The 63620-nt window shown below is 40.1% G+C and overlaps 2 protein-coding genes, 1 long non-coding RNA gene and 1 pseudogene across 10 annotated transcripts; 2 read left to right on the forward strand and 2 right to left on the reverse strand.

The window, feature by feature from the left end:
- Positions 1–647: 647 nt before the first annotated feature.
- Positions 648–8604, reverse strand: LOC141495825 (vacuolar ATPase assembly integral membrane protein vma21 pseudogene; annotated as a pseudogene).
- A 929-nt stretch (positions 8605–9533) lies between these two features.
- LOC141495838 (uncharacterized) lies at positions 9534–12897 on the forward strand. Its single transcript, XR_012470872.1, has 2 exons — positions 9534–9903; positions 12390–12897. It is a non-coding gene; the product is annotated as an uncharacterized LOC141495838 (long non-coding RNA).
- Positions 12898–26277: 13380 nt separating this feature from the next.
- On the reverse strand, positions 26278–42049 carry LOC141495842 (uncharacterized). 5 transcript variants are annotated; one of them, XM_074197636.1, is made up of 5 exons: positions 41950–42049; positions 40638–40777; positions 36054–36180; positions 35439–35537; positions 26278–32460 (listed from the first exon to the last, which is right to left on the reverse strand). In XM_074197636.1, exons 2-5 carry the CDS (start codon positions 40668–40670, stop codon positions 30656–30658), a joined length of 2064 nt encoding a protein of 687 aa, XP_074053737.1. In that variant the 5' UTR covers positions 40671–40777; positions 41950–42049; the 3' UTR covers positions 26278–30655. The 5 variants fall into 5 exon arrangements, with proteins under 5 accessions (XP_074053737.1, XP_074053726.1, XP_074053747.1 ...); XM_074197625.1 differs by having other exon boundaries at positions 41926–42049; XM_074197646.1 differs by lacking the exon at positions 41950–42049 and adding an exon at positions 40947–41059.
- Positions 42050–44603: 2554 nt separating this feature from the next.
- LOC141495867 (uncharacterized) lies at positions 44604–60117 on the forward strand. Of its 4 annotated transcripts, none has more exons than XM_074197694.1 (6): positions 44992–45008; positions 47999–48070; positions 49807–49914; positions 52583–52709; positions 53254–53349; positions 55969–60117. In XM_074197694.1, exons 3-6 carry the CDS (start codon positions 49870–49872, stop codon positions 57840–57842), a joined length of 2142 nt encoding a protein of 713 aa, XP_074053795.1. In that variant the 5' UTR covers positions 44992–45008; positions 47999–48070; positions 49807–49869; the 3' UTR covers positions 57843–60117. The 4 variants fall into 4 exon arrangements, with proteins under 4 accessions (XP_074053806.1, XP_074053795.1, XP_074053812.1 ...); XM_074197711.1 differs by having other exon boundaries at positions 49807–49873; XM_074197705.1 differs by lacking the exon at positions 49807–49914 and having other exon boundaries at positions 44604–45008.
- Positions 60118–63620: the final 3503 nt, after the last annotated feature.

Here is a 63620-nt window from a genome sequence, read left to right on the forward strand (position 1 = left end):
GTTTGCCATTCTCTTCTCCAGCTCATTTTACAGATAAGGAAACCCAGGCAAACAAGATGAAGTGACTTGTCCAGGACCACAGTTAATGTCTGAGGCTGGATTTGAACATAGGTCTTCTCAACATCTCAGCATAATCTCAACACTCCTGTAATGTAGATGTGCAATGTGTGCCTATTTTTTTCTCTAGATAAAAGTGGTCCACTGCAAAGAGAACCGGCACAAAAGTCATAGTGCCTAGATTCAAATTCTACCTCAGTTATACTATGTATGTGACCTTAGGAAAGTCACTTCTCAGTTTCCTTATCTATAAAGTGGGGGACTAAGATGACTTCTATAGCTATAATTCCAAGATTTTTCTCACCTAATGAAGTGTTTTTATATTAATATAATATATTATATATTAAGATCCAGGACCTACAATTAAGTGACTTAATTATTTCTTCTTAACTTCTTTGTCTAGAATTAGGGCAAGTGTCAGGTGGCTATAAGACCACAGTGATACTTCCACTGGATGGTCTGTGGTCCCAACAGTAGGGCTGGTGATGAACTAAGCCCAAAGCATAATTATCCATATTTCACAGAATACATTCTGTAAACAAATAATAAATTGATTGAAACAGTCAAACACAAAAACCTCATATGGTACTACTAAATAATTTATTTTAAAGATAACATTTAAAGCAAAATGTAGACACATATGCATCTAGGTACAATTTACTGGTTTTTTCACTAATTTATATTATTCAGCTTTAATCATTCCCTCTTTTCTTTTTAGGCTTAAGAGAGATAAACCCTTAGAGCTTCTATTCTCATGCACGTTCTTCTCTTCTAAAATATCAGGCTCTTAAGTGCAGAGACAGAGCCAAGAAGGTAGCTGCCAGTCAGGCATGATTTAAGGGATCCCTGAAGAGGGCTGTTCCCACTCAGTTGGCAATCCTTTACTTCATAACTCATTCATGCCTTTTCATTTTTCTGTTAAGTTTTGTCCAAATTTTTCCACGAATCCTTCAGAGATGATCCAACCAATATGCAGACCTTCCTCTGGTTCACTTTGGATCTTGTGAGTCCCCATGTACCATTAGAGTTATCCATCTGTTTTCACTTCCTCTCCACAGGAGGAGCACATATCCTTTCTGGGTTAGTGTCCACTTCGATGTTGTGCAGGCACATCTGATACACAAGTCATAACTGGTAGCATATTACAAACAATTCATTACTGCCATGCATCTTTCCTGTGCCCATTAGGTTACCTTTAACTGAGTCTTCTGAGAATGTGGTGCTTCTGGAACATACAGTGTTTAAGAATTGGATTTTTTACAGCAGTGCAGTTTGAGATCATTAAAAGCAAAGCATTACAAAATTCACTATATGCAATTCAACCTATTCTCTTCCTGTGAAATTCTGGGTCTTGGTCATTACCCCTGAAACATATATCAATGCACTAGATAGTTGGACTGTCCTTCTAACATCATACCATCATTTGAGGAATGCTCATTTTTCATCCACTTTCTGGATAATTTCACTGTCAATCAGCATAACATTCAGGTGCTTGCTAGATGCCAGCCCCTGTACTAAATATTAAGTGTATTCCTGAACTTGATACCCTGCCATTTATAAATGAGAATTTGGAGAACTTTGCCTTCAACAAGAAAATCTTTTCATTTAGACACTGTACAGAACATTACCTGTCATATTGAATTGCATTTATTCTACAATATTGAACCATAAAGCCCTATTCTAACTATAAATCAAACTTGAAACTGTAACACAACCACAGCAAAAATGACAGAATATTTAGTAGAGCTCCTTCAGTGAAGTAAATAAATGAATGTTCAAGTTGTTTTTACCACACTCCAAGGCAACGAGAAATATAATTTCATGCTGTAACTTGGCTATCTCATCTTGCAGTTTTCACCAATTTCACAAATCACAGCAAAGGTGAATAAAACTTAAGTAGAGGAAAGGGTAAAAAAATATTTCTAAAAGAACTTTTTGAGATTCTCCAAATTAAATCAACAATTTTGATTGTAGGGGAAAGAGTAAAAAATATTTCTAAAAGAATTTTTTGAGATTCTAATTAAATCAACAATTTTGATGCTAAAGGGGGCATATGAGGATGTTAAAAACTGTTGGATAATATGGTTCGAGGTCAAGAAATAAAAGGGATTAAAGACTTGTATGATTGCATCAATAAATCAGGAACATTTTCATCAGAAGTGTTGAAAATATTTTGTGCCAAATATCTCAAATCTTAAAAAGATAGGAAACCCAAGGTTCATTGTAGCAGTGATTTTGAAATCTGCTTAATTAAATTAGGTTAATTACTGATTAAAGCAAAAGTTAAATGAAGCAACAACTCCCCTTGCTGGGGAGGGGTCCAAAAAAGACAGGAAATGGACAAAAACATTGTTTTATCACCATTTCCAAGAAAAGTCCAAATTATTCTGACTAGTTGTCTCAGTAAGAGGATCAAAAGAGCCCTAAATGGGGGGGGGGGGGGGGGAAGCAAGATTAGGGGGGAGAAATTGTAAAACTCAAAATAAAGAAACTCTTCAAAAACAAAAAAAAGCCCTAAAAACTGCCACAGTTGGCAAAGGATCAATTTTGCAAAGCAGAGAAACAGCAGCACAGGGAATAATAGTTTAGAAAGTGAGCTCATTTGTAAAACAATATAGAGGACAAAAGACTAGTGTCATTGCTGCACAAGACAAGCAAGAGTGTTGAATGAATCCATGAAAGTCTAAAGAGTTTGGGTTGAGATCCAGGTGAAATAGATCACACCAGGAACAACTATAGCTAAAAACCAGAAAGACATCCAATAGATGGGAAATGAAATCTTTTAGTGACTTTATAATGACTCATTCTTAGGAGGGACAAAAGTGGATTAGAAACATCTGGATTCTTAACTCCTCAGGACCAGATGCACTAAGAAGGTGGTAGTGGCACTTCAGATGATGAAATTGAGGAGAGTGACAGAATTTGGCCCAGTTTACACAGAAATTAATCTATATTGGAGGTGGCATGATTTTTTTTAATCACCCCCATTTAAATTTATTTAGTGATTGAATAAACTGAGCATCAGAACATTGAAGTAAATTGTATCTAATTAGGAGTAGACCTGGGATTCAAATCAAGTCTTCTAAATCTGAACCTGGTGTTCCTTTCATTTCTCCATACTGCCTTTGGAATAATAATACAGATTATGAAGGGTAGAGATTCCAAAGCATAGGCCAAGCCAAGGCCCATCTCAATCTGAAAATGGCGGCTATTCTGGACCTAGGCTTCGTGATAAAGCAAATGGTCCTTTGAATAAGGGACAAAACAGACCTAGAGAAGTGGGGGAAGTTGTAATAGGATGTGGAATACTATGCTGATTGTCAGTAAAATTTGCAAAATCTTCAGCTTCTGATTATGATAGTGAAATCTGTCCCATACCTATCACCAGACAATTAGGCTGGATCTCCCAGAGTACAGAATGGAAACCAAGTAAATGAAGAACTGAGGAGTGTTTCTTGGTATTCATTGGTACCAAAACAAGCAGTTGGTTTTTATCACAGAATATGTGGAGTCTTTGACTTAGCACTTGCGGGTGATAGCAACTCTCTCTCCTGGTGCGGTAAATAGGAAAAATGGAGATGTATTCAGCACAATATCCACGCTGGACTCTGAAATGAGTAATGAGACACACATTTAGAATCATAAATTTCAATAGTGTGTGTATATGTGTTTACTTCCCAAACTTTTCCTTTGTTTTATCACCACTACCTCAATTTTCTAATTCCTGTCCAATTCCATATTTTCCTCAATTGGTAGAGAAAATACATGTTACTCTTAGATACCAAACCTTCTCCCTATCTCTACCTTTGGTTTCTTAAGCATTACAAACTGAAAGAAAACTGGATTTGAAGTCAAAGGACTTGCATCTTTTAGTTCATTTACTACTACTGTGATTTTGGACAAGCCATCTCACCTCTCTGGAACTCAGGTTTCTTATCTGTAAAATGAGAGAAGGTAATAATAGTCTCTTCCACCTCTAAATATATGATCCTAGGATGCAAAACCTAGAACCAAAAGTGAAAGAATAGCTATGGTGGTTACATCGTTTCCAAGATTTTCTCGGTGCTGATCCTTGCCCCAAAAGCCTGGCCACTGGGGTGAGAGCTTAAGGCAGCAGAGACAAATGAAATGGTTAGATTGGGTTGGGTTGGAATGGATAGTGTGGGATGAAATAAGAAAGGATAAGATTTAATGGAAATATCCCAAGCTATCAGTTTGTAAGGGTGAGTCTGGGTTTCCAGCTAGAGAACTGATTAGTCTCCAGGTCTCTGAACATAGAAAACTAATCTCCTAGGATACTGAATCAGAACAGAAAGGCAAATTCAGCTGTGTGAAGCGTCATCCTCTGGTGGCCAAATGACAAAATTATTTTATTATCTGATCTGATTTTCCCTCCATAGATACCCTACCATGATTACTGAATCTCCTTTCACTAATCTCATTATCTCTATGAAGCAGTATGGTGCAGGGATATGACTTTGTGAAATACTTAATATTTCTTCTTGAGGGAAGGGGTCAGTTACTTCTGTGTCTTCATATTCCCAGCACCTCAAACACGTCTGGCACTCTGTGACAGACTCTATGAGCACTTACCAAATCAAACTGAAAAGAATTGAATTGTAACAAATGGTCAGTTTACCATAATTTTAACAAGTACGTTTGAAACTTGATACTGATCTTAGTAACTAAAGACTTCTGTTCTGTTATACTACTGCAGACCACAACTATTCTTCCATGGAAAAAAGATGCAAGTATGTGAAAAACAGGTTATTCAATAAATTAGAAAATATAAATTTTTTTTTAAAAAAGAACTCTCCACTTCATAAAACCTGCTGATGAACCTGGAAAGCATTCTGGCAGAAATCAGATTTAGATGAACACTTTATCCCATATTTCACAATATATTCTAAATAGATATTTGATCTTTACCTAAAAATATACTATTGGGTGGCTAGGTGGCGCAGTGGATAAAGCACCGGCCCTGGAGTCAGGAGTACCTGGGTTCAAATCTGGTCTCAGACACTTAATAATTACCTAGCTGTGTGGCCTTGGGCAAGCCACTTAACCCCATTTGCCTTGCAAAAAGAAAAAATATATATACTATTACATTTTTATAACTATGGGTAAGAGGTATATAACCAAATGGGGGTGGAGGCAATTCTAAAAGATAAAACATGTCTTGGATAAAAGCTTAGTGTCAAAACTATATAAACAATTACCAGATATGTAGATATATGTCTGTAAATATATATATATATATATATATATATATATACTATATATATATATATGTAGAAGTGTAAATCAAAACAACCTTGAAGTTTCACTTTATATTCTGAAAATTAACAAAGGGATCAAAAGATGGGAATATAGTAAATATTAGAAGGCTAATAAAGAGGAGAAAATCATTAATTCTTATCCACATTGTTGGTGGAGGGTAAATTAGTATAATTAGAACTATTTTGAAATGCATTTTTAAATTATGCAAATAAAGTGACTAAAATATTCATATCCTTTGACCCAGATATTCTATTACTAAGTTTAGATCCCAAGGAAGTTACTGGTATGAAGAATCCATTTAGACATGAAAATATGTATAGTAATACCTTTTGAGATAGCAAAGAATAGGAAAATGTAGATGTCCTGTGATTGGCAATGGCTCATCAAATTGTGGTACAGGAATATAATGTGGTACCTGAAACTTCAAAGTTACTTTAAGTGATTGGAATAATTCTTTTATGGGATTTTTAGTAGTCTGCAAATATAAAGCAGAGCAAAAACAATATTAAATATGTGTATTATATGATTACAATAAAAACATAAAGAACATGAAAAATCAAGTAGATGTTGCAAAATTACAAAGAATAAAGCTAATTAAAAGAATAGATAGAAGAAGATATCTCTCCCTACATCCCTGCAGAGGTGGGACTTCCACAGAAGTTGTACATTGTACATGTTTCAGACTTTTTCAGTATATTGCTCAGTTTTGTTGCTTCACTCTCTCCCTCTTTTTTCTTATCTACATTTTTTTAATGGGATAGTTCTTTAGGAGGAGAAGAGAAGGAATACTGAGGGAAATTATAATGATTTTAAAAAGAAAAAAGATATCAATAATAGCTTTCTTTTAAACTTTATTCTGGGGGGAGGCAGCTAGGTGGGGCAGTGGATAGAGCACCGGCCCTGGAGTCAGGAGTACCTGAGTTTAAATCCAACCTCAGACACTTAATAATTACCTAGCTGTGTGGCCTTGGGCAAGTCACTTAACCCCACTTGCCTTGCAAAAAAAAGTGAAAAAAAATAAAGTCTATTCTGATATCTCACCCTACTGTGGATGTGACCCTGGGGTCTTGAATGCTCTGTCAACAATAGTATGAATAGTCTATTTCTTATGTGAAGTCCTGCCCATCTCAATCTGAATATCTTAAGAACTAAAGGGTTGGTCACTAAATACTTTATTTTTAAATCACAGTAATCTATGAGGACTATCTACTAAAGCAAGGAAGGAGTTGTCAGCTGCATAGCTGTGTGACCCTGGGCAAGTAACTTAACTGTTCTGAGCCTTCACTGTGGGGAGTACCTTCCTCAGAGTGGTTGTGACAATCAAATGAAATAGTAGTATAAACTGATCTGTAAATCTTTAAGGATTATAATGAATGGAAGCAATTAGTAGATATCTGTACTTTGTTCTCAAAGAAGACCATGACATCGGGGAGGTGATGCCATGCCAAGGACAAGAATTGGATTGGGAGGGGGCTGTGCTAAGTCATCAGCCCCACTTTCTCTTTCAGAGCCATCTGTGTCCAATGACCAGATATGAAACAGGATGTGTGGAGATGGCCCTGGATGGGAGGCAGTCAGGGTTAAGTGACACAGACAGTCTAAATGTAAAGCAATGTATGTGTGTGTGTGTGTGTGTGTGTGTATGCACAGATCTGTGTGTATGTATGTGTATGCAATGTATGTAGGTGTGTATGTGTGTATATACTCACATAAATGTGTGTATGTGTATGCATGCATGTAATGTGTATTTATCTTCGTTTTACACGGTTTTTATGATGTCTTCCCATTAGAAGATGAGTTCCTTGAGGACCAGGACCCTATTTTTGCCTTTCTGTGCACACCCAGCGACCCATAATGGTCCTTTAACAAATGTTTGTTGACTGACACATGATAGAAGGATGGTGGTGAACACAATAAGATAATATTTTACAAAGGAAACACCTGAAAAACGTAAATGTTGAAAATCTGAGTTAATGGTGAAGGCGGTGGCCAAAACTCAACCAGGAATCTCATCCAAAGGTGATTTGCAGGTCCCTTGTAACATTCTATAAAGAGGAGTGAAGGTAGGTACCCCTCGGCATTTCTGTCTTTCTCCCTCCCTTCCCTCTCCTTTCCCCTTCTTCCACTCTGCAGTACATTGCTGCCATGGTAACGGCTCTCTCCCGACCCTCTTCTCTCCATCTCTGACGTCATTCTCCCCCCTCTCTCCTCCAGGCTCCAAACCCACCCATATTAAGATGCCTCGGGGTCCATGTCTTTCTCGTCAGGAAAGGGTCAGGGGATGTTGGAGGGTGGAGAGCCCTTCCGGGCGAGGGGAGGTGTCACCCCCCAGGGGGCTCTGCTTAAGCGTTCACCCCGCCGGAGTGTGGGGGGCAGAGCGCAGCCCCACGGGCCAGGGGCGCCGCGGGCCGCGCCGCGGGGCAGCTCCTAAGGCGCGGGCGGGTCCGTAGGCAGCGCCACCAAAGCCGTCCCAGCCCCGTCCCGGCCCGGCCCGGCCCGGCCCGGTCCCCTCCCCTCCCCGAGGGCCGGCTGAAGGGGTGCTCACCTCCGCCAACATTCGCGGGGCGGGTGGACAGCGGCGGCCGCCACCTTCGGCCCGGCCCGCGGGTGCCCCAGCCCCGGGGCGCTCCCCGGCCGGGGCGAGGGGGGGGCTGGGGCCGGCCGGGCCGCTCTTCTAGTCCAGCTTGCTGGCCTCCTGCCACTGCCGGGTGCCCTCGTTCCAGGCCATATAGACGAAGAGGGCGAGGACGATGTGGACGGAGATGACGGCCACGATCGCGGAGTAGAAGTAGCTGTCGATGGCCGGCAAGCCCAGCGCGCCTTCGAAGAGGTAGGTCTTGGACGCGAAGTAGAGCCCGAGGGGCAGGGTGATCATCGCGGCCGTGAAGAGCATCAGGGTGCGCAGGGTGGCCAGCAGCGCGCGGCCCTTGCCCAGCCCCGGCGGCTGCAGCATCTGCAGGGCCCGCAGCTTCTTCTCGTCCTTGGGGTCCATGCCGGGGCGGGGCCGGACAGCGGCTCCGCCACCCGCGCCCGCCCGGGGGGCCGCTCTGCGCCAGCCTCTCGGGCCCTCCGCCGGACCCTGGCGCTCAGGTGGCCCGGGGCTGGGGGGTGCCGTCACATGTGCATCCCCGGGGCCCCGCAACGGCCCTCCTGGCCCCCCGATGACGCACGTTTGTCGTCTGCCTCCGCTCGCCCCACCTCGGCCATACGGCGGCTTGCGTGCCAAGGCGCTGGGCATCATTGGCTCCGCACGGCTGGACACCTGGATCTCCGCCCCGCCCCCCAAACTTGCCCTCCCTTCCTTTCCCGGATCTGCAGCCCCCCTCTGAGGCGTGGCTCCCTGTGATATCACCGGCCTCGAACGTCACTGTACTGAATCAAAGGGGAGACTCACTCAGCGACAGACGGAGCTGGCAGGGAGGCGAACGCAGCCCCAGAACCTGCTGCTGGACTCCGGAGCCAGCAGAATTCCAGGATGATCAAAGACCCTTCCTTTCTGACACCCCCCCCCCCCATTCATCATTCATTTCCTCCTTAACGCTAAAGCAGAAATGTTTTAATTTTCTTTGGGGTCAACAGATGACTGAGAAGACTATGAAAGGGAATAAGCATACCGGACATTGCAGATTCTCTCAAATACCCTTTGATCCTGAGAGGTAGAGGCTATTCTCCCATTTGATAGATGAGGAAACTGAGGCACACAGAGGTTAAGGGATGTGCCCAGGATCTCACGGATGGTGTCTCAGGCTAGATTTGAACCCAGATCTTCCTGACTTTTCAGGCCCAGTGGTCTACTTCACCTCTGGGTCCCATGGATCCCAATTCAGAGTGATGGTTTTTAAGTACATAAAATAGCATATTATCTTGAAATAGCTATATAAAAATTTTAAAATATAAGTTCTCCAACTCCAGGTTAGGAATCTTTTTGCACTAAGAGTAGCTTAAAGTTACACAGTTTTGGGTCCCTGAGACCTTTCCCAGCTACCAAGGTCAGAGCTTCTCTGGAGTAGATTAAGTGGTTGCTTCAGTGGCAAAACCACTGGACCCTGGAGTCAACAGAGACTTTGGTTCATAATCTCCCTCAGAAATTGGCTTGGTGTTTGACAGTGAACAAATGACTGACCCTTATCTTTCAAACACAGCTAATAGCTTCCGAGCCTATCTCACAGAATTGTTATAAGGATCAAATGAAATAATGTAGGCAGAGACTATTATATTAACACCAGTTATGATTGGTACTTGTGGATCTACTCAAGCTGCCCCCCCCAGGTTTTCTGTAGCTGTCTTGTCTCCCCAACTCAATTGGGCAATTACATTTTACAGGCCCCAAATAATATACTCACTGTCCTGCACATTGAGTTTGTGTAAGTTTGCTGGAGGTGCCCATTGTGATGATGATGATGACAGTGCCGATGATGATACTGAATAAGTGGGGGCCTGAGCCCAGGGGGGCCACTTTAGATACTTCCCCTGGTTACGTTCACCTAGGTGGGGAGAATTAGGAGCTTAACACTGATGATTTCCAGATCTGGTACCTCACAAAATAATCACCGGATTTGGAGTCAGGTAATTTGGGCTTGTATTAAGACTGTCACATAGTGTCCATATGACCTTAGAGGTTTCTTGGAGTTCTATTTACTTGAACTGCTAAATGAGCAGGTTGGACTAGAAAACCTCTAAGGTCCTTTAAATCTATGATCCTAAGTCATAGGGGCAATCGAAGGTATAGTGTAGAAAGGTGGATGCGGACCCTAGGGGACCTCAGTTCAAATTCAGCCTCAAATATTTAATTAGTTTGACTCTGGGAAAGTCACTTAATTTGTGTTTTTCTCCTCATCTATAAAGTGGAGCTAACAATACCACTTACCTAGTAGGGTTATCGTGAGGATCAAATGAGATAATTGTACTTAGCACATCACCTCACACATTGTAAGTGCTATAGAAGCATTAGCATTTTTTTTATTATTTTTCCTGTCAGAGTAAGTCAATTTCCTCTTTTGTAAAATAAGGGAGTTAAATGAGATGATTCCTGGAATCCTTTCAGTTCTAAATCTATGATTCTAAGAAAATGCAGGGGTGGGTAGGTGGCATAGTGGAGTCAGGAGTACCTGGGTTCAAATCTGGTCTCAGACACTTAATAATTACCTAGCTGTGTGGCCTTGGGCAAGCCACTTAACCCCATTTGCCTTGCAAAAACCTAAAAAAAAACAAACAAAAGTGCAAATGCAACCACTTCTTCCCACCCAATCAAAAAAGTGGGGGGGGGGTGTTCAAGAATGTTTCAGATATTCCTTGAAGCTCCTCATCTATATTTTACCAGGATGCTTCTGGGACAGTTTGTGAAGGTGTGAGTGGTTAGTGCTGACCATCTTCAGTGTCTTACACATAGCAGGCACCTAATCAAAGAGTTAATTGATTTGCTGTACCTTTTTATATACATGTGGTTTCCCAGTTTAGACCCTCATAAACTCTTGGAGACCAGGGATTGGTTTTTGTAATCCCATCACTTAGCATAGTGTCTGGCGCTATGAATGGATAGGTCGCAAGAGAAACCTAGAAAGGTAAATATCTTTGAACAATTTGAAAGGTCTAAGCAATAATCACCTCACACTTTTTGGCAGGTAGAGAAGAGACAGTTGTTTTCAGATTTCCACCACTTTCAAGAGTCTTAGAGTAAAGAAAGAAAGAAAAACAAAGACTTTTAAAATGTTTCTTGAATGACTGATTAATTGGTTGATTAGAGTTCAACTAGGGAATCATTCTGGGAATGGAGTTACCTCATCTTTTAGTCCAGCAATGGATGTAACCTCTAGGGCAGACCCTCTTTGGCAGTCTGGGGATCCCTTCTCAGAAGAAATGATTTGAAATAATTGAAGGAAATGCTAAATTTCAGTTAAAGGTTATTGAAAACAGATTTTTTTATCCATGTTCTAGACTCCATAAAATCAATCCATAAACCTCATGGAGGGGTCTGTGGGCCCTAAATGAAAAACCATTATTCTCAGGAAAGTTTGGGGTCTATATTTAGAATTATCAGGACAGATTTTCATCACTTCCTATTAACCAAAATATAAAAAGAAAGGTTTTTTTTCCCTTGAATTATAGAGGTAATTAAATCGAACCTTTCTTTCACATTGACTATGGAAGTCTGACCTGTGTCAAATAGCTGGGTTCTAAATGGATCAGAGAGATGAGGAAAGGCTCTTGAGAGATTGGTCATTTAAACCTGGCAGGATAACTGACACAATGAATGATGGAAGGAGGACAGGATAATTGAATTTATTAAGGTGAAGTTTAATAGAGATAAACATAGGCTAATACTTGGGTTCAAAACCCTATCTTCCCAAATTCTAGATATGAGAAATATGGTTCAATAGAAAATGTTCTGGGGAACTGGGGGGTCTTAGTGGGCTATGGGGTCAATAGAAGTCAACCCTGACAAGGCAGCCAAGAAAATTAATTGATCATGCTTTGCACTGATAGGCAAAGTTTCTAAGAATAAGGAAGTACCACATTCCAGGTACTGTCCTTAGTATTGGGAATACAAAAGCAAATACAAAATGCTCCCTTTCTTAAAGATCTTACATTCTATTGCACAGCAAAGGAAGGGAACAAGAATTTATGAAGTACCTACTATGTGCAGACTTTATCTTATCTCATTTGATCCTCACAAGAGGTAGATGTTGCTGTTATCCTCATTTTACAGCTGGGAAAACTTGAGGCAGAGAGAAATTGAGTTACTCAGGGTCACACTGTCAGGTCCCTCTATCAGAAGGGAAGGAAAACGGAAGGGAAAGGAAGAGAGAAAGAAAGGGAAGGGAGGCCAGGATTCCATTTCAGTATCTGCACCCAAGCAAACCAGCACTGGAGCCAGACCGGTGTCTACCTCCCAGAAGGTGGCCATGGTTGTTGCCCAAGGCCTTTCCATCCCTTGCCCTCAGTTTAGCTATGTTCAAATCATCCAAGTGAACAAAATCCTGAGATATGAAAAGTGACCAAAATGTGTTTTTCAATACTAGCAACAATCTTGTCCTTTTGGATACCTTTTGCAGTGATCTGTCTCTTGGTGGCAAATGGCTTTGGCAGTCTGGTCATATCAACTGTGGCTATCATACCATCTCTCTTTGCCAAATCCAGTACTGCATACAATCCAATTATCTACATCTTCATGAGCAGAAAGTTTCTAAGATGCCTTTTACAGCTCCTGTGTTTCAGGCAGCTGAAATTAGAGCAGCCCAACACAGACAGACCTGTCATCAGAAATGAAAAGCAAATGAGACCTATAGTCAGGTCGCAGAAAATTGGAGACCGACCAAAGAAGAAAGTGACTTTTAGCTCCACCTCTATTGTCTTCATTATCAACAGTGATGAAACACAGATGAGCTTTGACAATGACAATAGGACAAAAATGAATGTGATTCAAATTCGACCTCTCTAGGGAAGAAGGGTGATAGTGTTTGGTAGACAGAACTGCCAATCTTTAATTTTGAAGACTGTGATGGCATTCCCCAGAGGACTTTTGTTCCACTGTGATAAGATAAAAATGAGTTGACAATTGAACTCCAGTCATGTTCAATGGCCTCAGAAAATAACTTGAGCAATGGTTTTGGTCACTGAGTGCTCCACGTACTAAAAGATGACTTCATAACATAAGGTTAAAGGATTATTTTGAGCTGGAAGGGATCTTAAAGACCTTCTGGTCCAATCTCCTTATTTTATAGGTAATAAAACTAAGGCCCAGCAAGGTTACGTTGCAAAGCCATACAACTTGTTAAGAGTCAGGAGTCATCACTTTCCAAATATGATGAATATTTTCATGTCAAATGTTTCTAAATATTGTACTTTCTGGAGTTTGTGATGCTTTCTCTCTCTCTGTTTTGAATATGGCTTTCAAAATATCCGCATCTTACGTATGTACATAAAGTGGACAGAAAAACTGCCACCAATTATAGCTAGAGAGCGCTATCCTTTACTACTGTGTCCAATTGTTTTCTTTACAAATGTACTATCATGACTAACCAGCTCTAAAATGGAAATTGCAGGCATCGGCCTGTTTTCAATAAATGGAAACAATGTTGTTGGAAGGTTTTAATGCTACATGAACCAATGATAACCAAATAGCAGATTAAATCAGATTGTGGCTAAACACAATTCTAGAACATGTGAATGCTAGAGGAAATGTGAAAAAAATTAATCTTGTACTCTTAAGATGATACTAATAAATACTTTTTTCTTGTACCTAAACTATAGAACTCTGCATCACCAGAAAATGTACTGGGTAAAGATGTCATTAATCTGGTGAGAATTATCACATATGTGTGATGAAAATGAGATATGGGTTTGTTGTTAATCACTGATCATTTTCCATATATATCTGACAAACAAATAGTGCTAACTGAACACACATTGAAAGGAATGACATCATTCAAGCACCAAAAGTTCTGAACTCAGAGAAGAGGCATTTCTTTCCAGATAAGTTGAGTGCCACACAGAATTACAGAATGTTAGAAACACAATAAACCTTAATCAACTCTGATCCTTTCATTTAATACATGCTTAGAGAGGTTAAGTGATTTTCCTAGTCACACTAATAAATATTAAAGTAAGAACTCAAACCCTAGTCTTATGAGTTGAAGATCACTATTATATTAGTGGCTTCCATTAACCTAGAAGAAAAATACTACCTATCACTACTTAATTTCTATTGTTTAATTTTTATCATTGGGCTAATTTTTTGACCTGCTGAGATAGCATTTCATATGATTCATAAATTGCAGAGTGGGTATTTTGGTATATTGGGGAGAGAACAAAAAAAGTTTTCACAAAATATACTTTGAAAGTTACTCGTATAGATTAGTCCAACCACAGTTTAAAGCTAAAAATCTAGTTGATTAAATTGCCATTGAAGGTCTAAAATGAAATAAAACATTGTTTCACATTTCTGAAAAAAAAAAAAGAAAGAGGGAAGGAAAGGAAAGGCACGTAAAGAATGTTTTAATATTTGAAAAATGCTTTACATACATTGTCATTTGATCTCAATGACACTGAGGTATCAAAGGTGGTAATATCCTCATTTTGTAGATGAAGTAAATGTGTCTGAGAAAAGTTAAGCGACTCAACTTGTATCAGAATGAGTGTCTGAATTTAGGTCCTTCTTACCCCAATACAATGCTCAATCTATTGCTTCACCAATATCCTGCTGCCCCAGCTCCCTGGGGACAAAGTGTTCTTGTTTTACCCACGTAGCTCTGAAACAGTGTCCAATATCCTCCTTCCCAGATTCTACTTGTCTTCCTTACATAGAGTTTCCACCTCCTTGGCCCCACTTCTTCCACTACCCTTTGCTCTCCCACAATGGCCAAGGTGTTTGCTGAGTCTGAATGGAGAAAGAAAGCAGAAATACTTGACATCATGGACAAACAAAACCTAATGAAAATTAGTGAAGTTTAACTATAAATATCATTTTTCTCTTTCTTCTTTGCATTTACAGTCATAAGGAACACTCATTAAGTTGGAAGGAAAAATATTATGATCCCTCTTTTCCAAAGACTTCTGAGTAAAGTGACTTACTCAGGTTACACATTTAGTGTCAGATACCAAGTCACATCAGACACCAGACTTACCTTCTTTCTCACCCAGGCAGGCTAGTCTGGTGACGTTATTTCCAAACTCCAATTCCTTCCTGATACTGACAGTGTCTAGAGGAATGATTAGGGTTCTGAATGGAAATGGGAAGTGGAATTCAGAATTATGGATTTAGAACTGGCAAGAACCTTAGGATCCAATTAGTCTAACCTTTTACCACTTATAAGTAGGGAAAAGTTTAGTTTTTGTGAGAATTAAGTGAGACAATCTATTAAAAATGCTTTTGGAGGGGTGGCTAGGTGGTGCAGTGGATAAAGCACCCACCCTGGAGTCAGGAGTAACTGAGTTCAAAACCGGTCTCAGACACTTAATAATTACCTAGCTGTGTGGCCTTGGGCAAGCCACTTAACCCCATTGCCTTGCAAAAAAAAATGCTTTTGAAGCAGTGGATAGAGTACTAGCCTAGAGTCAGGAGGACCTGAGTTCAAATCCAGTTTCAGACACATAATTCCCTAGCTGTGTGACCTTGGGCAAGTTACTTAATCCCACTGCCTTGTAAAAAAAAAAAAAACTAAAAAAAAGTAAAAATGCTTTTGTAAACTTGAAAAAAAACTATATAATGTTAGCTGTTATTATAATACACATGGTAAAAGTGGGATGCAGGAAATCAAAGTGATTTACCCCAGGTCACACAGGTGGACCTCTGACCCCAAGCTCAAGGTCTTTCTATAGAAGGGTCCAAACTCAGGACTGCACAGCTGATTTGTCTTTCTTGTACTCAACCTACTTTCCTTTTGAAGTCTCCTGGCCAGAAGAGAGCTGGACATTTATCCCCTCCAGGTAAGGACTTTCCCCCCATTCCAAATCATCATTATTCATCCCCATTCCTTTCAAAGCAGAGCACCTCTTCACTCAAATCTGATTCACATGATTGTCATGACGTCACTTCCCTGATGTTGCAGTCTTCTTCAAGAATAAAGGACAAACATCATTAGCATCAGCATTATTCTCCCTAATGCAGGGTGGGGGGTGGGGGCAATGAAAGCTCCTGTTCAGAGAATAAATAAGCCTACTGTCTACGTCACCCTGATCATCCAGATCCCTTCCTTTCCATCCCCCTGCCCCCTCCTCCTCTGCCCTCCATTTTCCTCTTTAAGTCTCTTGACAGAAGCCTCAGTTTTAGGAGAACAGCCTGCCCTTTTCTCTTGCCTGGGTGCCATGACAACGGCCTTTCTCAGGCCAATCATCTGGAGCACAAGGCTTTGTAATCCCACAGACTCTATTCACATCTCCAATTATAGTCATATTGAGTAGGCTGAGAGTGAAATTTTGTACAGACTTACCACTGCTTTGATCTTATTTCTTATTCTGTAAAATAGGGGAACAGGATGTGGACTGGATCATTATCCAAAGACAATGGTGACAAACTCAAATAGAAATGGGAAGCCTTTAAACCAATTATACATAAATACACATACATACATATTAAAAAACCTACATATTAATATTATCTGTGAGTTATATTTAGCTTGCTATGCTTTGCTATATTTTGCTTGTCTTTACATTTTTAATCTAGTTTGGGAGTGGTTTTGGTTTTATCTAGTTTGGGAATGTAGTTTGCTATATTTTGCTTGTCTTTAATTATATTTTAATCTAGTTTAGGAGTGTTGTGGGCTACAATGGAGAGGGAGGGGGGATCATGAGGAGTTAGGGTTAACTCTAAACCTAATTCTGAGGCCTTTTCTCTCTACACCATGGGATGTTTGACACATCTAAAGTCCGTTTTAAATCTGGTATATTCTCATCTCTCAGTCACAGAGAGCTTTAAACCAAAAATCTGAGAACTAGATAGAGCTGTAGGCCTTAACCTAGAGAGATTTCAGAGCATCTGTTAACTGAAGGATTAAAAAAAATTACATCTTTATTTTCAATAACCCCTAGTAGCAATTTAGCATTTCCTTAGATTATAACAAAGTATGATCCTAGAGGGGACCTATAGTCTTCACCAGATCCTCAGTGAAGTCCATGACATAAAATTCCTAGTCTAGGGAGTAAGTTATGAGCCAGTAAGAAGAGTGATAGAAATATGATGAGACACATTTCAAAAATAGAGCCAGTAGTAAAAACTGTGGTCCAAATTGTCTATAGACAAAAAGTATGTACAAAGAAACAAGCAAGATGAACAAGAATCTGTTTGTCCTCTCAACCTTCAGGTAGAGAGTCATTCATAAGAAGGGAGAATTTAAAATGGATTGGAAGAACTGACAGGAGGGATGTAGCGGGGTAGAAAAGAAGGGGGTAGTAAAGGAGGCCTATGGGATATAGCACATGAATGTATTCTGGAAGGAAACAAGAGCTTCCATGAGGTAGAGAAGAAAGGGGAGGCAGAGCATCAAGTAGGAAGAGCAAAGACTAAGCCGTAGGATTGGACCATACCTGGTGGAGCTGTCCTGTGGGCCTCCCTGGCAGGAAAGAGGGAGCACAGAAAGTACCATGACCACCTCTAGTCAGCAGGTAGAGAATGCTCTCCTACTGATTATTCTTTATTGTCTCATAGAAAGAGGCCTGTTAATTCTTCCTTGTGTTATTAGTGTTGGCCTTGAGAGTTAGGACAACATGAATTTGAATCCACTTCAGACATCAACTACCTGTGTGACCCTAGAAAATTCTCAGTCTCTTTCTTCCTTTGTAAAGTTGGAATAATAATAGCACCTATCTAAGGTGGTTATTGTGAAGATAAAATGAGACATGTAAAGCAATTTGAAAACCTTAAATAACTCTAGTGTAAAGCCTAGTTATTAAGCTAACAAAAGTCATCATTACATCATTAGAGGGTCCCCCAGCCTTCTCCAAAGTAGACTTTAATTCCTTTCAGAAAGGAAATCAAAATCTCTCCTCAGAAATCACAGGGTATATAGGAAAAACTATATGCATCTTCTCCCTTAAATAGTTATTCCAGGGGGATGCGATTTTAAGATTAAGTTAAACTCCTTATGGTTATTTTTTAAATTTTCTTTTATTTAAGGCAATGGTGTTAAGTGATTTGCCCAAGGTCACATGGTTAGGTAATTATTAAGTGTCTGAGATCAGATTTGAACTCAGTTCTTCCTGTCTCCAGGGCCAGTGCTCTATTGACTGCACCACCTAGCTGTCCCGTGGTTATTTTTTATTTTTTTTTAGGATTTTTTTTTTTTGCAAGGCAAACGGGGTTAAGTGGCTTGCCCAAGACCACACAGCTAGGTAATTATTAAGTGTCTGAGACCAAATTTGAACCCAGGTACTCCTGACTCCAGGGCCCGTGCTTTATCCACTACGCCACCTAGACGCCCCCCCCCCATGGTTATTTCTTAATGGGGAATGAGAACCCCAAACTTTATATATCCAAACTTTCTAGGACCCCCATTCCCATCATTTGTCAGTTCCAGAAAACCAGAAAGAGATTTTAAAAAACAGATCTTTCCTCTCTTCTTCTTTGGCAGGAGAAGTCACTGAGCTGCACCAGTAAAGAGAAAGTCCTATATCAATGGACTTTGGAGTTTATTGACAACAGTGATTTTCCCCTAAGGAACAGAATAGAATTAGACAAGGAGTCATGGTATTGTGGTACATGGTTTGACTTCACTGTCCCAATCTCAATTGTAGCACAGTTAGAACACTGAGGGAATATTTAAGGTATCCCTGAGGGATCAGATTGGAAAATTAGTTTTCTAATGCAATATCTCATGAATTCTCAGAGGTTCAATTAACATCTCTATGCAGATGATTCCTTGATCTACACATCCAGTTCTAATCTTTCTCCTGAACTAGAGTCCCATGTTACCAACTGCTTTTTGGACATCTCAAGATAGATATCTCAAATTCAACATGTCCAAAAAAAAACTCATTCTTTTCCCCTAAACCCTCTCCCTTTTCCAAATTTCCCTGTACTAATCAAGGATACCATAACTATCCCAGTTACCTCCTTACCTGTACTCACACCACATATCCATTCTGTTGCCAAACTATGCCCTTTCTATTTTCACAACATTTCATATATTTTTCCCTTTCTTTACTCACAAAGCTAGCAAGATCTCATTATATCATTTGGTTGGTCTCCCTGCCTCAAGTCTTTCCCCACATTAATTACTTCTTTGTTAAACCATTAGTGATCTTTCTAAGGCACAGATCTGACTGTGTAACCTCCTCCTTCTACTCAATAAAGTCTAGGGGTTATTACCTCCAAGATCAAATATAAAACTTTTAAGGTCCTTCACAACCTGTCCCTTTCTTACCCTGACCTATGGTCAAATCTTGCCACTGGCACTTAGTAACTGTATGACTTGGGCAAGCAATCAAATATCTGTAGTAGCCTCCTCATAGGACTGTTTTGAACTACTGTAATAGGTTTCTGGTTCATTTCTTTCTACTGCACTCCATCCTCCCTTTGACAAATGAATTTTCTTAAAATTCTAGTCTGATCACATCACGTGTAGAAGAAAGAATTTTACCTGGGACTTGAAGGAAGCCTTCAGGAAACTAAAAGACTAAGATGAGAAGAGAGAGCATTCCAGTCATAAAGCATAATCTTGGAAAATAACCAGGAATTGGAATTTGTTTTGCTCAAGAAAGAGAAAGCAGTATGAGTGTCCCTGGTTCAGAGTATTTGGAGGAGAGTAAAGTATAAAAACACTAGAAAAGTAGGAAGAGTTGAATTGAGAAGAGCACAAAGTCAGATGGTTTTATATTTGATGACTTGATTTGATATTTACAACTGATAATTTTATATTTGATTTGGAAGAAAAAATCAGTCAGTTAATTACAATTTATTAACCATTTATTATGAGTCAGGCAAAGACAAAAACATAAACAATAAAACAGTCCCTGATCTTGAGGAGCTCACAACTAGGAATGAGAGGAGGGGGAGGTGTGTGATGTGACCAGACTAGAATTTTAAGAAAATTCATTTGTCAAAGGGAGGATGGAGTGCAGTGGAAAGAAATGAACCAGAAGCCTATTAGCATAGTTCAAGAAAAAGATTAAGCTCTGCACCGATGCCATGATAGAGTCAGAGGAGAAAAGGCAAAATATATCTGAGATAATTGTGAAGGTAGAATCTTTAGGACTTCTCAGTTAAAGGGGGAAGTGTGAGAAACTGAGATGTTAAGGCAACAAGTTTACAAGAAGCTATTATAACCAAGTTCCATCCCTACCTCAGACAGGGTGAGGCCATACTCTGAAGTCACTTTGAGACTTAGGATAAATCAGGATATTTACTGGTTTAATAAAACCTCTCATTTCCTGAAATCAAAAGAACAAAGGATGACTCAGTCACTCAGGCCATTTTCAAAGGAAGCAGGTAATTGCTACTGAGAGCACATTGGACTTGACTCATGGATCAGGTATTTTTTCCTATGGTTTAGTCATCTTCAACAAGGGGACAGGAAGGGATTTTTGAAATCTCTTCCTCAATGAATGCTCCCACTTAAAGCTATTCATGGTGGTCTCATGGTGTGCTGCCTTATGTACTGAAGTAGGAGAGCAGGATCTGGATTGTACACAAGTCAAGGCTAGGGCAACAGACGTCTTCCTGCGCTTTGCTCCCCATCTCCTGTTCTGCCTCTCCTGCTAATCTGACTTCTCCACCTGGTCAACCATTCCAGGCCATAATATTTACATATATGTATATATAATATATACATACATATACATGTAAGCATATAACATCATGTAGCTTTTTTGGTCGGCTTCTGAAAACTGAGAAGCCTACCAAGAAAAGCTACATGTTTGACAATCCCAGGAGAAAAAGAAAATCACCTAGGAGTCCAGGACTCCATAGAATAAACATATTCTCCCCACCCCATCCCCCATATCTGCCAGGAATTTTTCCTTTTCCCTCTGTTAAAGGTCTCTCAATCTGTTCTCTCCCTCATGACTGAGGAGACTGTGCAGCTGTAATCTGACTCCCCATTGCCATCTTGTGGTCATTTCTGCCAAATGATCTTGATAAGTCTTACAACCGTCTTCAAGGAATACCTGGGTTTCTGTTCTGAGGGGAGAAATGCAGCCCTAAGAATCAATAAAAGCAGAGAATGTGTTGTCTGTAAATGTGAACCAAGTGACCAGAGCCAAAACAATGGGCCTGATTGATGTAGTAAGGCCAAAACTGCTCTCTTTTACTCTTGCCATTCTTTCCTAAGGTTTCCCTTTATTGTCCTGTTCCTGGGTTTACTAGCCCTCCATGTTCAGGTGATAAATGAGGCCAACAACAAACATCTCTACAGCTCTATAGCCTCACTCAAAAAAAAGAATCCTGCCCAGGTAATGCTGTTAGAGTTACCAGTACTAAACAAAAGAATGGACACTAACCAGTGGATAGAATGGACAGGACTTGAGGGAAGAAGACTATAGCCTCAGACGCTAGCCATATGTTACTAGGCAAGTCAAGCAAAATAAAATCTGAAAAATATTCAAACAATACATATATCTCTTTCCTAACCCTAAATCTATCACCTCTCTACAATGTATGGCATAGTTCATCATCAATCCTCTAGACTCACAATTCCATAATTCCAAGTTCAATGATCTGAGTTGTTGTAATGCTCATAATTCCTTTTTTTTAGGTTTTTGTGGGCAACAGGGTTAAAATGACTTGTCCAGGGTCACACCAAAAGAGTCAAATGTCTGAGGTCATATTTGAACTCAGATCCACCAGACTCCAGAGCAGGTGCTCTAGTCAATGCGTTTCATGTACACACACACACACACACACACACTCACACAAATTTCTCCTGACTCTACTCATTCTTCATTAGTTTATAAATGTTAATTACATTATTTTATTAGTCTCAAAATTGTTCATTTTTATTTTAGTATATATAAATTGTTCCTACTTCACTCTATCCATTCAGATAATTCTTTGCGAGTCTTTTTGAAATCATGCTTTCTCAACTCTTAAAGCACCATAGTCCTCTATCACATGCACATACCATGATGATTTAGCCTATTCCTCAATCATTGAGCATCCTCCTAGTTTCCAGGGTTTTATGATGACAAAAAATTGCTATAAATATTTTTGTACATGGAGCACCTGTTCCTATTTCTTTGCTATCTTTGCAGGAGATCTTATGTGTTTAGAACACTGGTGCTTGGCAACCAGACAGAACCATACAGAGGATTCTTAGTTAAAGGAGCAACATCAGGCCTAAGTAATAAGGATATTGAATATATTTTATAAACTATTATAGTACATAAAAGAAACTGTGAAATACTAAATAAAAGGTATGAAGATAAAAATAAGACTATTCATTTTGTATAAATTACCAGAGGATATGAACCATTCTTTTTTAGGGATTTTTGGAAGTGATTATTTTCTCTCACAAAACAAAGATAATATGGTATACCTGGGCTAGAAATATAACAGGTTTTACTACAATGGTAGGTACAAGAAGTGGAGGAAAAATGGTGGACTCTTAGAAAGTCTTTAAGACATAGCATTTGTAATGGTACAAAGTATAAAACTTAAATTCCTAATTTTATTTGGAAAAAATGTTTCTGGGGGCGGCTAGGTGGCATAGTGGATAAAGCACCGGCCCTGGGGTACCTGGGTTCAAATGCGGTCTCAGACACTTAATAATGACCTAGCTGTGTAGCCTTGGGCAAGCCACTTAACCCCGTTTGCCTTGCAAAAACCTAAAAAAAAAAAATGTTTCCAGAGATTAGAAAGGCAACTGATGCTGGGAGGATGCCCCAAGCATGCAGATTTTATTCAACATACTTCCCAACAAAGATGAAGCATTAGAATCTGTAACTAGAATGGCTCGTTAGCTTCAAAGACTAATAACAAGAAAAGCAGGAAAACTTGAAGTAAGCTTGGAGAAAGCTTGTGGCTGTTATTGTTTTTCAGTCCTATCCAACTCTTCATGACCCCATTTTGGGGTTTTCTTTGCAAAGAAACTGGAGTGGTTTGGGCATTTTCTTCTCTAGCTCATTTTACAGAGGAGGAAACTGAGGCAAATAGGGTTAAATGACTGGCTCGGGATCATACAGTTTGTAAGTGTCTGAGACTTGATTGGATTCCAGGAAGAGGAATTGTTCTGACTCCAGGCCCAACACTCTAGAGGGTTGAAGGCATATTTAATTGTATTTGATTATGAGAATAGATGTCGAAATTTTATGATTTATTTTAAATAGTTCATCAATTTAAACTGAGTGAAAAGTCAGCTAATGCCAGATCTGGAACATGCGTCTGCTATAGCAATGAAGACTTAACCTCAAGTTACAGATATTTAAGAGGGGAATGTATCAGTACCCTAATATCAGAGGAACAACAGAGCAGATCATTTTAGTGTAGCCGAAGAATAAAGTATCAAAGGCCCAGACTTTCTTATTGAATATCACTTACCAACCCAGTTGAGACAAAGAATAAGAGGGTTATATTTTGTTATAAATACAGCTTGGATGAACAGAAGGAAAATGTAGCTTTGGTACATACAAAGTTGAGTTTGTTTAAAAAGTCAACTTTGGGAAATGGAAATATAGCTAGGGATAAAGAAAGTTTCTAAAAAAACAAATTAACAAAACAAAAACCAAAACAAAACCTTATCTTCAACTAAGTCATTTCTAATGAATGTAGGAATATTGCCATCAAGATACTATTAGATGGGGGCAGTTAGGTATTTCAGTGGATAGAACACTAGCCCTGGAATCAGGAGGACCTGAGTTCAAATCCAGCCTTGGACACAACATTCACTTAGCTGTGTGACCTTGGGCAAATCACTTAACCCCACTGTCTTGCAAAGAAAAAAGGGGAAAAAAAGATACTATCAGATGGACTTGCTCTTCTCAGCAGTACAATGATAAAGATAATTTTAAAGGAGTTGTGATGAAAAATATCATCCACATCCAGAGAAGGAATTATGAAGTCTGAATACAGTTCAAGGCCTATTATTTTTAATTTTTTTAATTTTATGTTTTTTACCTCCAATGTTGTTTCTTTTGTTCTGAGTCTTCTTTCCCAACATGATAATTAAAGAAATTATTTAATATAGTGACACATATATAATCTATATTAGATTACTTGCTGTCAAGGGGAAAAGGGAAGAATTGGGAGGGAGAAAAAATGTGGAACTCAAAACCTTATAAAAATAAATGCTGAAAACTATATTTGCATGAAATTGGAAAAATACCATTTACTATTTAAATTTACTATTATTTACTATTAAAAATTTGCCATTAAATTTACTATTAAAATATTATCAGAAAGAAATGTTTGTCATAAGTGACCTGATAAAGATCTCATTTTTTGTTTAAAATTTTATTTTGCCACAATTTTTTTAACATTTTTCAAGTTTTAAACTCTAAATTCTCTTCCTCCCTTCCTCCCATCGTTTAGAATGCAAGTAACTTAACATAGATTATATATGTACAGTCATGCAAAACATTTCCATGTCATACTATGAAAGAAAAAACCAACAAAAACACTAGGAAACTATAGGCAAGGAAAACTATGCTTAGATCCACATTTACTCCCTAAGTTCATTCTCTAAAGATACAATAGCATTTTTCATCAAAAATCTAAAGATCTTATTAAAAAAATCAACAGGGAACAAATAAAATTTACAAGAATAAGAGACTTTCCCCAATTTACAAATAGTCAAAAGATAGGAACAGGCAGTTTTCAGAGAAAGAAAGCAAAAAACTCTATAGACATGAAAAAATGCTCTTGATCACTAATTTTTTTGAGTGTGTCCTTCATTTTCAAAGAAGACCTTGACATCAGGGAGATGATGCCATGACAAACACGTGAATTGAATTGCTGTGAGAGTTGCTGTGCAAAGTCACTAATCTCACTTTCTCCTCCAGAGCCATCTGGGTCTAGTGGCCAGCAATGAATCAGGATGATTGGAGATGGCTCTAGATGTGGAGGCAATTAGGGTGAAGTGACTTACCCAAGGTCACACAAGTATCTGAGGCTGTATTTGAGCTCCCATCTTCCTGTGTTCTATCCACTGTACCACCTAATAACTAAAGAAACAAAGATTAAACCACAGAGGTATTACCTTACACCCACCAAAATGTCAGAAAATAAAAATTATCAATAGAGGGGATGTGAAAAAAAAGTACACCAATGTGCCAATGTGCTGCTGGAAGAGCTATGAACTAATCTAACAATTTTGTACAGCAATTTGGAACTATGCCCAAAAGAGCATTAACTGCACCTGCCTTTTGATCCAGAAATATTGCTATTAAGGTCATGACCCCAAAATTATTCAAGAAAGGAGAAAAGGACTCTTATGTACAAACAAAAATATTTATAGCAGATCACTTTGTTGTGGCAAAGAACTGGAAACCAAGAGGATGGCCCATTAGTTGCGGAATGTTTCAACAAGTTGTGTGATATATTGTGATGGAATACTATTGTGCTATAAGAAATGAAAAAGAGGGTGATTTCAGAAAAAGTTGGGAAGACCTGTATAAACTAATGCAAAGTGAAATGCATAAAATCAGAATGGTCTAAATGGAAACCTCAGTATTCTAAAGATAATCAATTCTGAAAGATTTTGTAACTTCAATTATCAAAAAGATCTACCAAGGGCAGCTAGGTGGCACAGTGGATAGAGCACCAGTCCTGGAGTCAGGAGGACCTGAGTTCAAATCCAGCCTCAGACACTTAATAAAAACCTAACTGGGTGGCATTGGGCAATCCATTTAACCCCAATTGCCTTGCAAAAACCACAAAAAAAAATGTTTTCAAGACCTTCCAGAATTCCAAAAGATTCATGATGAAACATGCTATCCCTCTCTAGATTTGATTGACTTTTGATGGAGAGTAGACTGAAACATACTTCTTTTTTTTTTGAAGGGAACAAGGAAACATGACTAATGTAGAAGTTTACTTTATATGACTATATATAATTTGTAATAAAATTTCTTTTTCTTACCTTCTCGTTGAGTAGGAGAGGAGTTAGGGAGAGAGAAGGAATATGGAATGGAAAAAATAACAAAAATTGTCTCAAAATAAAGAGAAGACAGGGAAAGGGGGAAGGAAGGAGCAAAGGAGGGAGAAAGAAGGGAGAGAGGCAGGGAAGGGAAAGGGAGGAAGGAAGGAAGGAAGGAAGGAAGGAAGGAAGGAAGGAAGGAAGGAAGGAAGGAAGGAAGGAAGGGAGGGAGGGAGGGAGGGAGGGAGGGAGGAAGGGAGGGAGAGAGGGATGGAGGAAGGAAGGAGGGAGGGAGGGAGGATAAAGGGAGAAGGAGGGAGAGAAAGAAAAGGTATGGAATAAGGAAGTAAGAGTCATTATCAAAGAACTGTGAGACCACTAGTGGCACTGGAACATGAAAGACCAAAAAGGGAATCATAGACAAAAATTGTATGTCACATTTGAATTTATTACACATAAAAGAAAATCAATTTACATGAAATTGAAAGTCTTCAGTTCTATATACAATATTCTTTTTCTGATCTACTATATTTACAGAAGCACTCTATTTATTTTTAAAAAAAAAAGGATTTAAAAATGCACTATCCTCTTCTCTCAGTTTCCTCCAAGCATGATTTTTGTCACATGAACATCAAAGATTTTGTGATCTGGTGGTTCAATAGGGAGTAAAAAGCAGATCATTAAGATAAAACACATTGATTAAATCACATTATACATTAGTTTGATGCAAGAATAAAGATTAAAGTTTACTCAAGCACTCCTGATTGTTATTCTCCTTTTTTTAGTTTAAAACCTATTTTTCCAGTCTTACATTCTTGGAATTCATTTTGTTTTTGTTTTTGTTATTTAAGGTATTGCCTATGAAATCTTTTTCTTCCCTTCTCTCCCTCCCTAGGCCTCTGGATGCATCAGACTTTGCTCAAAAGGCACATTTTTGTAACTAAACTTTTAACATGATGAAAGTGTCAACCAACATAAACCTGAGCTGTATGGGGAATTTCCTCAATACTAAGAGCTAAGAGAGAGCATGGGGTGGATTTTCCTTCCAGGAGACCTAAGTCTATGTGTTCAGTGGGGACTATCCTGGGACCAAAGGGCAGAGGACAACAAGTACATGTTGATCACATGGCAAAGAAGTCAACATCAAGATACTCTTCAGCAAAATTCAAGCTCAAAATTTCACAAGTGAATCAAATCATTAGGGTTTGCCATTTTGGTCCACTTGTTTTGAAAAAGCACGGACTCTTCTAAGGGATAGGAGTTGCTAAAAAAAAAACTCCACAAGATGCCATTCTCTAGGCAAAATTACACACCCTTTGACTAAATAGGAATAATTGCAATGCTTCCCTTCCCAGTGTGGCCGGGTGATTGCACACACACATATATCAGTCATTACCAAATTCTATAAATACCATCTTAAAACCACACCCTAGATCCTCAGCTTTCTCTTAACATTCCACAAATATTCTATTCCACATTTCATGAACAAGAAAAATTCTGTGATCAAGAGATTTATATACAAGGTAAAATAAAGACAAGGTAAAGTAAATCCTACTTACTGTCTCACAAATGCTTTCAATTGATGTAGGATAAGTCTCTTCTGGTGTTCCTTATTGCTATTCTTTTCTAGTCCGACACAATGTATTTTTTAATGTATTACTATATTGTTATGACAAAAACTTCATAACAAATAGCCAAACCTTTCTATAAAATACAGTCCCTGAAAGCAGTTTATCAGGTACTAACAGAACAAAGGGACCTACATCGTACCAATATTGATCATTTTATATTTTGTTACATATAATATATATATATATATATATATCTTCTCCCTCTCCATATTAATTTTATATTTTTGTTATAAGTTTGGGTTTTGTAGGGGTATTTTTGTCTTTGTTTTGTAGGGTTTTGTTTTTTGTTTGTTTTTCTAATACAGCAAATATCCATAGGCCAGTTCAAGACAAAGCTATTTCCTTTAGTTAATTCATATTTCTGCAAGAATAAAAATAAAGTCTCTTTTGTAGGCTTTAGGTCCATAAGCAGATTGATGAGATTTTTGAAATAGAAAATTATATCAGTGTATATTTATTTTAGTTTGTACACAAAAAATAATCCTTATTTTTCTTCTTACTTAAAAATTTCTGTCTTGGAATTTCCCTCCAGAACCAATTCATGCTAAGAGTGTTTTTAAAGGGACAGCTAAGTGGTGTAAAGGATAGAGCACCAGCTCTGGAATCAGGAGGACCTGAGTTCAAATGTGGGCTGGGACACTTAATAATTGCCTGTGTGACCTTGGGGAAGACACTTAATCCCACTGTCTTAAATAAATAAATTTTTTAAAAGTGTTTTCAGACTTTAGTTTGGAGAGTCCCTTAGCTATTCAACCTCTTCGTTTTCCTACTAAATCATCTATCTTCAAGTAGGATTTAACTCATCTTCCTAATACTTAGATTCCCCCCCCCATATTACTTTTGCTTCTTTCAATCTATTCTTTATGATCTTAAGGTTTTCCTAATGGAATATATTTCTAGCTCAACCACTGAAAACTAATTCAAGGAATCTAAAGAGTTGGGAAGGAGCTCAGAGGTTATAGTACAATTTGAATCTGAAGGGGAATATCCTCTGTAACAGCTGATAAGTGTTGTTTACCACTTAAAACAATGCTAAGGAACCACTAACTCATGAAGCAGTCTAACCCATTCTTTTGACAGATCTGTAATCAGAATGATTGTCCCTAACATAATAGCCTTCTCTCCCAATATAAGCCCTCAGAAAATCAACACCAGGTTTGAGTCAACCTGATAATCAGCACCCTCTCAAAAATGCATGTTGTATCACCCAAAAAACATTTATACCAGACAGGCAGAAGACAGAATAACTTAAAACAAAAGGTATTTAATCTAACAGTTTAACAAATAACCCCTTGCATACATGAGGTACATATTCTTACAAGTTATCAGAAGTGCAGATGGAAAGATCATATTTGGAGAAAATATACATGACCTGGGAAAACTATGGAAGCAGGACCCATAGTGAAGATGTTTGTCAATGAAACATGGGAAGGGAAACATGTCAAGAACTGATATGGATATGTCACATATGTGACTAGGCTGCTGTTATCTCCAAATTGCAGAAATCCTAAATCTGGTGATGACAATGAACTATTGTCTGCTAGAAGCTGTCTGCCTTCCATCATATATCACGCCACCTTGGCAGGGTGTCTCATGTCAACCGTCCAATATTGCTTCTAAAATGATCTCATGGTTATTGAGCTAAATTCTGCTAGTATTAAGAGCTACCTACCAATCTTTGATCCCATCTACTGTAATGCAGTGTTTACAATGTCTTTTCTTATAAAGAGCAGGCTGAAGCTTTGAGCTGGACTGTATTACCTACATCTGGGGAACTAATAAACACTAATAAAACATCCCCAAGTCAAGCAAGTCTTCTCTTTTGTATTATGCTGTCTGATGCTGATTTCAAGCTCACAGTATTAATCATTATCTGACTTTGAGATCGAACATTTCTCATAACTGACATCGTATTAAATTTTATTATATCAAGTATCTTGAGCCCACATCTTCAAAAAGCATTTCTTAGATAATTGCTCCTAATGTCCACAGGAGTTTTGTATAGTTTGTAACATTAAGATCCACATTATACCTAATAATTTCTATCAGTGGCATGTAACTGTAACAGGAAATCAGAACAAGAGCTAAGTGAAACACATACATTCCACAACCTGCCTTATTATGTAGTCATAGTTAAGACTCAAGCTTTCAAGGCCTGCTTAGATTACATAATGAAATGTAATCTTCTTAACAACTTTGCTTCTTGTTCATCTCTCTAGGTTAAAGTAGAATATGTAACTCAGTTTTCTATATGAATTTATCAATTTATTCTCAGAACATCAATCTCAGAGAAAGCATATTAGCTTCTCAGAATTGTGTCTCCCTTACCTCCCACTGCAGCTGTTTCTTTAACCTAGGCTGACATTACTTTGTCCCCTCTTCTCTGAAAGGGTTTCTTTCTCTCCAATATGAATTCATTGATGTGCAATGTTATTCTACTGTTTCTGAAAGCTTTCCTAATTTTCTTAAGTGTAAAAGGGTTTTTCTCCAGAACAAATTATCTCATGTTCCCCTAGCAATGGGTTAGACCTGAACATCTTCCCCATCTTGTTTATATTCAAAGGGATCCTCTATTATGAATTTTACTATGTACCATAAAGTTAGGATCATAGACTCTTATACATTCATTACAATCAAAAAATTTGTCACTAGTAAGAATTGTGACATTCTTTAAGGTTTCTCTACCATTTGAAAGCATTTTAACATTTATTACATCAGAAGGATTTCTCTTAAGTATAAAAAATATTAGAAGTTGGAGTTAGACTTTGATTATTAGTAAAAAAAAAAAATCTTCCCTGCTAAAATTCAGATATCATATCATTGAATAAATTCTTTTAAATGAATTAAAGCTTTTTGTCCAATCAAAGGCTTATCCATATTCATTACATACCTAAAGTTTCTCTCCAATATGAACTTTCTTAAATGAACATGGCAAAGATTTTCTTACATTCATTGCAGGAAAGGTTTTCTCTCCAGTATAAGTATTTTCTTACACTGATAGCTTCTCATGGTTATGAAATATTGGTGGGAAGTTACACTTTTATAATTATATCTGTAGAGTTTTTCTCCATTATGAATTTTAAAATATATTTTATATTTTCCCTTCTGGCTATAGACTTTGCAATATTAAATTCAATGTGCTTGCCCAAGTTTGAGTTATTTTGTGTGCATTTTTTCCCAATATGGTTAAAGGCTTCCCTTATGAGTTCTTGAATGTCTGTTAAGTTTTCCTTTCTGGATGAAGGTTTTTCCACATTCATTGCACTGAAAGGGTTTCTCCCTAGTATGATATACTTGATGGTAAATTAGGCTTTGTTGATTGGTAAAGGCTTTTCCACATTCATTACATTCATAGGGTTTCTCTCCAGTATGAATTCTTTTATGTCTTTTAAGACTTCCATTCTGTCTAAAGGCTTTTCCACAGTCACTACATTCAAAGGGTTTCTCTCCAGTATGAATTTTTTTATGTATATTCAAATTTCCCTTGAGGTTGAATGCTTTCCCACATTCATTGCAGACATAGGGTTTCTCTCCAGTATGAACTTTCTTATGTATGTTAAGGTTTCCTCTTGTGGCAAAGACTTTCTTACATTCATTACATTGAAAGGTTTTCTCTCCAGTATGAGTTGTTTGATGATGAATTAGGCTTTGATGATTAGTGAAAGCTTTCCCACAATCATTACATTTATAAGGTTTCTCTCCTGTATGAATTCTCATATGTCTTTTAAGATTTCCCATCACAATAAAGGCCTTCCCACATTGGTTACATATATAGGGTTTCTCTCCAGTATGAATTCTTTTGTGTCTATTAAGGTTTGCCCTCTGAGTGAAAGCTTTCTCACATTCATTACACTGAAAAATTTTCTCTCCAGGATGAAATATTTGATGATAAGTTAGGCTTTGATAATTAGTGAATGCTTTCCCACATTCATTACATACATAAGGTTTTTCTCCAGTATGAATTCTCTTGTGTGATTTAAGGCTTCCATTCCACCTGAAGGCTTTCCCACATTCATTACATACATAGGGTTTCTCACCTGTATGAATTCTCTTGTGCTTATTAAAATCTCTCCTTAGCATGAAAGCTTTCCCACATTCATTACATTCAAAAGGCATCTCACCTGTATGAAATCTCTTATGATTTATAAAATTTCCTTTCAAGATGAAAGTTTTCCCACATTCATTACATATATGTGGTTTCTCACCAGTATGCATTTTTTTATGTACCCTAAGGGAGGTAGGGTACCTGAAACCTTTCCCACATACATTACATTTCAGATGTTTTTCTCTAGTATGACTCAATTTATGTGTCTTAAGGATTCCCCTCCGGCTAAAGCCTTTCCCACATTCATTGCATTTAAAGGGTTTCTCACCAGAATGTATTATTTGATGTTGCTTAAGGGATGAGTGGTATCTGAAGCCTCTCCCACAAGCACTACATTCAAAATGTTTCTCTCCAGTGTGAATTAGTTTGTGTGCATTAAGGATTTCTTTTTTGCTGAAGGTTTTGTTACATTCATTACATTTATAGGGTTTCCCTCGAGGATGTGTTCTATGGTAAAGAATAAGGTCTGACTGGTAACTGAAGGGCTTCCTGCATTTATTATACTTGAGTTTCTTCCCAATGAGAATTCTCTTAGGCTTAAGTGGGTCAAAAAATTGCTTCAAACTCCTTCCAAGTATATGGTATTTAGGAATATTTTCTCCTAAATGAATTCCTTTTTGGGGAATAATAACTGGTCCCAGATTGAGTTTTCTCCCAAATACATTACATTCACGAACAGATTCATTAGTGGATATTACCTCCTGAGACTGTGTTTCTTGGCTTTCTTTATGTCTTTCTAATCGGATATCACAATCCCAAGTTTCTCTCAATGTGTAATGCCAGGAGCCTTCCTTTATGAATCTTTCCTTCAATGATTGTCCCATAAAAATATTCTGCTTTGCAGTTGACTCCTTGACTTCACATCTTGCCTTCTGAATAGGAGAATCTGAAAACAGTAAAACTATATCAATATCCATTTTCTTCCAAGCTAGGAACTTTAGAAATCTACCCAAAATAAAGGAATTTGTGCTATGTGCCAGACTACATTTTTTTCTTCAATATGGAAACAATAGGACAATCCTTGCTACCAGGAAATTTAAACCCAAAACAGGTGAGGAAATAGTAACAGAGCAACTAGCTAGGAGTTAAAGGAATTAATTACAAAATTAAATGAATTAATTACAAATTTTAAAAAAGGTGTAGATAGCATCAAATTTTCATATTGGTAATCTACCTTTTCAGAAAGAAGTAAGGATTTAATTTTAGAAACTAGGACTTCAAGATAATCTCCAGGAAAAAAATATAAGGCAAAAACTTACCAAATCATTGATTTATATCCACTTCTGGGGAAAAAATATTGATCCCTAAATTACAGCATAAATTCAATAAGAAGAGATTATGCAAACCAACCATTCTTTACATTTAAGATGAATCAGCCAGTGTATGACGTGTTGCAATAGGCATAAAGGTACCTATATTTTAGCAACCTATTTAGAAAAGATTCTCTTTAATAATAAGATAAAAACAAATGTTGGTTAGATGAGAGAGATAATTCAGTGAATTTGCCAGCTGCTCAAATCACCTTATCCCAAAAGTCTAGAATATGGAGTTCTGGTGAATATTCAGTAAGTTCTTTGGTTTTATGCCTTAGAATTGGTCCTTTACCATTTTTGATGAATCCTAGATAGCAGTCTTACCAAACTTACTATTAACAGAAAAAAAAAAGAAAGCCTAACTTAATGATTAGAGAGCCAGTATTGAGAGCCTTCCTCTTGACCCACACTGTCTGGGCAAATTATTTAACCTCTCAGTTTTCTAGGAAACTCTGTAAGGTTATAAGGAGTCACTATGCATAGGCAACTCTAGTATCTTCACCTTACTCTAGTCAATAATTTTATCCAAAAATTTAGATAAATCATAGAGAGCATACTTCCCAGTATTGTGGATGGCACAAGTATATCTAATACATCAGATGAATAAATTAAGAGAAAAAACTCAAAAGCAAAGAAAAATGGAACAGCATAAACAATAAAAATAAATGTGAATTTCTACATTCAGGATATCAGCTGTAGCAATATAGGGTTCTAAGAGACATAGTTGAGCAGAAAGTCATTGTCAAAAGGTCTGGAAATTTTAGTTGACCCCAAGATGCCTATGGATCAATGGTAAGCATTGATGCAGGGTATCCTCAAGCTATTCTCATGGTCAAGAAGAGGAACAGATCAGACAGTAGAAAAGGAAAGCAGCATGACTGGCCCAATACAAAGTCATTAATATCTAGATGGGAACTTGTTAAGAGTTTCCTAATAAAATGCTTGGTTTTGAATTTAGCATTCAGCAATTTGAAGTCATTATGATTATGTGCATAACAATTATGAGTTTTGTGTGGGGATTACATCATACTCTGCCTCTAGTATTCTTGTCCTTTCTTCATCTGTTACCCATTCCAGATCAGTGCTCAAGAGCTTTTTCTCTCTGGCAGTCCGTTCACTCTATACCACTGTCTCTCATTCTCATGACTATCATCTGCAGACGCCCAGTTCATTTTCCCAACTTTTTCCCAGACTTCAGTCTCTGTCTAAATCTTCCTCTTCAACCCATCTCTGTCTGTGCTCATCTTCTCCCCTGCGCCCACACACTCTTACATGGAGGCACATCACAATCATCCAGTTAGGAGAGAGCTGGATGGTATTCTGACAGAACCTTTGAGTTAGAAAACACTCTGGTAGCCATCCTCTAGACCCTACACAAGATTGAGGGTCCCATAGGCATCAACCCCAAGAAGTATCATCATGAGCTAGGTAATAATTGAAATGTGGCAGAGAGTAGGACAATATTAAAATTTGAGAAAATATCCTGGGAAAATAGAAGAGAATCAATAGCAAAAACAATGAATGTAGACAGAGTAAGAGAACTGAGTTAGAGTTCTAGTTACTCCAGTTACAAGGTAAGCAATTATGTATGGACAGTAAAAAACAAACAAACAAACAAAAAAAAAAAACCTCCCTGAGTTTTAGCAGCTGCAACTACAAATTGAAGATAATGACTCACTTCACAGATGAGAGACATGATGAGACAAGAAATGATCTATGCATATAAACTATTGATACCAGAACAAAATCAAAGGGAGACCTTAAAGATCGTTTTCCATAGAGCAGGGAGACAGAAGCCAGATTACAGCACTTTGAGGGAAAGAGATGGGGTAGAAGTAGTAAATTGGAGGAGGGAGTGGAGAGGATATAAAAAAAATGAAATTATATGACCACTCCTGTGTTCAGACATAATGCTATAGGACTGGAAGAGGGAGAGATGAAAGATGAAACAGAGAGAAGAAGGGACAGATTGGAAGAGGAGGATAGGAGAAAAGAAGAAAGACAGGAAGAGGGAAGAGAGGAGGGAGAGAGGAAGATTGAGGTAAAAAAGGTTGTAGGTGGTATTTTGTGTAGTAGTCTCACACAAAAAGGAAAGAGGAAAAAATCCAAGGTATTTAAGACAAGCAATAAAAATCAATGAAAGGATTTTATTTTAGATTCAAGCTGGACTTGTACATATTTGGCTATAAATGCATACACATACATGCAGTTACAACATGTGAAAGTAGAAAGGCTTGAAAAGAGAGATTAAAATGCAAAAAGTAAAAAAGGATGGGGTAGAAAATTATGGAATTCAGAGTAAAAGTAGAGGGGCTAGTATCAGAAAAAAGAACAACCTTTATCAAAGAGATAACAGGGAAATGAGTAGAAAAAGAGTCAACAAAGTGAGGTTTTAAGTGAAAAATAAGTTCCTAGGAGAGAACTCAAGAGAAATAAAACAGCACTTCTACAAAGATCTAGGAATACTTAAGAGCCCCTGTCCAATACTTACAATGACCATTTGTGATGGTGCTCACAGTGTGTTCCATCCATTCATTCTTCACTCACTCACCTAGAAAAGTGTTAATCAGGACTCCACCCTCAGCCATCCATGGTGTTTCTATTTTTTCCATCTGGGCAATCACATCTGGGATGGAAACAGGAACTCCTCCTTGTGGGTAAATAAATGGGAGAGTGCTGAGCTTAGAAATATATCCCAGAGATCCATATTGCCCTCCTTCTCATTAAAGAATGAAGGGCATGCCAGGCAAGACTAGATAGGAGTACAAAGGACTCCTGAAGTAATCGCCATATTGTGTTTCCTGGAAGAATGAGGAATGGGTCACCAGCTCAAAGGAAATGTCTCCTCTGTTAGGAGAATATAAATCTTCCAAGTCTCAAAAGTATCTATACTGGGTCCCTGGGGTAACTCACCAAATTGAATGAAGAGCCCTGGGGGAGGTATACAGCCTTAGGGGTGGCATAATAAAACTACTGGGCTCCCATTGTGCAATGCAAACATTTTCACTTAGAGAGAGAAGAAACACCAGTGATACTGGTCACCAAACAACTGTGAAATCTCCCCCCATCACCTGCATCCATAAGAAGGGAAGCTCATCAGTCAGCCAAGAGAAAATGAAAAGACAAACCAAGGGAAACTAACAGTCTGAGGGAGAGCCCACCTTACCAAGGGAGACAAAATTCTCATAGTTCTCCAGCATTACGTCCCAATACATGTCCTTCTGAAAAGGTTCCAAGAGGTGCCATTCCTCCCAGGTGAAGTCCACAGCCACATCTTGGAATGTCAGTGGTATCTGAAATAGCAGACAAGACACAGGCTCACTTGGGGACCAACCCTCATGGGGAATAAGAGGAAGACATGAAATTAGTGGAATATAAAGGCACTACTTCTCAAAGCATAAAACAGAGTTTTAATATTTTTTGAGAATTTATTTATTGGATGTATCATTTTATAATAGACTTAATATTACAGAAAAGTTTCCTGCTCAAAGTCAGACTTACGTATGAGCTCCCACAGTGAGCCCAAAGTGATTCATACTTGCAAAACACCACCATTTCCTAATTCTTGCCTGCATACAAGATTTTTCTTAAAAGTTATTGAAATCAAGCTAGAGAAGTGGTTGGCTCAGAAGCTGAAAGGTTCAGGCTGTTCACATCACCTCCTGGTCATCTGAGCATAAAACTGCCTCTTAAGAAAGTCCAGACATCCTCTCTGATGCTTGGCTGGTGGAACTGATGCATCTCTCAGCTGAATCCCAGATGTCCATCCTTTGTTCATATTCTTCTCTTGCTAAGGCAAAAGGGACCGAGAGGTCTCTCCTTTTGACCCAGTATCAAGCCTCAACTACCAGGACACTGTCCTGAGACTGGACCAGCCCCCAAGACCCCAAAGCATCTAAGGGTGAAACTGAAAGTCAAGTGATAGATAGAAACAGACCAATCACACACTTATGATGGGCTTCGAGATTTAAAAAGGTTCTGAGTTTCATCACATTTTGGTCAGTCACCCATCAGCTAACTATTGACTTGTGCGCATAGTTCACCTAATACCAAGCTCCAGAATGATGGTTTTTCTCCTTCATTGTCAAAGAAGACCAAAATGACCACACTATGTTTGAGATAAATTACAATGTGTCTGACTATGGCTGATCAGACCAATACAGAAAAAATAGTAAGAGTTGGAAAAGGACAGGATTTTAGTGGACAGCAAGCTCAATTGACACATATGAGCAGTAGGATGGAACAGCCAAAAAAGTGCATGAACTGTTTTATGGGAGGCATCCCTTCTAGAAATAGGGAAGACACAGTCCTATTGTATTCGGCCCTCTTGAAGAGGGAGCACCATCATTTCAAAGGGGTGTTGAAAATAAGCTGAAGAGTTTCCAGAGAGGAGTCAGCAGAATGGCAAAGGGTCAACATCATATGAGAGTCAACAAAAAGACCTGGGCAGGTTTAATCCAGAGAAGACTCAGAGGGCAGAGAGAGTTGTCTTCTGGTACTGAAAAGCTGATCCTCTGCAAGAAAAACAAGGCTTGTTCTGTTTTCTCCCCAAAGGACAAAATCAGGAGAAATGACTGTTAGGGACTGACAGACTTTTAAAATCAGGCTTCTTGTTAAGAAAAATGTCCTAACAATCCAAGACATATAAAAGAGGAAAGCATCGAATGGTGGTGAGTTGTTGTTCCTCTTTGAAGTCTTCAAACAGAATGGGATGATCACTGCTCAGATATACTATAGAGGCTATTCCTTTCATCAGTTCAGTTAATGAGAATTTATTAAGCACCTGCTATGAGCCTGTCACTGTGACAAATGCTCAGGATGCAAAGAAAATAAAAAAAAAGTTCTTGCTCTCTAGGAATTTACAGTCTAACTGATGTATGGACAAGACTAAATGGCACCATCTCTTCCAACTTATAAATTCTGCTATTCTTGGACTTACATCAATTCATACAAATCACTCATTTCTCTGAAGTCGTCCTGCTTGTAGTACAATCGTCCTTTTTATTCAACCATTTTCCAAGTGATGAGAACTCATTTTGCCTTCAGTTCTTCCCTCCAGCAAAAGGGCAATATGAGCTCTGGGGCAGATGGAGCGCATTTATTCTGTCCCTCAATTCTTTAAGATACCGGGATAGAGAGAGGAGCACTGGCTTAAAAGGTTAGGGCATGAGTTTTTAATGAGGTACAATGAAGACAAAGACACAAAAAAAATTCTATGAGAATGAAATGATTTTTGCTCTTACAAAAAAAAAATGTGTATAATAAAAAAGGGGAGGGAGAAGTACAGTAAAAAAAGAAAACTCGCTTTGAAATCAGAGGACCTGGATTCAAATCCCACCTCTGAGATTTATGATGCTTGGGTGATCTTAGACAAGCCACGAGGCCTCTCTGAGCCTCAGTTTCTTTTTCAGTTTTTGCAAGGTAATGGGGTTAAGTGGCTTGCCCAAGGCCACATAGCTAGGTAATTATTAAGTGTCTGAGGCTGGATTTGAACTTAGATCCTCCTGGCTCCAGGGCTGATGCTCTATCCACTGCGCCACCTAGCTGCCCTGTGAGCCTTAGTTTCTTCAACTGCAAAGTTAGAGACTCTGAGATCTCTTCCAGCTTAAGACCTATGATCCCAAGACAAGATGTGCACACAGCAACTGAAAAACATGTGACATCTAAAGCCCACAAGGAATTTAAACCAATCCCCCAACCCCAGGGGATGTGAAAACAAGGGCAAACATTCTCTGCTCCTAGAGCTGCAAAGTGGTACAACTGTGTTAGAAAACACTTTCGAAATCTACAGGAAGCTATTCATACTCTCTGGCCCAACTAGCTGTTTCCATAACTAGGTTTTATATCTTAAGTTGTATATTTCAATGGGAAAAACCTCACATGCATGCATGTATGTATGTATGTATCGTATTAGATATATGAATAATATTTTTAAAAATTCAACTCCACCTCATTGCTCAAAACTTTGTCCCAAAAGATTGAGGAACATGCTATAAAGAATGACAAACATAAAGATTTCAAACAAATAATCTTTTTTGTCCTTCATTCTTGGAGAATACCATGAAATCACATGAATTGGATTTTAGTGGAGGGGGTTGTGCTAAGTCACTAGTCTCACTTTTTCCTCCAGAGCATCTGTGTGCAGTGGTCAGATATAAATCATGGAACTGACCCTGGAGGTAATCAGGGGTTAAGTGACTTGCCCAAGGTCACACAGCTGGTAAGTCAGGTATCTGAGTCTAGATTTGAACTCATATCCTCCTGACTCCAAGGTCAGTGCTCTATCCATTTCGCCACTGAGGAAAATCTTTCAGAAGTGATATAGAGGGGTAGTTAGGTGGCAAAATGGTAGAGCACTGGTCCTGGAGTCTGGAGGACGTGAGTTCAAAATCAGCCTCAGACACTTAATTCCTGTTAGCTGTGAAACCTTAGGCAAGTTACTTTAACCCCATTGTCCCACGGACAAAAAAAAAAAGTGATATAGAGTGATTAAGGCACAATGAACCTAATAATATATATAATTATGACAAATTTAAATGACAACAAAAATCAAATCAAAAACAAAATGGCTAGTAGTAAGTGATGGATGTGTGGTAAGAGAGACTGAATTCATATATTAGTTCTGACAATTTCTATCTGTGTGATTTTTGCCAAATCACAACTTCTGTGGACATGCTTCCTCCTCTATAAAAACAAGAGCTTCGGCTACACAGATGACACAGAATGTCCATTCCAACTCAAAACTGATGAACATCGGACAACATTGCTACTAATTTATATTGTTAAGCCTACCCCTTATTTTGAACAAATAGATAACTACTAATGAAACATGTGGGCAAATAAATATTTATTAAGTCTACTATAGGCATCTTGGTGGAGCAGTGGATAGGCCACTGGCCCTGGAATCAGGAGGACCTGAGTTCAACTCTAGCCTCAGACACTTGATACTTACTAGTTGTGTGACCCTGGGCTAGTCCCTTAACCTCAATTGTCTCTAAAAAGAAAAGTCAACTACCTACCAGGCATTGTAAAGAACTGTGTACAAACAGGCTATATCCAGCATAAATGGGAGAGAATCAAAAGCACAAAGAAAGACCCCAGAATTAAGGGGGATTAGGAAAGGCTTCCTTGTTCAAGAGACAGCAAAGAAGCTTAATTCACTGGATCATAAAATACATGCTGAGGATATAAGAGGTAAAAAGACTGGAAGTTGGGGAGAGGAGGTAGGCTAGGACATGAAGGGCTTTGACTGTCAAATGATTTTAAAGTTGATCCTGGAGGTGACAGGGAATCACTGAAGTTTGAGTAGGGGGTGATATGGTCAGACCTGGGCTTTAAGATCACCCAGATGAGTGGGGGATGACTGGTGGTAGATATACCAAACCACTGAAATAGTTTGGATGTGAGATAATGAGCAACAGGTTGTAGTCATATTCATTCACTTATCCTGGATCACTTATATATTTGCTGGAATTATACAGTATAGGAAAATCAAATGAAAGAAATATGCAGTTTTGTTTCAAGACCAAATTCATCAATATGACTACTTTAAAAAACTCCACCTCAAAGACCTAGGTCAGTATTGGCTCCATAATGAGGTGAACCAGTATATGAATGAATGTTCAAAGGAGAGATCAGCTCTCAGTCCTTTTCCCTTAGCCCAAGTCATGACAAAATTGACAAAAACTGAAGTAGAGGCCTAGAGAGAGAGAGAGAGAGAGAGAGAGAGAGAGAGAGAGAACTCACTCACTTGGGATCCAGCTGTGAGGAGCATAGAGGTCATTCCTTTCTCCTCTTTTATACTTCTTTTTGGGAGAAGAGCTGAGCTCTGAGCAGCCACAGCTGAAGGAGGGAGACCAGTCCTGCCTCTATTCCCAAATCACCAGGTTGCTGCCAAAAGAAGTGAATAAAATGAGAAGCTGATCAAAACACTGTGGGAAATGAAAACTCACCCAAAGGGCCGGCCTCCCACCCCAGGTTAATGAAAGCTGTGGGAGAGATGATGGTTTTGGAGTTGTTCTCAGTGAACTCAAAAAGACTACAAACTGGGGCTGCTCACCTCAGCCCGACCCTTGCAGATGGATACTGGCTCGTTCATCTGTCAGAAAGCAAGCAAGGAGGCTGGGGTGTTGAAAAGCTCCAAACTCTCATGGCTTAATCTGGGCTTGTTTTTGGAAACCCAAGAATTGGGGACACTGGGTGGTGCAGTGGATAGAGCACGGGCCCTGGAGTCGGGAGTGCCTGAGTTCAACACTTAATAATTACCCAGCTGTGTGGCCTTGGGCAAGCCACTTAACCCCACTGCCTTGAAAAAACTAAAACAAAACAAACAAAAAACAAAAACAACCCTATAAACTTGAGGAAAGGAGTCTACACTGCAGGCCGCGGCTGACTGACTCCTGCCCGGGCCCAGGCCCTGACTGAAAGGGTCCAGCTTGGGGGGCTGTGCACAACTCCGATGCCCAGGTGTCCCCCCGCCGCCGCTGGGGGTCTGGGGGCGCAGGAGAGGAGGGGGCGGGCCCTGGGGGCAGGAAGGGGCGGGGCAGGAGAGGAGGGGCGTGGCCAGGAGCAGGTGAGGAGGAGGCGGGGCCAAGGGCAGGAGAGGCGGGGCGGGGCGGGGCCAAGGGCAGGAGAGGCGGGGGAGGGGCGGGGCCCGGGGCAGGATAGGCGGGGCGAGGGCGGGGGCGGGGGCGGGGCCCGGGGCAGGCGGGGCGGGGCAGGGGGAGGGGCGGGGCCCGGGGCCTGGCCTGGCCTCCCAGGCGCAGCCCCGCCCCCGCCCCGCCCCGGCCTTGCTCTAGGCCCGCCCCGAGGCTCGCCCCCGGGCCGCTCGCTGCCCTCCCCGGCCCCTCTCCCGCGGGGCGCCCCCGACTCGGTCCTGACTGGCCCCCGGCCCCTCCCCTCGGGAGGCGGGTCTCGGGCTCCCCGCGCCCCGGGCTGCAGCGCGCACTGCCGGACAGACGGACACGCGCGCGCGCACACGCACAAACTCGCCCACCGGCGCCCACACAACTCCGTTTCCCCCCCGAGTGCACACTCACTTTGGCACCCGCGCGAATACCCACTCAAAGTCTCCGGCACGCGCGTGCGTGGCAGCACTGATCCGCCCCTTCCACCTCGCGCCCACTCCCCCGCCGGCAGAGAGGCCCCCCAAGAAGTCCTCCAGGCTCCAACCCCGGCCGCTTCTGAACCCGAGCTGCGCCTGCGCGGAACCCGAGTGGAACTACACGTCCCAGCATGCCTCGGGACCCGAGGAGGATTCTGGGCAATGGCCTCGGGTTGGATGTGAGAGAGGAGATCAGGTGAAGTTGGGGGGGAGAAGGGAAAGATGACAGAAGATAGGGAAAATGAGAGAAAACCAGGGCAGACAGATAGAATTTTTGGGACTCCTGCCACTCTTTACCAAGGGCTATGTCATTAAATAAACAGATAAGATAAACATGTATCTCTCTCTCTCTCTCTCTCTCTCTCTCTCTCTCAAATAAATAGGTATGTGTGTATACATATTTACATGCATAGGCATGTCCATATAGGCATGCAAATGTGTGTGCTAATGCACACGTGTATATACACATGCGTGCATACATGAAAGAACGTTTGTGTATTTACGTTGTCTATATTATATGTAGCACAAATATGCATAAGGTCAGCATTTTACTTCCACAAGCTCTCCCTTTCTCTTTGAGGCTCTATACTCTTCCTTACATTTAAAAATAACTAACCTTTATTTTCTGCATTGCGACTAGTTCTCTCCTTCCACAATTCTCTTCAACTTTCACCACTATTTAAAATAATTCTCCTTGAACAAGTTGGCATAGTCACAGAAAATAGATTCATATCTAGACCGTGTCTAAAAATTCAGGGTTCATCATGAGTCTTCTGGTTTTGGCCTGGATCGGTACACTCCCTGATTGCTGCCCAAGTCTTTCAAAGCTGTTTAATTTATTCTCCTAATTGGTTTATTTTATTCCACATAAGAACTTTCAGGTTTTTCCAAATTTCTCTGGATCCATCCATTTCCTAATTTCTTGTAGAAAGTTATTCTGTTGATTCACACCTACAATCCCAGTTACACATACTAAGACTAACACATCCATAGAGCTAGAGAATTATGAGCTGTAGTAAATTTAGCAGCAAATGTTATCAATATTGGTGAACCCCACCCCATCTTCACATGAAGCCACCAAGTTGCTTAAGGAAGGCTGAACTTGACTGGGTCAGAAAAAGAATATATCAAAGCTTCCTTGGCCTCTGTACTTTTTAGCCTGGGTGAGATAGAGAAACTCAGTTCTTTATTTTACATTTATATACCATAATTTGTTTAGCCACCTCCCAATTAATGGGCATTCTGTTAGATTCTGATTATTTTTTACTATCAAAAAACTACTATGACCTGGAGTCAAGAGTACCTGAGTTCAAATCTGGCCTCAGACACTTAATAATTACCTAGCTGTATGGCCTTGGGCAAGCCACTTAATCCCATTGCCTTGCAAAAATCAGGGAAAAAAACTACTATGAATATTTTTGCACTCATGGATCCTTTCCCCCTTCTCTCTTTGGGGTAAATGCTCAATAGTGTTTTTGGTTGTTTGGGAGGTTTTGGTCCTTCATTTCAAAAATGACCAATGACATCACATTGTCTTGACTCAAGTGAAATTGGATTTCAGTGAGGCAGAGTTTCACAAAGTCATCAGTCTCATTCTTAGCCTATTTGAAGTCCAGCAGCAGGACAATAGTAAAGATGATGGGTAACAGTCATGGATGACTTCAGCATCTTCAGTGTTCTGCACTTACCAGTGCCTACTTTGACCATTTTCCATCTCCACTTCTATTGGAACAAATTGTTCTCATTTGGCCATTCTGACAGAGGAAGTCTTCATATGCTTAGGGTATTCGTTCCCCTAATTCACTGACAAGTATCAACGTTTCAATTCCCCTCAATCTGGTTTAGCTCATCTGCTGAGATGGTTTTCCTGAGGTGTGATGGCCTTCCTGAAGCATATGCTTCCACTTATTGGAGCCGTGAGAGAAAATTGGATGGGAGATAGTCGCCAAAAGTGGATAGAGTGCCCCGAGAGGAGCTTGGAAGCCTTCACAGCAGAGATGTGGGTCCTGAACGCTAAACAATAGCATGAGCATCTCTGGGTCAAAGGGCATAGACAGTGGGTGACTTTGGGGTTAGAATTCCAAAGTGTTGGGGGGTGGCCCTGGAGTCAGGAGGACCTGAGTTCAAAACCAACCTCGGACACTTAATAATGATCTGGCTGTGTGGCCTTGGGCAAGCCACTTAACCCCATTGCCATTGCCTTAAATAAAATAATAAAAAAAGAAGAATAAATATGAGAATTCCAAGGTGCTTTTCAGGATGGCCCCCAGGCAGTTTGCAGGTCCTGCAGGTCCAGCCAGTGCCTCATACTTTTCTCAGTTTAGGCCTGATTGCCATCTCTGTGTCTATGCAATCTGAGTAGAAGGGCGGGTCCATGGCCAGGGCTCCAGGTACGAGCCCGGCGCGTTCACGCTGCGCTCCGCAGGCTGGGCGGGGGCGGAAGTGGCGTCATCAGAAAGCGCCGCCGAGGGCTGTTTCGCCGCGGTGGCCCCGCCCCCGGCCTGGCAGGCCCTTCGCCGAGGCTGGCGGAGCTCAGGAGCTCGGCGCCCGCTTCCGGGCCTCCCCTCCGGGGCGCACAGGGGCGCGGGGGACGCCCCGGTCAGCGCCGCGCCTTCTCCCTCTCTGGCTCGGGTGTGCCCCCCGGCTTTCCCGCGCCCTCTTCTACCATGGCTGCGGCTCATCTCGGCCTTCCGGGCTTAGGGCCAGTAGGAGCGGACAGACGGGGGAGTCTCAAAAGAGAACCACGCCTCCGCTCCCGGGGCGCTGCGCCTGCGCAGAAGCAGCCCGGCCTGTCCTGTCTTGCTGGCGTCCCGAGCGGGAATGCCCCTGGAAGCCCGGCCCGCATCCATTTCCCAGAATCCACCCTGGGCGCCCCGCCTCCGGCCTTCCTAGCCCCGCCCCCAAGCAGTGGGGCATGCCGGGAAGCGTAGTTCCGGGCCGCCGCCCAGGCGGGCCCTCGGACAGGCGGAGGCCGGCTTCCAGACCCCGAGGCCAGGCGAGCCTTCTGGCTGCTGGCGGGTGAGACTGGGTGGCGCGAGCGGGCGCGGGCGTGCGCGAGCTCTGAGTGTGTAACGTGTGTGTGTGTGTGTGTGTGTGTGTGCGCGCGTGTGCGCGCGTGCGTGTAGGTGAGCCCGTGTGCGTGTGTGTGCTTGTATGTGAGCGTATGTGTGTGTGCTGGTATGTGTAAGTGCAGGTGAGCCCGTGTGCGTGTGTGTGTGCTTGTATGTGAGCGTATGTGTGTGTGCTGGTATGTGTAAGTGCAGGTGAGCCCGTGTGCGTGTGTGTGTGCTTGTATGTGAGCGTGTGTATGTGTATGTGTGCGTGTATGTGAGCCCGTGTGCGTGTGTGTGCTTGTATGTGAGCGTATGTGTGTGTGCTGGTATGTGTGCGTGTAGGTGAGCCCGTGTGCGTGTGTGTGTGCTTGTATGTGAGCGTGTGTATGTGTATGTGTGCGTGTATGTGAGCCCGTGTGTGTGTGTGTGCTTGTATGTGAGCGTATGTGTGTGTGCTTGTGTGTGTGCGTGTAGGTGAGCCCGTGTGCGTGTGTGTGCTTGTATGTGAGCGTATGTGCGCGTGCGTGTAGGTGAGCCCGTGTGCGTGTGTGTGCTTGTATGTGAGCCCGTGTGCGCGCGTGTGTGTGCTTGTATGTGTATGTGTGTGCTTGTATGTGAGCGCATGTGTATGTGCGTGTAGGTGACCCCGTGTGCGTGTGTGTGCTTGTATGTGAGCGTATGTGTGTGTGCGTGTAGGTGAGCCCGTGTGCGTGTGTGTGCTTGTATGTGAGCATGTGTGTGTGCGTGTAGGTGAGCCCATGTACGTGTGTGTGCTTGTATGTGAGCGTATGTGCGCGTGCGTGTAGGTGAGCCCGTGTGCGTGTGTGTGCTTGTATGTGAGCGTATGTGTGTGTGCTTGTATGTGTGCGTGTAGGTGAGCCCGTGTGCGTGTGTGTGCTTGTATGTGAGCATATGTGTGTGCTTGTATGTGTGCGTATAGGTGAGCCCGTGTGCGTTTGTGTGTGTGTAGGTGAGCCCGTGTGCGTGTGTGTGCTTGTATGTGAGTGTGTGTGTATGCGTGTAGGTGAGCCCGTGTGCGTGCTTGTATGTGAGCGTATGTGTATGTGTGCGTGTGTGTGAGCCCATGTGCGTGTGTGTGCTTGTGTGTGAGCCCGTGTGCGCGCGTGTGTGTGCTTGTATGTGTATTGCATGTGTGTGCTTGTATGTGAGGGTATGTGTGTGTGCGTGTGTGTGTGCTTGTATGTGAGCATTCTGTATGTGCGTGTAGGTGACCCCGTGTGCGTGCTTGTATGTGAGCGTATGTGTATGTGTGCGTGTGTGTGAGCCCATGTGCGTGTGTGTGCTTGTGTGTGAGCCCGTGTGCGCGCGCGTGCGTGCTTGTATGTGTATTGCGTGTGTGTGCTTGTATGTGAGGGTATGTGTATGTGCGTGTAGGTGACCCCGTGTGCGTGTGTGTGTGCTTGTATGTGAGCGTATGTGTCTGCTTGTATGTGAGCATGTGTATGTGTGCTTGTATGTGAGCCCGTGTGCATGTGTGTGCTTGTGTGTGAGCACGTGTGTATGTGCTTGTATGTGAGTGCGTGTGTATGTGTGTGAGCGCCAGTGTGGGAGCCAGTGTGTGCAGCAGAGGGGCGGGATTCCAACCCAAGACCCGCCTCCCGAGAGGAAGGGGCCGCCCTGGAGGGGAGCTGGGGCCTAACCGGGGCCCTGCGGGGCCCGCAGAGCCGGGGAGGGTCGTGTCCGTGCCGGGGGAGGGCGAGGAGCCCCAGGGGGCAGGGGCTGGTGCCAGGGGCCGGGCAGGTTGGGGGGCCCGGAGTTGTGCCTGGCCCCCTCCGGCCCGGCCTGCAGTGTAGACGCCCCCCCCATGTCTGAGGTCTTTCCAGGCCCTGGGAGCGCCCCAAGGCCGCGCCCCCGCCGCCAGGGGCCTTTGCTTCTCCTGGTCAGAAAAGCGGCCCCACGGGATGATCTGTTAAATCCGAGTCCACGCAGGGGAGCCGTGGCCCCCCACGGAGACGCGCCCCCCACGGAGACACGCCCCCCCCGGAGACGCGGCCCCCCACGAAGACACGGCCCCCCCGGAGACACGCCCCCCCAGGGACGCGGGCCCCCACGGAGATGCAGCCCCCCACGAGACGCGGCCCCCACAGAGACACTGCCCCCCCAGAGACCAGAGACACGGGCCCCCACAGAGACACTGCCCCCCCAGAGACCAGAGACACGGCCCCCCCCCAGAGACACTGCCCCTCCCAGAGACGAGAGACACTGCCCCCCCCAGAGATGGGCCCCCCCCAGGCGCGGTGTGATTAGTATGTCTGGGAGCAGCTGCAGACAGGATGCTGGGACCCGGCCCACCCCAGAGGCACAGCCCCTCTTCCTTTTCACACAGAAAACATTCCATCTTGGACCTCTCTGGGGAATGACCTTTTACTTTTAAGGGTTTTGTTTTGTTTTTGCAAGGCAATGGGGTGAAGTGACTTGCCTAAGGCCACAGGGCTAGGTCATTGTTAAGTGTCTGGTGCCAGATTTGAACCCAGGTCCTCCCAACTCCAGGGCTGGTGCTCTATGCACTGTGCCACCTAGCCGCCCCATAAGGGGTTTTTAATGTAGTTACCAGTTAGGCAGTTACCCCGGCTTCACGTCTCCACTTGGGAAGTTCTAAGCTTTGTAATACTTGAGGGGACCAAAAAGGGGGGAGAATCCCGCCGATGCCGGGCTGGCTTCGGGGAAACAAACCAAAGACGCCTGGACTTGGCTAGACATCTTAGAACCTCTCACCAGTTTGGATTGTGTGAGCGCATTCATCCCAAGGACAAAGTCTGGTGGTGGTTCATGGCCCATAGTTCTGACTAAAAGCTTTAAATTATGCATCATTCTCCAGTTTCTCATGCATACAGCAGGCCCAGGGAACTGGTCCATAAGAATGATGAGCATGTGGGGAAAGGGGAACAACAAGGCAGCTTAGGTCTCCCTCCTGATTCCTTTTTCCCTCTTTAGTTCTGGCTTCATGTTCTACTTTTCTCCAAGAAGACCGGAATGACCTCTGTGCTCCTAACAGCCAGATCTCAGGTGAGTTCCAATTTTTCCCCTCCTGAAATCCTTTTTCTCAGACAATTCTTGACTCTAGGCCCACCACTGTCCCCTCTGTACACTAGCAGATGGCTAGAATCCCAGCAATCTTAGAAGAGTCACCTGGTCTTTTTCTACCTCAAAGATCAGAAATTATGAATCATGACTGACGAGCCCATGGTTAGAGTGCGTGCATCCCCTCAACCACCAGTGGCCCATCCGCTCAGTGTCTGGAGCTGCTCCTCTCTTCCTTTACTGACTGGGAGCCACCTTTCTTGGGTAATATTGAAACTGTGGAGCCCCCGACTCTTGATTCTCCCAGAGCATCTAGACAAGCTGCTGTCCATCATGGAAGACATAAGCAAGTACATCTGGCTTATCTACCAGAACTGGTGGCAAGAGGACCATGAAGCAATTGAAACTACATTATCCAGCCCTTGGCAGCAGTCACAGACCACCTGGAAGAGAGGCACCTGCTCATGGCCATGGGCTGCCCCTGGCCTTATAGACCCCATCACCTATATATACACATATATATGTAGAAAGATATTTTAGGAACAGAGTCCCCAGTTAATCTCCCTTTCCAGTCTCCTCTCTTGCCTGATTTTTTATCCATCAGGGCTGCCCAGTTGAAATGGGAAAACCTGGATGGAACTTGAGAGGAATATGTGGCTGTTTGCATTCTACAAGAATGTGAAGGGAGGATTGTTAGTTTACCTTTCAAAGACTAGGGTCTGCCTATATTGTGCCTATGGACAGGTACTGAGTTAAGATAAAAGATTTAGCCTTCATTCGATCAAAAAGACTGTCCCACCTGTTTTTAAATTAATCTAGAGTCTTGACCTTGTCCTTTGCGAATGTTCTTGTTCATGAGTATAAGGAGCAGGGTGAGGAAATGTATGGGGACCAATGTCCCTTAGATTGTGACCCCAGCCTATGATTGGCATGAGGGGGCAAGAACAAAGCCTTTCAAAGTGCAAAAAAGACCTTGCATTTTGGGATTTCTACACCCCCTACCATCTTGAGAAGTGTGCCATTTTGTTAAGGTATCTTAATAAAAAACCATTTTGATCACTCTTGACTAAGTATTCACAAGCCATTCATAACAGAACTTCTTTGCTTCCCTTGGTAGCCCTTTAGCCAGTGGTCTTAAGAGCGCTTGCTTGGCCTGCCCACAGCCAACATATTTTGACCTGAAGCCCTGAATCCTCTCTCCCCCTGGCTTTCTGCCTCTTTCCCTCCTCTGCCCCAAACTGGAAAAGTGGCCTCCCCAACAGGTATCTTCCTGGAACTCCCCACTTCCCCATCATTGCCTCAAGGGGACCACACCTCCCTTGCCAACTTTTTTTACTATTTTTATTAAATAAATAAGAATTTTAGAATGTAAAAAATAAAGAGAAAGGAAATTTCTCCAGTCTCTTCAGTAATCTTTAGTGAACTAGACGGTTATTTAGAAGGCCTGATTACAAATATTGATAATAGCTAACATTTGCATTATATTCTAAGGTTTGCAAATCATTTTACACATATGATCTCATTTAGTCCTGGACAAGTGCTTCAGACAGTTCTGTAGGACAAGAAATCCCAGAGATCATGTAGCCAGCATTGGCAAAGGGACATTCTTCACCAGGAAGATTCATAGGGGAATAAAATCATTCTGCAACTCCCAGGCCTTTCCCCTAGGACAGGATGGTTATCAATACTCAATGAGTGCTATTTTTATCCCCATTTTACAGATGAGGAGATTGTAAATCTCCTAGTAAGAAAGTATCATTCTGGAACTTGGCATCAGATGAAATATGGGTAAGAGTCAGTTATCAGCTGATGGTGACCTGAAGCCCATTGTAAGTATGTGATTGGTAGTTTTTCATGTTGCTATACCCTGACCCTCATTTTCACCCTGAGGTGTTTTGGGGTCTTGTGGGCAGGGCCAGCCTACGGACAGTGCCCTGGGTGTTTAGGTTTGATGTTAGGAAACACTCCTTGGCCCTTCAGTGGTTAACAAAAGGAGGTTTAGCAAGAGAAGAATGTTCAGAAGATGGACATCTGGGATTCAGCTGAGTGACGCATCAGTCCCACAAGCCAAGCATGAGAGAGGATGCTGGGGCTTTCTAAGGAGGCAGTTTTGGACTCAGGTGACCAAGAGGTGATACCTGAACCTTTCAGCCCCTGAGCCAACCCAATTCTCCAGATTAATTTCAACAACTAGCGTAACTTAGGTGTAGGCAGGGTTTTGCAAGCATGACTCACTCTGGGCTTGCTGTAGGAGTTCATTTGGGGTCTTTTTTGTTGTTGTTTAGAACAATAGTTCCTTATTTTATTTTTACCTGTATAAGCAAGTTTTAATATTCATATTTTTATATACATAAACAAGTTTTAATATTCATTTTTAAAACTGAACTTTGACTTCTTACCCTTTTCCCCCTACCTCACTCCCCCTCATTGAGAAAGCAAGTTATCTGATATAGGTTAAAAATGTATAGTCATGGAAAGCATTACCATAATAGTTATGTTGTGAAAGTAAAAATATCCTCTTCCCCCCCCAAAGAAAGGGAGAAACCTCAAGAAAAATAAAAGGAAAAAAGTATGCTTCGATCTATCTTTGGGGATACATAGTATTTTTTATCATAAATCTTTCGAAAATGTCTTGGGTGACAGCATTGCTCAGAAAAGATAAGTCATTCATAATTGATCATTCTATAAATATTGCTATTTTGCTTATAGTACATTTCCCATTATATCTGCTCATGTATAGCTTTCCAAGTTTTACCAAGACCATCCTCCTCATCATTTTTTTTTAGTTTTTTTTTGCAAGGCAAATGGGGTTAAGTAGCTTGCCCAAGGCCACACAGCTAGGTAATTATTAAATGGCTGGATTTGAACTCAGGTACTCCTGACTCCAGGGCCAGTGCTCACTGCTCCACCTAGCTGCCCCCATTATCATTTCTTATAGCAAAATAGCATTCCATCATAATCACATACTACAGTGTATTCAACCATTCCCCAACTGATGGACATTCCTTCTATTTCCAGTTCCTTGCCCCCAGAAAAGAGCTGCATTAATGTCCTTATACAAATAGGTCCTTTTCCTTCCTGTTTTTCATCTCTTCTGGAATACAACCCTAGGGCACTGCTAGGCCAAAGGGTAGGCATGGTTTTATAGCCCTTTAGGCATAGTTCCAACTTGCCCTACAGAATTCTTGAACCATTTTACAATCCCCCAGCAGCATATTAATGTCTCATTTTCCCCTACATCTCCTTTAACATTTGTTGTTTTCAGGACAGCTAGGTGGCACAATGGATAGATCACTTACCCTGGAGTCAATAGGACCTCAGTTCAAATGTGGCCTCAGACACATAATAATTGCCTAGCTGTGTGACTTTGGTCAAGTCACTTAACTCCATTCCCTTAAATAAATAAAATTTAAAAATATATTTGTCATTTTCTTTTTCTTTAGTATTAATCTAATAGATTTAAGATTTTTTTTCCTCAGAATTGTTCTAATTTGCATTTATCCAGTCAAATTGAATTAGCATTGATGTAATCTCATCTAAAATTGTTCATATCTTTTGATCATTTATCAATTTGGGAATGGCTCTCATGTTTTATTTTTATAAATCTGACTCAGCTCTGTATGTTTGAGAAATGAGGTCTTTATCAAAGAAACTTCAATTTTTTTTCTTTTTTTCCTTTCACCCTGTCCCTACTCAAACGTGTTTTATATCTAATTACCCCCCCTCTCAAAATCTTCCCTTCCTCTATCACCTTCCTTTCTCCCATCCTCTTCCCCTCCTATTTACCTCTAGGGTAAGATCTATTTCTATACTCAATTGAGTGTATATGTTATTTCCTCTCTGAACCAGTTTCAATGAGAGTAAGACTTACTCCCCCTTCAAACTCACCACTCTCCTTCTCTACCACAAAAGCTTTTTCTTGCCTCTTTTATGTGAGATAATTTACCCCATTCTATCTCCCCCTTACCCTTTTTCCAAGTATATTCCTCTCACTCCATAACTCCATCTTTTTAATATATAATCACTTTATATTCAACTCCTGGACCTTGTCTATATACATATGTATATGCTCCTTCTAACTGCACTAAGAAATAGGAAAATATGATCAGTATCACCTTCCCATGCAGAACTATAAGAAGTTTAGCATCATTAAGTCCTTTATTACTTACTTTTCCTGTTTACTCTTTCTGTGCTTCATTTGATTTTCATGTTTGAAGATCATATTTTCTATTTAACTCTAGTCTTTTCATCAGAAAAGTTTGAAAGTCCCTTATTTCATGCGAGTACATTTGTAAGGCTGACTTTGAGCAGGACAGTTTTCTGTAATATTAAGTCTAGTATAAAGTGATGCATCCAATAAGTAATTTCTCCAGAAATATTAAACCTCTGTTTTAAGTTTTGAGAAAAGTTGCCTTTACAATCTCTCAAATTTATGTCTTCCTTTATTCCCCTGAAGGCCAGTCCCCAAGTGAGCAGGTGACTTTTCTGCTATTTCAGATACCACTGACATTCCAAGATGTGGCTGTGGACTTCACCTGGGAGGAATGGCACCTCTTGGAACCTTCTCAGAAGGACATGTATTGGGATGTAATGCTGGAGAACTATGAGAATTTTGTCTCCCTTGGTAAGGTGGGCTCTCCTCCAGACAGACAATCAGCTTCCCTTGAGTTGTCTTTTCATTTCTTCTTGCCTGACTAATGCCTGATGAGCTTCCCTTCTCATAAGAAGGTGCAGGTGATGGGGGGAGATTTCACAGTTGTTTGGTACTAGCGTCACTGGGGTTTCTTCTTTCTCTACTTAAGTAAAAGGTGTTTGCATTGTACAGAGGGAAATCAGTAATTTTATTGTGCTGCCTCTAAGGCTGCATAGCTCTGCTATTGATTGTTCATGAAATTCAATGAGGTTCTCCAAAGACCCAGTATAAATTCTTTTAATACTTGAAAATTTTTTATTCTCCTAGCAGAGAATGTGTTAGGATAAAGTAATTTTCTTTGAGTTGATGACCCATTCCCCATTCTTTCTGGATAGAGACTACTTCAGGATTCCTTTGTATTCCTATCTAGTCTTGCCTGGTATGCCCTTTATTCCCTAATGAGAATGAAGGCAAGATTGAAGTCTGAGTTATATCTCTAACCTCAGCAGTCTCCCATTTATTTCCTCACCATAAGGAGTTCCTGTTTCCATATCAGATGTGATTTCCCAGATGGAAAGAATAGAAGCATCATGGATGGCTGAGGGTGGAGTCCTGATTAACACTTTTCTAGGTGAGTGAGTGAAGAATGAACAGATGGAACATACTGTAAGCACCATCACAAATGATCATTGTAGTTGTTGGACAGGGAACTCTCCTCAAGGGTTCCTAGGTCTTTGTACAGTGCTGTTTTTATTTCACTTGAGTTCTCTCCCATGAACTCATCTTTTACCTAAAACATCACTTTGTTGACCTCCATCCACTCATTCCCTATTGTCTCCTTTGAGAAAGACTTTACTTTTTCTGATACTAACCTCTCAGTTTGTACTCTGGATCCCATAATTTCCTATTTCCTCTTTAATATTCCTTGCAGTTTTAATATTTCTTTATACAACTACTTTATTTTAAAATATACAAAATCTTTTCTTTTTCTCTCTCCTTTTTAATCTTCTTCATATCCTTCTCCTCTTCCCCCCCTTTCTCCTGTTCCTCTTTTACTCTTTCCACTCTCCCTCATCCTTCTCATCTTTCTATTCTCTCATAGTTCTCATATATCCTGGGAATGCCAAATCCACTCCTTGGAGGTACCAAATCCACATTGCATGATGCCTGGACATCTCCATACAATCTCCATTTTTTTTTTAATATCCTCTTCCCCAAGAAGACCCAGTTGGAATTAAAAGAGGAGTGAGAAAGCATTTTTGATAGTGAAGAAACATGTGAAAAATGTGGTAGGCAGCATTTGACAATTTGACTGCTATGCTTCATTGGGGAATTGACTGTATCATAAAGTGGAGATAATGGAGAAAATGGCAGTTATTGGAAAAGGGAAATGCTATGATGAAGTTTATGTTATGGCATCTATAAAAGGGATGGATTAGAAGAAGAAATAACTATGGACATGTTGAATATTTGTGATCCAAGTGTATGACTTTACATTTAATCATAATATGCTTAAACTTATTATATTGGGTCCACCATTCTGGCTTGGCCTTTTGTCATTTTAACCCCATATTCTATAGTATTAGACAGTCTTTCCAGCTTTTGGTTATACACGTTTATTTGATAAACCTGCTACTTGTGCCTTCTTCCAAGTCACTGATTAAATTGTTAAATCCCTTGGGCAACTGCATTAGAGAATTTTGTCCAGTGTCTACCTTAATTTTATGTGGTCTGACCAGTCCCTTTTCTTGTTCATAGGAATAATTTGAGAATACATGAATCAATGCTTATTGGTGCTCCTTATTTACCCTGAGATCAACTAAAAACCCTAGACCTTTTGAACTTACCACTCCATCATGTCTCTATAATCTTGCTTTAGGCACAATAAATGTCCCAAGTACAGGAATTTACATTTATCTTTATTAAATAGCAAATTTTTTTTCTAGCCAATATTTCCATCTTCTTGAATTATTGTTTTTAATCCTAATTCATTTGTCTAATATATTATTATTGATACTTTGGAATCAATCAGGAGTACTACTCTCTATGATTATATTAAAGTTTTTTATAAAATTATTGAATAGGTATAAAATAAAGAAACTACCTTTACCAATACATTTTGGCCCTTTCTCTGTTCCTCCTAAATGGAGAGAGTTTCTTACAGCAATTCCTTTTTTTTTTTATGTTTTTGCAAGGCAAATGGGGTTAAGTGGCTTGCCCAAGGCCATACAGCTAGGTAATTATTAAGTGTTGGAGACCAGATTTGAATCCAGGTACTCCTGACTCCAAGGCCGGTGCTTTATCCACTATGCCACCTAGCCGCCCCCTTACAGCAATTTCTTAGAGAGGTTAAATGACTTGCCTAGATGAGGGAAGTACAGGGGGAATTTGTATAGAGGGAAATTGAGCTTAGGTCTTTCAGGCTTTCTAACCAAGATAGGATACCTCTCTTTGTGTAAATGAGAGCATCTTCTGTTGTTTCATCAAATATGGTGAATGGGGCAAGACCAGATCCACAGTTCTAAAGCATAAAACTAGAAAACATAATTGCAGGTAGACAACAGCTCCATATTCAAGACTTGGGGAAAAATTATTTGAATATCTACAAATACTCTGAGTTGTCTTCTCATTTTACCCACATTTGTTTAACTAAGTATTTGAGAAGAGTTTTTCCAAACAGGTTGCTGAAATCTTGATGCTGACAGTTAATACCTCATCCAATGGTAAACTCATCTCATAAATAATAGATATTTTGTTAGTTTGTATAATCTTTTCTTATTGAATTTATGCTATAATGTAGGAATCAATACTTTTTCTTTTCTAAGTAATCATTAGTTTGGTAGAATTTACCTTGAATTTTCCTGGAGATTATCTTGAAGTTTATTGCTTGCTAGTTTCCGAAATCAAACTATTTCTTCTTTCTGAACATGTAGAGAGACTCATAAAGAAAGGTTCCTTGTATTACACATTGGGAAAAACTTGGCTGGTGAAATAAAAACCAAAAAATGCAATCTTGAGAGATGTCAATCAATAAATTGACTCCTGAGCAGCTACTTTTACTGTTTTTTTAAATCATGTTGGTCTTAAATTTCCTCATAATAATCATTCTACTTTTTCCACATTAGTTATCATTTTTTAAAGTAAAAGACATAAGCTAGAATATATTTATTATGTATTATATTTTTATATAGTCTTTAAAGTTCCAAGCATATGGGAAAAATGGATATTGACATATTTTTGTTGTTTTCAGATTTTCTTAGTCAGAAGACAGAATGTGAAACCAAGGAGACAACTGGGAAGCAGGATATTTTTCTGGGAAAACCTTTTAAAGAAAGATTCATAAATGAAGAGCCCTGGCATTCAACATTGGGAGAAACTTGGGATTGTGGTGACAGGTTATATAGGCAGAAAGAATACCAAGAAACACATTCTCAGGAGGTAAAGATCAACCTGGGGTCAATTGTTATTCTGCAGCAGAAAGTCCATATAGGAGAAAGTCTTCCTAAATACAATACACTTGGAAGAAGTTTAAACCAGTTTTTTGACCAACTTAAACCTAAGAGAATCTCCATTGGGAAGAAACTCAAGTACAGTAAATGCAGGAAACTTTTCAGTTACCAGTCAAACTTTACTCATTACCATAGAATCCTTCCTCGAGGGAAACCCCATAAATGTAATGAATGTTCCAAAGCCTTCAGCAAGAAAGGAAGCCTTAATGCACACAAACTAATTCATACTGGAGAGAAAAGGTTTGAATGTAGCACTTGTGGGAGAGGCTTCAGATACCATTCATCCCTTAAGCAACATAAAATAATTCATACTGGTGAGAAACCTTATAAATGCAGTGAATGTGGAAAAGGCTTTAGCCAGAGAGGAATCCTTAAGACACATAAAATCAGCCATACCGGAGAAAATCAATTGGAATGTAATATATGTGGGAAAGGCTTCAGATACCGAGCCTCCCTTAGGGTACATAAGAAAATTCATACTGGAGAGAAACCACATATATGTAATGAATGTGGGAAAGCCTTCAGCCTAAAGGGAAACCTTAGAACTCATAAGAGATTTCATACAGGTGAGATGCCATTTGAATGTAATGAATGTGGGAAAGCTTTCATCTTGAGAAGAGATCTCAACAAACACAAGAGAATTCATACTGATGAAAAACCCTATGTTTGTAATGAATGTGGGAAAACCTTCAGGTGGAATGGAAGTCTTAAATCACATAAGAGAATTCATACTGGAGAAAAACCCTACATATGTAATGAATGTGGGAAAGCATTTACTAATTATCAAAGCCTAACTCATCATCAAATATTTCATACTGGAGAGAAAAACTTTCAGTGTAGTGAATGTGAGAAAGCTTTCACCCAGAGAGCAAATCTTAATCGACATAAGAGAATTCATACTGGAGAGAAACCTTATATATGTAAAGAATGTGGAAAGGCCTTTATTGTGATGGGAAATCTTAAAAGACATATGAGAATTCATACAGGAGAGAAACCTTATAAATGCAATGAGTGTGGAAAAGCATTCACCAATCATCAAAGCCTAATTCATCATCAAATATTTCATACAGGAGAGAAAATCTTTCAATGTAATGAATGTGAAAAAGCCTTCACCACAAAGGGAAACCTTAATATACATACTAGAGTTCATACTGGAGAGAAACCCTATGTATGTAATGAATGTGGTAAGTCATTTAATGTAAAGAGAACCCTGACTATGCATAAAATAACTCATACTGGAGAGAAACCCTTTGAATGTAACGAATGTGGGAAAGCTTTCAGCCAGAAGGGAAGTCTTAAAAGACATAAAAGAATTCATACTGGAGAGAAACCCTATAAATGTATTGAATGTGGAAAAGCTTTTACCAATCAACAAAGTTTAATTTACCATCAAGTCTGTCATACCAGGGAGAGACCTTTCCAGTGTAATGAATGTGGGAAAACCTTCATCCAAAAAGGAAAGCTTAATAGACATTCAATAACACATAAAGGAATAAAACTCTGCATTTGTAATGAATGTGGAAAAACCTTTAACCAGTTGGAAAATCTTAATACACATAAAATAACTCATACTGGAGAGAAACAATTTGAATTACTTAATGCTAGGAAGCCATAAGATACATAAAAGAATCCATCCTGGAAAAAGTCCATATAAATAAATGAATGTGAAAGCCTTCAAATATCAAAACTTAAATTACCATCAGCATTTCATGCTGATGAGAAAGTATTTCTCTAATGAATGTTGGAAAGCTTTCACCTGAAAGGAAACCATTAATTCATGTAAGAATTCACTCAATGAGGTGCCTTTTCTATTTAATAATTATGGGAAAACTGACCAAAATTCAAGACCCAGTTCATTTTATATTCAAGGGAAACCCAGTGTGATAAATGTGTTTAAAGAACATCAGAATTCTTAGTGGAGAGAGATGTTATATTTAAACTTTATTGTACATAATGAAATTCATAGTAGTACACTCCTTCCTCCCCACTTTGAATATAAACACTGTAGGGCAATGTTTGGGTCTGGCCCATATTCGATGATTTGTACTTGAGAAAAACCCATTTAAACTTAAGGAAACTGGGAAATCTTTAGAAAAGTACATTGTGACCATACATTCATAATATTGAGAGGGTACTCATCCATAAATGAATTTACATTTAGAAACACTTTCAAGGTAACTGACAGTAACCTCCGTATGGGGCAAGTAAGTCGTTAATAAGGAGGGAGAAGTTTTGAATGTCTAATATATCTTGGGAAATTATGGAGAGAAATCCAAGATGAATTCATATAGAAGATGGATAAATTTAAGTACCTAGAGAGATGAATAAGAGTTGAAATTGTAAAGAGGCAATTTTCGGTTCATTAAGGAGACCTGGAAAGCTTAAGCCTAACTGAAAACAGCAATTAGACATAATCATAAAGACAAGATTGTGGAACTTCCATTTTTCAACTAACTTGCTTTAGCTCCAGTTTCAGTTGCTTCTATTTGTAAAAAATCTTGGGCATAAGATTGGCCTAAAGCCCCAGATTATACATAATTCCCACAGGAGCATAAGCACCATTGTCCAAGATAATACCTTTTGAGAACAGGCTCATGAGCAGTAATATAATGGGAGTTATGGAGAATAGTCTAACCCAGAGTCGGTTAATGAGTATGATAAGCTTAAAGACAGCATCACACAATAGAATTCAAAAGAAAAAACTTGACTTAGGAACACTGTTGGCTTTTGTTAATTCCCCAGATGAGTATCGTATATATAATTCCAAACCATACATTAAGAGTATTAGCTTTCCCTTTATAAGTTAAGGCCTTCTGAATACTGTACTTCAGTTAAGAAAAGAGACCAGAAGCCCTGTACAGTAGCTCTATGATCATGAAATATCAGAGGGAACACAATGGAGTTGAAATGTGACAATCAATAGATGTCAGCCTTTCTGCAATGTGGAGATGCATCGTGCCAGCTACACATGTACCATGACCACATCAATACCTGATTTGTTCCCCTTAGCAAGATCCTTTGTATGTGTGTGTCTTCTGTTTTCCCAGCTCATGTGAGTATTCTGTGAATGTTCTTTCCAAACACTATTGTAATCTGTGGGATAAGTGCCCATGTGTGCTTGGGGGGAGTGGGGAGGCATTTTGTTGCTTTGCCATGCCATTTAATTAAATACATTTTGTTTTAAATTGGTGTGACTTGTGTTTGATAAAAAATAAACACCTTGGTTGGGACATCTGAACTATGTTTTGAGGGAGTACTCATTTATAGATTCATAACTATTAAATTTTCTAGTAGTTCACATTAAAGGAGGCAGTTATATTAGGGGAAAACATGTTAATAATAGGTCAATACAAAGGCAAATTAGATAACTTCAGGAGATAATGGTTTCCCCAATAAGCAGTAGATGGATGATTGTAGCTAGCTAATAATAAATTTAAATAGCACTTTAAGGTACTCAAAACGCTACAAATATTTTATCCCTACTCCCTGGAAGTGTACATGATTCAGTTATCTCCATTTTGCTGATGAGGTGTCTAAGGCAGGTAGCATTCAAGTGACTTGCTCAGGATCACAGTTTACAAGTGTCTCAGGTGGGAGTTAAATTTAGGTATTCTGGTCCATTGTGTCACTTAACTGCCTCACTTGTCGATTTGTTACAGATGGTTTGAAGCAGGGTGTAGGGTGTGTTCAAGGAAGACTAGAACCTTTGGTGTGAGGGCTGTTGAGCCCTTTTCAGGGCTGCTTTCCACCTTTGATAGCCACTTGAGCCACCTAACTCTCACCTGTGGCTCCAAGGAGCTACCATGCACAGCAGTCACACCTTGGTAAACGATTTTGGCAGTTGAGTTAAATCAGGTTGAGGATAATTGAGGAAGATTCAAACTCATTGTTGAGTTGGGGGAGGGGGGCGTCTACCCCAAGCATGTGAAGTCTTCCACTGGTGGAATGGGTAGATAAGAATACTTTGCTCTAATGACCATGAAGCTAGCTGAAGCAAGTGGTGTGGAGTTCTTAGAGCTTGGCTAGACATTGAATGCATCTAGAGCCATCACCAGTCGTCTGGACTATCTTGCCTCATTGAATCATAAGTCATCTGACTTTTGGAAGAGTGGATGAATTCATGCAACTCTACTCACTTAAATCCAATTTACACTGGCAACAAAAGTCAAATTGGACCATATAACCAGTGGGGTCTCTCCCAACTTAGATTCGTTTAGTTGACAATCAGTGGTTAGACTAGGCAAATACTTTGCCCTAAGGGAAAAGACAATACAAGACAGAAATGAAATGGGATGGGAAAATTGGGAGAATGGGTTAAGCCCAATATGTATCCAATAAATAGATAACTTAGGAAGAGAAAGTAGTTAAATGTCCAAAATTGGAAGAAAGGTTGAGAGTTTCTGTAGACTAAGCCCTGAGAAGACTGTAGTTATAAATTAGTTTTTGAGGGGATGCCCCCCAAGATAAAAATTTAAACCAGGAGTCAAATTGGCAATTCTTTTTTAGTTAAAAGTTGAACTTAATGTCTACTAAGAGAATTTTTAAACCCCATGAATTTGATTATGAATCAGAAGCCTTGACCAGAAAAGATCTTATTCTTCCAGAAACCAGAAGATCCTAAAGGAAATAGTGTTGAATTACACTGGCAGGTGGATATAGGTTGTAGTAAAAAACAAAACAAAATTAAAAAACTCAAACATGAAGAGGTAACAAGTTGTTGGATTGTAATAGTATTGCACCATTAACTTTTTCAGTGTGGGAGCATGCTATGTTGAAAAAAATACATGTTTTCTGCACATTTTTTTTGTTATTTAGTTTAAGTTCATTTATAGAATAGGAGGAAAGTAACATAAGCTGCAAATATAATTGATCCCTTGTGAAATTTGTATTTTGACCCAAATCTGACAAAATATTCAGCACTGGAATGAAAGAAAAAAAAATTGGCACTGAAAAAATTAATGAAAGGCCTTCCTTTCTGTTTTTTTCCTTGAGTTCAACTCTCTGTGATCCCTTTTGGGGCTTTCTTGGCAAGATATCAGAGTGATTTGTCATTTCCTTCTCCAAGTCATTGTACATTTGAGGAAACTGAGGCAAATGGTGTTAAGTGACTTGCTCAGGATCACACAGCTAATATGTATCTGAGACCAGATTTGAATTCAGCAAGATGAATCTTCCTGAAAAATCTTCAGGCCAGGAACTTTCTACTGAACCACCTAGCTGCCCTTTTTTTCTGTTGCCAAATGATAAACTATTTTGTAAGGAGTTTGTATCAATTTTTTTTAATTAATGCCATGGATCAAAGACCATAAGGCATCCTTTCAAAAAGAAAAGAACAAAATATATCAAATGAAAGTATATGTGAGACAGTAAGTAGGATTTACCTCAATTGTGTATTTTACCTTGTATTTAAATCTCTTGATCACAAAATCTTTCTTGGTCATGAATACAGAACTGAATGTTTGTGGGATAATAGGAGAAAGTCAAGGATTTCAAGTGGTTCATTTAAGATATGATGATGATGATTGATGTGTATGTAATCACAGGTCATCTGGAAAGGGAAACATGATTTTCTCTAATAAATTAAAGGTTTGTGTGAGTCTGCCTAGATAATTTCCTATTACCTGTCCACATGGAGTATTCCAACAACTTGTGTTCTTTTCCTTAACAGAGTCAACAACAGAGTCAGGGCTCTTTCAAAAGTAATGGACCAAAAGATGACCCCCCCCATTAACCTTATTCATTCATGACTTTTTTCAGCTTGAATTTCACTAGAGTACCTCATTTTCAGCTTCTTTGTCATATGAGCCATTTAATACTCTTTGCCTTGCCTTTAAGCATATTTCCTACTGAAAAATCTTCTGAAAAGAAAATCCACTCCACATTCTTTTGGCTCTAGAAAATATGAGTTCTAAGAAAATTCAAAGACAGGTCAGGTTTACATTAGCCAACGATTTCATCACATTAAAATCTTAGTTACACATCACTTGTACAAAAATATTCATAGCATCCCTGTTTGTGGTGGCAAAGAATTGGAAATCAGTAAATGTCTTTCAGTTATGGAATGGCTTAACAAACTGTGGTATATGTATGTCATGGAACACTATTGTTCTATTAGAAACCAGGAGGGACACGAACTCAGGGAAGCCTAGAGGGATTTGCATGAACTGATGCTGAGTGAGATGAGTAGAACCAGAAAAACACTGTACACCCTAACAGCAACACAGGGGTGCTGATCAACCTTGATGGACTAACTCATTCCATCAGTGCGACAATCAAGGACAATTTGGGGCTCTCTGCAATGGAGAATACCATTTGTATCCAGAGAAAGAACTGTGGAGTTTGAACAAAGACCAGGGACTATTATTACCTTTAATTTAGGGGGAAAAAAACCTGATATCTTATTGTCTGATCTTGTTATCTCTTTTAATTTATGTTTCTTCCTTAAGGATATGATTTCTCTCATCACATTTAATTTGGATCAATGTACAACATGGAAACAATGTAAAGACTGACAAATTGCCTTCCGGGGGGGGGAATAAGATTAGAGGAAAAATTGTAAAAACTCAAAATGAATAAAATCTTTTAAAAAAATTTAAAAAAATCTTAGTTACACAAAGTATCCTTTTGTGCAAACTCTAATGCTTCCAGAATCTAGCTCATAATACATTTGGCTATTGGGGTGGGGGGGGGGAGAAAAGAAGGGAAGAACATGATAAAATCAATATTCAAAATAAAAAAGCCAAAGAGTGTAATACCAACAATGAAAGGCTGGGGAAAATAATGTTAAAATCAGAGAAAAATAGCAATCAGAAATGATCTGCACCAAGCTAATGCAAAATATGAGTCAGTTGGTGAGATTTACCACAACTATCTCCTTTTTAACTCTGATGTATTAGATTACAAAATCTGAGGTACAAATGTGATAAATTTGTGGTTTTAAGAAGCAGAGAGAAAAGGGTAGTGCATAGTTTTAACTTAATGAAAAACAAATAAAATGAGCACTTTTGTATATCCAGTAGACCAGAAAAAGAGAATTATACATACAAATGATACTCAAGTTTGCTTTTTTCCTTAACAATATAATAAATCCAGGGACAACTAGGTGGCATAGTGGATAGAGCACCAGCCTTGGAGTCAGAAGAACCTGAGGTCAAATCCGGCCTCAAATACTTAATAATTGCCTAGCGGAGTGACCTTGGGCAAGTCCCTCAACCCCATTGTCCCTTAAATGAATTTTAAAAAACAATATAATAAATTCAACATGTAATTTTCAAAGTTCTCCAGCTTATCTGTGAATCCATCTGAACTTCCATTCTCTTCTGTGGATTTTGAAAGAGCTTTAATAGCCCTTTTCCCCATTTCTTGCCTATATTTTTTCTTTTCATTTGGAGGG

The sequence above is a fragment of the Macrotis lagotis genome, chromosome 1 (genome assembly GCF_037893015.1).
Source record: "Macrotis lagotis isolate mMagLag1 chromosome 1, bilby.v1.9.chrom.fasta, whole genome shotgun sequence".
NCBI classification, from domain to species: domain Eukaryota; kingdom Metazoa; phylum Chordata; class Mammalia; order Peramelemorphia; family Peramelidae; genus Macrotis; species Macrotis lagotis.

Excerpts from the sequence above, each read along its gene's own strand:
- LOC141495842 (XM_074197636.1), bottom strand. The coding sequence starts at position 40,670 with ATGACCTCTATGCTCCTCACAGCTGGATCCCAA. Across the intron at positions 36,181-40,637 it reads TCCTCACAGCTGGATCCCAA|ATACCACTGACATTCCAAGA; the intron begins GTGAGTGAGTTC and ends CTGCTATTTCAG. Across the intron at positions 35,538-36,053 it reads TGAGAATTTTGTCTCCCTTG|GAGGAGTTCCTGTTTCCATC; the intron begins GTAAGGTGGGCT and ends TTTACCCACAAG.
- LOC141495867 (XM_074197694.1), top strand. The coding sequence starts at position 49,870 with ATGGGTAAGAGTCAGTTATCAGCTGATGGTGACCTGAAGCCCATT. Across the intron at positions 49,915-52,582 it reads ATGGTGACCTGAAGCCCATT|ATACCACTGACATTCCAAGA; the intron begins GTAAGTATGTGA and ends CTGCTATTTCAG. Across the intron at positions 53,350-55,968 it reads CCTGATTAACACTTTTCTAG|ATTTTCTTAGTCAGAAGACA; the intron begins GTGAGTGAGTGA and ends TGTTGTTTTCAG.